The sequence below is a fragment of the Glandiceps talaboti genome, chromosome 4, assembly GCF_964340395.1.
Source record: "Glandiceps talaboti chromosome 4, keGlaTala1.1, whole genome shotgun sequence".
In the NCBI taxonomy this organism is placed as follows: Eukaryota; Metazoa; Hemichordata; class Enteropneusta; family Spengelidae; genus Glandiceps; species Glandiceps talaboti.
This window is the reverse complement of record NC_135552.1, coordinates 28,381,493-28,453,581: the sequence shown is the minus strand read 5'-3', so window position 1 is coordinate 28,453,581 and position 72,089 is coordinate 28,381,493. Positions and strand designations below refer to the sequence as shown.

At 36.1% G+C, this 72,089-nt stretch overlaps 2 protein-coding genes and 1 non-coding gene across 3 annotated transcripts in view; 1 reads left to right on the top strand and 2 right to left on the bottom strand.

Annotated features, from left to right (window-relative positions):
• LOC144434441 (PDF receptor-like) overlaps positions 1-5,352 on the bottom strand; it is a 94,880-nt gene extending 89,528 nt beyond the window's left edge. Inside the window, exon 1 of the mRNA XM_078122889.1 lies at positions 5,277-5,352. The gene's annotated coding sequence lies outside the window, so the exon portion shown is untranslated. The remainder of the gene's footprint in view (positions 1-5,276) is intronic.
• A 36,762-nt stretch (positions 5,353-42,114) lies between these two features.
• Positions 42,115-42,188, bottom strand: Trnan-guu (transfer RNA asparagine (anticodon GUU)). The gene has a single exon. It is a non-coding gene; the product is annotated as a tRNA-Asn (tRNA).
• A 293-nt stretch (positions 42,189-42,481) lies between these two features.
• Positions 42,482-71,824, top strand: LOC144434035 (protein white-like). Its single transcript, XM_078122480.1, has 19 exons — positions 42,482-43,135; positions 43,984-44,032; positions 53,447-53,633; positions 54,174-54,245; positions 55,159-55,260; positions 55,683-55,849; positions 56,418-56,489; positions 57,831-57,933; positions 58,304-58,390; positions 58,512-58,540; positions 59,258-59,363; positions 60,172-60,303; positions 60,840-60,932; positions 63,176-63,236; positions 63,467-63,544; positions 66,886-66,991; positions 68,751-68,851; positions 69,851-69,924; positions 70,626-71,824. Exons 1-19 carry the CDS (start codon positions 42,817-42,819, stop codon positions 70,722-70,724), a joined length of 2,037 nt encoding a protein of 678 aa, XP_077978606.1. The 5' UTR covers positions 42,482-42,816; the 3' UTR covers positions 70,725-71,824.
• Positions 71,825-72,089: the final 265 nt, after the last annotated feature.

The following is a 72,089-nucleotide window of genomic DNA, read 5'->3' as shown; positions in this document are numbered from 1 at the left end:
GATGCACAAATACTGTATTACTCATGAAACCACACATTTTGTATATTCATAGTAACAAATACACAACAAAGAGTTCTAATTACTCAAACAAGTAACATTTCCGCATCGTTGGTTTCATACGTTGCAGGCATTACAGAATGATAATGGCGCTTAGACACATTTTCGCTTGCAGTGGTTATATTGTTGTTTACCCATAGTGGCACGAGACAAGCTAAGCTCAGTTTCACAAATCCGTCTTATATATAAAGTCTCATAATTAAACTCTATGCATTCTGTGTATCTCACTTTCTCACTATATAGACATAGTTTAACATACCAGACTTGATATCAGCCATAATTACATTCTGTTACAACAGAATTACATACGTGTTTGTCACGTACATGTATATTTATTTCTTTAGACTTCAAAACATGTTTGCATTTATATTATGTGATGTTATCATTTGTATACTGGCAAAGGGTAAAGTAAACTATATAGATGGGTTACAGCACTGAGTTGTATCGTGAATTAAAACATGCAAGACAATCAAACTGGGACGCCATTCACAATGAACGATATGGATGACCCTTCACTATCATCATGCTCCTGAAACGATGAAAATGTAATTAATTTATTTAGTAATTGCTTTTGCCCCCCCCCTCCCCCATCTCTTCAAATGAAATCAGGAAATAATTCAATGAATTCATTCCTTCATTCAGCACATTAACGTCAACTTACATAAAATAGAAGTCTGAAACTTCAACTGGTACTTTGCTCTTGAAAATACTAAGTTAATAAAGAAAATCAATCGTACAAAACATGAAACAGAGGTCAACACATATGTCATTTTGGAATCCAATATGGCCGCCGACAGTGTTTCGTACGGAAAAGTTAAACCCCGATTTATTTATTTATTTAAAAGGGACCTGGAACAAGTTTCAATGCGTCAAAGTTTGAATTTTAAGAACTTTAATCTTCAGTGAAATTGGTCCCAGAGGGCGCACTCCGGTCCCAGGAGGCGCACTCTGGTCCCAGGGAGCGCACTCTGGCCCCAGGAGGTGCACTCTGCCTTAATGTAAACTGAATGGTCTTTCACAACCAATCCAGAGACGTTCACCACGTCACATACAGGCACGTAAACGAGTCTTCGGGAAAGGACTGCGTCAACATAACAGATAAAAGTGAAAAGTATATAGGAACAAATCTACTAGCAATTTCATTCATTGTAATACGGCGTATGCCGGTTATCGAACTTCCGGTTGTTTCGCAGGAAAGTGTCGCGAGAGGGCGCACCATATCCGACAAAGTGAGGGCCAGAATTTTCGTCATGGCGTCTAATAGTATGGCGATGTATGAAGCTGTCAACAAAATGGGCGTAAAATAACTCCGTGCATTCATAAAAGAGTGGAAAATTACTACTTCTAAATCTACTAGATATCGCCAGAAATGCTGTCAACCTTGGTCTTGAAACACTAGAAAATGATAATTTTCTGAGAGAACGGAAGAGGAGACGAATAGTGGATGTCGGGCATCAAAAGATAGAACTAATCGACAGCGGAAACATTGAAAGTTGGACGGAGGACCTTCAAAATATACCCGATGTAGACATGATAAACATATTTCTTTACCTTACTGGTGTCTGTTGCTGGACAAAAGAACGATTAGAAAATTACAAATCTGACAACAGCTTCCAATCTGATTAAAATCCGATGTAGATGTTGGCTGATCGTTCATTGCTATTTTACCTTCGTTATTTTGCCTGAATTGACCTTCTTGGTACATGTTTACATTTTTAGCCTGCCTGATCGCCTCCTCTACGATCAGGCTAAAAAATGTAAACATGTACCAAGAAAAATAATATCAGGCAAAATAACGAAGGTAAAATAGCAATGAACGATTAGCCGACATCTACATCGGATTTTAATCAGATTGAACAGCTTCCAGCTACAGTCATTGCAATATTGAGAGTTCGGTCGACAATTACCAAGCCACATGTTTATATTGTAACTGATGTCGCCGCATACTTAGGCCTTTCTTGTTTATTAGAACAGTGGTGTAGCACCACGGGTGAAATCATAAAACTTTGTCCGGAAAAAAACATTTCATGTACTGGTTATAAGTTGGCATAAACATATTTGTATTGATATACTCAACTTTACTATCACACTTTGGTTAGCTTGCTATTCTTCATTCAGGACCATCAGTGTATAAAAAAACCCATTGAAGTCGGCAACGAATCATAAATATTGTTATTGTGATTGATGTACCACACCGCCCACCCCTTCAATGAATCGGCCTTCCATGTAACGTTTACGTGGTTCACTCATCATACCATGTCTTATACCGATCTGATTAAAATCCGATGTAGATGTCGGCTAATCGTTCATTGCTATTTTACCTTCGTTATTTTGCCTGAATTGACCTTCGTGGTACATGTTTACGTTTTTGTCCTGATCGGTAGAGGAGGCGATCAAACATGTACCACGAAGGTCAATTCAGGCAAAATAACGAAAGTAAAATAGCAATGAACGATTAGCCGACATCTACATCGGATTTTAATCAGATTGGTTTTATACAAGCTGCAATAACTGTAGCGTATATTGTGATTTTGAGGGTTCTTTCCTCTGTTTTTGTACCTTTTTCCGTTCCGATGTTTGACTGGAAGCAATCGTTACAATTTCTCCAACGGTAACGCAAATGGACGAGGTCACAGTGAAAACGTGAGTGAGATGTCAGTGTACTACCCGTTTCAAAATGTTGCTACTTTTGGGTTTTCCTCACGTTCGAATTGCAGAGCCAAACTTACGCGAAATATTAGGAGAATGAGAGGTTAATTTGCTATTTCGTTATTTGATGGGCGATAATGCAATATTATAGCGTAAAGTTACGGGGAATGACAGAAAACCTTTAGTCAGTGGTTACGATGCCTATAGACTCTGTGCTTTGCAACAATGCTCTACAATTCTGGCCCTCACTTCCGGTTCTAAAACAGCGCCCCTAGTGGCCAAACAATCAAATCTTTTATCTTTTCGCGGCTTTCGATAACCGGAATACGGCGTATTGGCAAACAACAAGTCGGAAATTAAAACCTCGCACGACGTATTGCAAATATAACAAATCAATTAATTATACTTTTTTGACGCTAACTGCAGTGAAAGTTATTACTGTAATTTATTATAAATTACTCGCCATATACAATTATCATATTTTGCTAACAAACAAACAAACAAACAAACAAATCAATCTTTCAAATATCATCAAAATGTTATTATTTAGCCAGTAGAGCTGATGAATAAAATGAATTATTACGTTGTTTCTTTTATGAGTACTTTTAAGAAAGATACAAAACAGAGACAGGCAAATCTACACCTATTACAGCCCGTTTCAAGTTACCGTTCACCGGCTGTGTTTGATACAACCACGCAGAAAACATTCAGTGGATCTGTTTGATACAACCACGCAGAAACCATTCAGTGGCTCTGTTTGATACAACCACACAGAAAGCAATAAGAAACTGTACATGCTACACGTTAAGATAGCAATATATTGAACTAGTTTCTAGCGACATTTTGTCTAAATGAAATCAGTTCTAAGTGTCTCCATGTGGCCATCTAATGCAGACGTCAAAAACATTGGCAGTTGGTTTAAATCATGGCTTAATATAGCCAAAAATTCAATGTGATCTTGTGACCTTGAAATAGATTGTATAACAAGAAATAATGGTTTCAACTATAATTTACAACACTTAAAATATTATAAAGATGTACCCTGTATGGTATATGGATGTAATGTTCAATTACTGCCTACAGAAATTACAAACACTACAGGGTAGCATTAAAAACTAGACAGTGGGTATTAATGTCCTTGATAAACGATATAAACAACATCCCTGATATGTAATTTTATACAATTCAAAATATCAAACATTAATGTCATTCAAATGATAAAGACAGAAGTTTGTATCTGTCTATTAAAAACACATATTTGTCATATTGTTCCCACTATCTGTGTATTAAAAACACAGCCGTTTGATGTCATATTTTTCTAGTCTTCTCACTAGAGTTTACGGCTAGTATATCGCCAGCTGGAGGTACGATGGTGCACATACTGCAAACGTTACCATGACGACACATTATCTACACGCATATTATAAATAATTACATGTGGTAAGTTTGAAGAGCAGAGGTTTTTTATGTAAATGAAACAGCATTGTTTGAAATATCGAGGTGTTATGGTATTTGTTGTCACTACTCGTTGCCTTTAGTTATTTCACAGTTTTGGTAACCAATCAAATTCGACGAGAAAGTTTCACAGTTGATGTCGCAAATATGAATAAAAACTGCAGCGTTGACATAGCAGTGCACATGCCTTCATTCGGATCATGGTAACAAATTCCCAACACGCACGCACGCCCAGCGCAAAGACTCTCAGGTGATCAACAGTATTTATTGACGAAACAGGACAAAAAATTGTATTCGCATCACTGAACAAAAGAAGAGTGGATAAGCTTATCCATAGTTCGCCCAACCAACCATGTCTACCTAAACGTGCGTTTTCACTCGTACAGGTACCCTGTAAATACATATCTCCCCCACTGGACCACATCGATAGAATACACGCCATGAACACTATAATAACGTAACTTTGACAGAATCACAAATATGTTCGACTTATTTCAATCAAATTTACTTTGGCCAATGTGAAGTATCATGTGCATGTCAGATATAGAAATTTGTTGATCGTCAACATTGGTATCGTATACAGGTACTAGGTATGGAATGTATCTGTCTACAAGATGTCACCGTCATGACACATTAGTCGTGAAATTCCAGTCACAGGGTTCGAATGGTATTAACTTCTCTTTGATAACACACACACACACACACACACACACACACACACACACACACACACACACACACACACACACACACACACACATACATACATACATACATACATACATACATACACACACAAACAAACATACATACATACATACATACATACATACATACATACACATACACACACATACACATACACACACAGACATATACACACATACACACACACACACACACACACACACACACACACACACACACACACACACACACAATCCACTAAGAGACGATACTTGGGGTTTGGTGTAACCAATCTGCAGTAAGCCAGCAGAGTTTATATTACTACTGTTTATGTACGTGTACATTGTTGATTCAATAAAATGTCACACTCGTGTTTGTAGACGTAAATGTCTATAGGGTCAAATGAAGTAAAGTAAAGGGAAACTTACATGTCGAACCACTTCGGTTGATGTCACAAATGCTTCAGACTGATCGCACCACCCAAGGAACAATCCAGTAACTGTTTATTACAGTATAAAAGCCAGACTTCGAGGATTGGGACAATACTTTATCTCTGGTCTTCGACGACACACTCCAGTGGAGAAGTTGTAACTGGTTTGTTAGTCCTGTGGTATAAAAATAGTAACAATGGCAGTTACTGTATTGGGTTGATTAAAGCTGTTGACTTCAAATGTACCGACTTGTGTGTGTGTGGGGGGGGGGGGGGCTAGCATGTATGTATGTATGTATGTATGTATGTATGTATGTATGTATGTATGTATGTATGTATGTATGTATGTATGTATGTATGTATGTATGCGCGTGTATGTGTCAGTCAGTCAGTCAGTCTGTTTGTTTGTTTGTTTGTTTGTTTGTTTGTTTTGTTTGTTTACGAGCATGCGACTATTAATATAAATGACAGACGACATTGTATATGCAAAGATGGTACTAGTATCTCATTTTATTATTTTAATAAGAATTACAGTCATACATCGTGACTGGTGTCTCCTTTATTGCTGTTCGCTGTTTTCGTTGTCAAAGATTTGTTGAGAGAGTTGTATCATATTGTTTTTTGTTTCTGATGTGTTAATTAATAAAATAATTCCTTGTCTGTGCTTAATGTACATTGTTTATTGTTTCATAAGGGACGATATCGATGGGGTTGACGTTACTAGTGTGACCCCCTAGGCTACTGAAAGATTGCATAACATATTAATATGGTAATTGAGACCATTGGAACACATTGTAACCATAATTTAAACACAATGCTAGCAGATACGTACATAATAACGAGTACAGGAAAGTGAACAACTACAACACACAACAATAACCTACCAGACCTTACAAACGTAATGTGAGATTCAAATATTTGTTGGTTGGAAAGAATTTACAGAAACAAACATTTTACTTAATCTCGACCTTTCTAGAAAAAGAAATTTGAAAAAGTTTTTGTTGGTACCCTCTAAAAGGAAAGATCAAGGGGTATTAAGTACTTGAAAACATTATTCTCGTCCATCATTTTCACACCTAGTACATTTACAGCCATTCAACCAGGTCTAATGTTGTCATTAATATGGGCAGAGTTCGTACCTTCTTATACATTGCCACCCCCCTAGACACATCAATCACTACACTGATTGTGTTGGAAATTTCAAAAGAAAAAGGCCGGTCGTGTCCTTGTTTTCAGATGTTCACCAACATGCTTAGACGTCTTTCAAATTCCTTAAATGGTTTTGAATGTTAACAGCCGATGCATTATTTGCTTTACAAAAATGCCTATTACGAAGGTTAAATCAGACTGTGACGGGGATAAATGAATTGTCTTGGCAGCCTAAGGGTGATTCCGAGATCACGACAGATGAACATCTACGCAAGGGAGGAATTGTGATACATCAAGGCGAATGCACCGACGATGTTATAGATTTTAGGTGAAGTGTTGTTGAACTGCGTTTTTGGCAAGGCTAAGTTGATACCACTTGACATTTCAAATTCATAATATTTCACATGAGGTCTATTTATACCCCACTTTCGTGTAGGGTCTATGATGAAACGGAGAAATGAAAGACAGTGGTCACTAAAATATCAAAACACAATCATTATGACACAATCACTATCACAACACTGGTCGTTCTTATTTGTACTATTCAGTTTTTGTTTATTTTCACAACTACTCTGTTGGTAAGTTTAAATATCCTTGACCGCCAAAAATGTTTTTTAAAAAAGAGAAGAAAAGAAAAGAAATCCAAACCTGTGAGACACGGTAATTGAGTGTGTATTTTATTCACGGACTCGAGATCAAATTCATCACGGTACAATGACAACGTCCTTCGATGCCAGCTATTAGTATCAAGATTACCCGAGCATTATCCCCATTAAAATAGGTAAAAATGAGTCTTGACAAAATGTCACAAACAACACGTGACCTTAACATTACGACATATAACTTAAGTGACAAGAAAAAAATAGCTTTGAAGGTTGAAATTGGTAAGCAATGAATAGATAATTGCATTAAAAGAAAGAATTCCAGTATACTACTACGACGATTGAGTGTGGAAAGATGACCATAGCTGTGTCCATTACAGTAATTTTGATTGAGTGAATGTATATTCCAAGTAAATCTTCAAATCCCAATGATAGAGAGTCAATTCAACTGATGACGTGAACCATAACTAACATATACTTCAAATGATGCGTGTTATTTCAACAACTGTAAATGTAGACCTGTCTCACGGTGCTTGAAGTGGATATTTAATGGTCTACTTCTGCGTTCACATTCGCTCGAAATAGATGTGAATCGTATCAGGTAACTAATTTTGGGTGTCACTTGATATGCATGGTGAAGACTTCAATGTGTTACATTATCATAAGTAGGCTTCAATAATTGAACTATACAGGTTTAATTAACACACACGTGTTGTCTAATGCTACTCAACCACCTGTTGTGTCTATTATAAGAAACTGGAGCCAGCCATATTAATCATCTTATCGGCATCCCAGGCTCCAGTATGACAAGCGAATTCACGGTACACTTAGCACAAATATTTGTTAGTACATGTATGCCTATCGATGCATATTGTCAATTAGTTGAAACTGTTGAACCAATCTATTTTAGACATGCCATGTTCACTTCTTCATCAATGTGTTGTATAAGTTCAGCCTGTGAGCTGCACGTCACATGTTATAATGAACTTTACATTTAGAAAATATGTACACACATACCCTCCCCAAACACCCCTTACCCCAATACCACGCCACGCCACCCCAAAAAAATCCTTAACCCCACCCCATCCCAACATACACACACACACACACACACACACACACACACATACATACATACATACATACATACATACATGCATGCATGCATACATGCATGCATGCATGCACGCACGCACACACACACACACGCACACACACACACACACACATACATACATACATTCATTTAGACAAAATGTTGAAAGAAACTGTATTCGTTCAAGCTTGCTATTCTAAAGCGTAGCATGTGCAGTTTCATGGTGACTCGTTAGATAATTTCATTTCGACAAAATGTAGTAACAAATTGTATTCATTCAGCTTGCTATCTTATATTGTAACATGTTTAGTTTCTTATCGGTTTCGGCGTGGTTGTATCAAACAGTGCCGTACAACGGTGAGCTGAAATGTGCTGTATAATCGATAGGCCGTAGCAATGCACAGAAAGTTCACAAGGTAGGCATTTATAGGTACTATAAAACCATTATCATGGAATCTGACTAATCAAGTTCAACTGTGATATTTGATATCATTGTACAAGTAGCATATAGATTTGATTATTTTTTACTGTATAGTAGTCAGTAATGCAATAACTCTCTTTACCTTTGACATTTTGAACCCAATATTTAATATTGGTATTTATATACTAATATATATGAACTAAATGACGGCAATAAAAATGATGGTTTGAAGTTTGAATGTGAAGGATTTGATTATATTTGTCGATAGGTCAAGTACATAGAAATTAGCACTAAGTTGAACATGATAAAGCAAACTAAATATATTATTAATCATTACAGCTCCCACAAATGAAATACACAGTCCCAACTGATCAAATCTAACCACATAAACTTGTAAGTAAGCACACTCCACAATCTTTATATCATGAATGTATGTCATTTAATTGTATAAATGTGTGTGTATGTATGTGTGTGAGCGTATGTGTGTGTATGTGTGTGTGTATGTATGTATGTATGTATGTATGTATGTATGTATGTATGTATGTATGTATGTATGTATGTGTGTGTGTGGGGGGGTGTTAAGGATATCTGAGACTCTTTGTATTATTTGATTATTTCTTTTCCATCAAGTATTGATTGTCCTAAAGTCTCAATCCAAACCACCTACAAATCAAAAGTGTACTTCGTGGAGTTGACAGATAAACTTGGAGATGTCAATCATAAAGGAGATACCACTTTACCTGAAATATTTAGTGATATAACAATCCTTACATGAATTCTAAACAAATGATTCTCAACACTTTCGGTCAAAACAATAAAAAGGCAATAGCAATTAAAAAGGCTATAGAATGAAGTGTGTACCAAACATTTGGTTGTAATCAATCCCCAATACATTCGTATTATATTGTATCATTCCAATTCTCATTTACGTTAACCATTTCATTTCGTTTAGCTGTAAGACATAATATGACCACATGTTGTTTCTTGATAAATTTGAGCTTTCTTTATCTCAGATAATGGGTTTCTTAATATTTTTCAACACTGAATGGCTTTCAATACTTGTTAGAGCAATTGAGTGCCAACAGTGCAAACTCAGTTATTGCATACTCGTCAGTTTTAGGGTTCGGCTGACAATTGATGTCAGTGGTATAATATGCAAATAGATGTATAACTAGCCCACAGCTTGTAACACTAAAACATACTGTTATTCAGTCGTCCAGTGTCAGCATTGAAAACTTTGAGAAATGTTCGCAAACTTTAGTATTAGATAAAACCTTAACAATTCTAGTCAACAGAATCTCATTCTATAGCTCCAGGCTTCAAAACATTATTGTTTGCAATGGTGTTGAATAGGCTTTATTGAATAGTATGTAAGCCCTGGTGTATGCATAGATATGTATAGCGGTATAGACGGTATTTGAACTGCTATGATACGAGCAATTGTACCGGTTTATACACTATGTGAAAATGCTGACGCATAAAATGTATAATTGTTGACGGAAAGCAGACAGTGGACTAAATGACTTGTTTCTGACATCACAGCCTTTGAGAAAACATGCCCTCATACAACGTACCAGGTTAAGCCTCAGGTGACAAGATCTTGTACATAATACTAACATTACAGCAAGGGTTAAAGTGGATGGATTGAATTGCAAATCTATGGTTGGTGTATAAATCAACCGTGGATAACAAAATAAACCTTCAAATCTATATGTGATTAATAATGCTGTAAGTCTAGAAGACTGTGACTTAAGGTTCAACCACACGTTACAAAGTAGTGTTTAATTCACTTCTTAATTTACTTCCAATGACTATTGTATTTACTACACCTGTTTTGGTCTATAGCTGCGCGTTTGTTCAATTCTTCACTCCATTTCCGTACTCACAGCTTTTACACATTTTAATGAATTGTAACTACCACATGTATTGGTCACAAAAGTGAACCACGATGTTATGGCCGTCGAGATCTTTAAACAGTCCAAGCAAAGTGGTCCGTTATACATGGCCATCGAACACTTATGAAAATTGCAAAAATATGGTGTCGAAATTGAAATTTTGTTCCAAAATCAAATTTGAAATGAAACTGCAAAAATGGGAAGTCTTTCAGATGTTTAGTGGGTGAGAAGCATCATACAGCCCATTTCAAGTGTGTTACGTATCAACAATACAATCATGTAGCCAGTATGATAGTGTAGGGTTAGCAAGTATGATAGTGTAGGGTTAGGGTTAGCCAGTATGATAGTGTAGGGTTAGCCAGTATGATAGTGTAGGGTTAGGGTTAGCCAGTATGATAGTGTAGGGTTAGGGTTAGCCAGTATGATAGTGTAGGGTTAGGGCTAGCCAGTATGATAGTGTAAAAATATATTTTCATTAGTGTGATTAATAAATAATATAACAAGAAATATACTACATTTAGGTTATGGCTTCAACATGAGAAAAATCCCTCTCAAACCAATACAGATCTCCTGCTTGATTGTAGCACAGCAATACTGGATAGTTATTGATTTCACCGTAATAGGCTGTCGTGTCTTTCTTATATACTGGATTACAATGTTATAAGAAATGAAACCATGAAACAGTATTGTATTACTTTCTTACTTTCAGTATCTATTTTTTCCTTTTGATAAACGCATCATACATACTAATTAATGAGAATCATAGTGACTTATTAAATTAAAGATCTCATAAGAAAAGGTACCTAAGATATATACGTCACACAAGAAGGAACACAACAATGAACACTTGGTGATACACTTGTTTCGTGTGTTGCATCATTATGGCTTTGGGCCATTTGAACACCGATAAAATTCCATAGAAATAGATTTATGGGACATCTAGGAATATTTAAAGGTTAATTATGAGCTTCTGAACACGTAAAACAATGTTGGGCAGGACAAATTGAAATTAAAATGACTTCCATTAGGCAGTTATTTATACTGTACATAATGAGCACTTCCATAATTTGAATGCAGCATTATAACATACAGAGTAAGTGTGTTCGTTTAATCGATTTTTGTTTGATCAAGCATTACACTATTTGAAAAGTGTCAATTTCTCGCTCAATAATCTCCGGTTACAAAAAAACACACACACACACAAGTTGATTTGGGGTTTGTCTGATCGGTCACTTTATGCAAGGGAAGTAAAACGTAATATGTTGAAATGGACGTCGTGATCACCAGCTATATGTATTGCATAATTAGAGTACACAACATGTTAAACATTATAACTACAACCATCACGTGATACACTTACTGACAGACTATAAAGCTGTACATGTGTACGCTCAAAGTAGCATGATTTGTTATGGACTAAAAGTTCTCATTAGTTCTGGACGATGGATTTATGACGTCAGGAAGGACATTTTCAAATGTCAAACTTACGTCTCTACCAGTTAAATTAATTTGTTTTTTCCTACTGAAGCGAAAATGAAATTAGATCATTAATATAGAGCGAAAGACCTTTAAATCTGTCTTGTATGCTGGACTGTAAATATCAGAAGACATTCATTAATCATATCATTATCGATAATCATAAATCATTCATTTAAATCTTCCAGGATGAACAAATTTAAACTAGCACATGCATATCACTCACTTGGAAAGTCCAACAACGGTTGATGTTGGTTCTTCGCATTCATCATCCACAGAATCTCTGAACTCAATGTTTTAAAAATGATATTGTTTGTAAATGTGGTAAAGTTCAAGAACAGACAGTGGTCAACATGCATATATAAAAATTTAGAATCAAATTTGGGCTGACACAGCATATTAGCGGTAGTAGAGCATACGCAAACGGGCATGGTTGCAGCCCCTATGATGGCGTTTTCCGATCAAATTTATTGGTAACTAATAAATTATGTCATGGTGTCAGATTTCGAATAATATCAACACTTCTGGTAGAGAGCTAGTACTAGTAGCAGTTGCCAAGACATGACTCAACATATGGCAATAGTTCCTATAACATAGTACTAGTAGCAGTTGCCAAGACATGACTCAACATATGGCAATAGTTCCTATAACATAGTACTAGTAGTAGTTGCCAAGACATGACTCAACATATGGCAATAGTTCCTATAACATAGTACTAGTAGTAGTTGCCAAGACATGACTCAACATATGGCAATAGTTCCTATAACATAGTACTAGTAGCAGTTGCCAAGACATGACTCAACATATGACAATAGTTCCTATAACATAGTACTAGTAGCAGTTGCCAAGACATGACTCAACATATGGCAATAGTTCCTATAACATAGTACTAGTAGCAGTTGCCAAGACATGACTCAACATATGGCAATAGTTCCTATAACATAGTACTAGTAGCAGTTGCCAAGACATGACTCAACATATGGCAATAGTTCCTATAACATAGTATTTCAAGGAAAGGAAACAAAATGACCAGACTGTTATAAAGTTAAAGACTGTGTTCCTTTAAAAACGTACAACTTTAGGTAAACGACCTTAGAACTTACTGTCTGGGAATAGCGGTCAAAGGTCAAGGATACTTTAGAAGAAGATTGCAAGGATACATTCAACCAGTAGTCGTTGTTATATTATTAGTAACGGTGGTCATAGCTAACTTCTTTACTACGTATTTGTTTCCTTTACATAGAAGAACCAAAATATACAAAGAATGAAATAGACCATTGGCATTTCAAATTCTCACGATTTTTTTTCTAGAATTTCACTGTATTATAGTTTTATTCATCAGACTTCCCAATCGATTTCAAGGTTGACTTAATACTATTGATAAAAAAATTAACGATGGTAATTTTACAAATACTGAAAAGAGACTCTAAGCTGTGCATGATGTACAAACTCATCATCGTCACAATTATGCAAATCATACTTTACAAGTTTGCTGAGGAAATGAGGAAACGTTAAGAAAATATAGACAGTACCTGAGAATACACACATAGACATCAATCCACGTTGTCAATATTGAGCGAGGTATGAATGTATTCCGGATTTATCCCAAACAAATATGGCATGATCAATGACTCTGATATTGCAATCCGTCAACGCGTTTACAAAATCAATACATTTGCTGATATTAGCAAGTTTTGACTCATATCATCCCGGTACCTGGTGTCATTTCACGCTAGAGTGTCAAAATGAACAGAAAGGTCGGCTTATTTTCACGCGCACCTACCGTAACAGCGCGTGGAGCGGAAGTAATGGTGTCGACCAGGAAATCGAACGATCGTTTGTTTTATGACTCGCCTACATGGTAAAATTATAAACGTACAGCCCGTTTCAAATTACCATTCACCAGCTCTGTTTGATCACGGACAAGTACTTTCTTACTTGTTTGTTGTTTGATACAACCACACAGAAACCCAATAAGAAACTACACACACACTTTAAGATAGCGAGATTTGATGAACAGTTTCTTACCACATTTTGTCAAAATGAAATGAATTAACATGCCATTATGCAAACATCAATGGCAAACATCGAAATATAGGCACCCTCACGTCTTTCTAAATGTAGTATGTTTAAATATTTTATTTCATAAACAAAAAAAAATGTAACAAGAAATTGCTACCTTGTTATCTTAGTGAAGAATATGCAGTTGTTAAGGTTTCTGCGTGACCGTATCAAACAAAACCAGTGAACTGTAATTTGAAACGAGCTGTAGGTAACGAGACTTTCAGGAGCACAAATAAGAATGTTGAAGCATTTTTTGATGTACCCAACAAATAATTATTGTGTCATTCACCGATATAACATCTTAAATTTCTCTTTAAAAAATGGCTTTATCTCTATACTATGTAACATAGTAGTATCGCCTGGTCATGCATGATAGTGAAATTAAACCGTGTTTATTTTGACCCTGTGATCTATCACTATGTACTTTGACCCAAGGCAATTTTGCTCAGTAATTCTCAAGAGATAAGTATGTCTACATTTGTCATTAATAAGAACGGATGATGGATTTCGATGGAAGAGTATCTAATTTATTCATTAAAGTTGAAACGTTCTAATTACTGTTTAATTGCCTATGTTTTCTTTTTGAATTGACAACCACGACGTGTTACATTTGATTCATTTGTGTTTTAATGTCACTCTCACTCTCACATTATAATGTTGTATCTTTTTTCCTGTCACCTGTTGCATATACAACTGTTCTCACTTGGTAATTATAACAAAGTACTTGTTGCATATACAACCACACATAACTCGACAGATGTAATTAGTTTAATTCTATATACAACTAACTATACTGAGTCGTTCATGTTACATGCTGCTGGTGTATAACCATTCTCACTCGACCATTACAACCGTCAACATTTATATATAAGCAAGAAGCCATATAGGGGTCTCCAAGTACGTGACATATGAAATATCATCGTTTCGACTGACGTGGACTAAATTTGTCACGGATTTATCTTTTACATGTAAAACCATTCTCACTCGACCATTATGATACCTTTACGATATATTTTCGTGTTATTTGTTGGATATACATCCCCATTTCACTTTATCATTTTAACTCTATGTGTTGTTGTTGTTATTGTTGTTGTTGTTGTTGCTGCTGCTGTTGTTGTTGTTGTTGTTGTTGTTGTTGTTGTTGTTGTCACTTGATTCATATAAACTCATTTTCACTACGATATTTGTCATATACCATGTTGCATTAACTATATGTGTTGTTGTCACCTGATTCAAATAAACTCATTTTCACTACGATATTTGTCGTGTAACATGTTGCATTAACCGTAGTCAATAGTTTTAGGAGTATTGTTCATACGAGAACAACTGTCTGTGTTATGGTAAAAATTACAGTGCTAATACAACACTGACTCTTTCATCAGGAAATGCAGGAAATTTTCTTGAACCCCCTTGTCCCTAGAAGTCATATTGATATATGGGTTATTATAATACAGCCGGTTGTATTCAGATAACTAACAATTTAATTCCTAACCTATAAAGGGTACATACGGAATTTTATGAAAGCGCACGTTCACTTCACATAAATTTTAAGAATGTAATATATTTTTACGGGAAAACTCGCCGAACAACCACAAACATCGGAAATACATTAATTTAAATCACATATGTGGCGAGTGGTCGGAAATGATATTCTTACCTATTGTCATGATTGTGGTTTTTAACACGACAGTAGATGTTAGTAACAACGACAGACGCCATGAGGGTAACATAAAGGAAATGAAACAAGTATGCTGTATTATATGAGTTTCCCTAATACGCAGTTAATATACACGTAATGTTTACAAATATACAGTAAATAGTGCTTGGTGAGTACTCAAAGGAACAGTAATCGACATCAGAATTCGACAGAGACGAACTACAAAGCGATTTCAATTACATCATCCTTTGAAAGTATTGCTTCGGTATCATTTCAAACGGTAACATTGCAGCGAGATATCGAATCAATCATTTCAACGAGTCTCATTTGTAACACCCAAGCTAATCAAACAAGTGTGTGTGGAAACTCTGGGGAAAGAGGTAGCCCACGTCATTTGGGGAGATTGCATTTATAGTGTCCACGACATGTGAAATGATATAGAAAAGCGATGTCAGTACTTGTTTGTTTGTTGTTTGTTTGTTTGTTTGTTTGTTTGTTTATTTGTTTGTTTGTTTGTTTGTTTGTTTGTTAATAGGTTGGGTTTTTTGCAGTCTAGCAAAGAAAGATGAAAGCTACAATTGGAGTTAATAGTTTCACTGAAGTAACAGCGGATATATTAATGAGGTTTAATGATAACAGTTAACAAATTATCTTTCAAATTTGGTGTGACACGCTGATCATCACTGACCGTACCTGTTTCCTGAAAAAGGGAGGGGGGGGGGGTTAAGGAAGATTAAAGGACACACACAACCATCATAACCAATAACTAACCCTACAATCTGATTGATTTTCGATGTGACTTAGAGTAAGCAAACCATTGCGCTAGACGCTCAGTTTACTTTGTGTATTTCACTTTTATTTTTCTCATTATCACAGGTAGTTTGTCAACAAATCACCAGTATGGCAATATTCTGTCTCAACATGTTTCGGATGAATGATTTGTGCAAATGTAACGAATAGATTGTTGACCTTTGAACTTTACATGAATCCTAAATTTGATGTCAAATCTCTTTTTTGTTATTACTGTAACAATATATATTCATGTATAGCCTCCCAGAGGGGTCTATAGTTCATGTCACGTTTTATATTCATTGGCATACACTCATAACATACGTATGAACTAATCTGTACGAGTAGGTCCATATGGCAAGTGTATTGTTTCACTAAAAGTTCTTCCTTTATTCATGCCTTGTAGTAAATTTTACATATGAACTAGTATAGTTGAAAACAAGATCATGTCACTAGGACTCACACAGACACAGTTCAATCTAAAATATTGACAAATGAATAGTTTCGCTGAAAGGGGGAATTAACCTTTAGAAATGAAAATATGGATGATTCGATGGAAACTATAAAACATGGGCTGAAATTAAATTCGATTAAGAAAACCGATTTTTAAGGTTGGGTGCACTTATAATTCAAATTTACATGTCTTCAGTTGTTGTTATCATGCCCTGAGTATATGGAACACACTTGTTGTATTCATTTTTGATATCAATAAATTTCTTATACAGTTTGCAACCAGGCGATCAAACAACTCAAGCGTTTGTTGGAGACGACGGGCGCTTTTTCCCTATATATATGCGAATGAACGGAGCGTGAAATAGAGTCGATGGAACACGTTAGGGAGCCAACGGACAAGGGATGATATCCGGTACACATTGTGGCTTACGTGGCAATGACAGTTAATTGAAAGATCAATAATTTAACGTCGCCTTGGTGTACATATACACTACATATATGGTTACAGTACATAACGTCGCCTTGGTGTACACATACACTATGTATTTGATTATCTATCTATCTATCTATCTATCTATCTATCTATCTATCTATCTATCTATCTATCTATCTATCTATCTATCTCTATCTGTCTGTCTATCTGTCTGTCTGTCTGCCTGTCTGTCTGTCTGCCTGTCTATCTAGCTATCTATCTATCTATCTTTCTATCTGTCTAATAGTATCTATCTATCTATCTATCTATCTATCTAATCTATCTATCTATCTATCTATCTATCTATCTATCTATCTATCTATCTATCTATCTATCTATCTATCTATCTATCTATCTATCTATCTATCTATCTATCTATCTATCTATCTATCTATCTATCTCTAATCATCCATCCATACATCCATCCATCCATGCCATCTATCTATCTATCTCTATGTTGGTGTGCGTACATGTATGTATGTAAAAACATGTATGTATGTATGTATGTATGTATGTATGTATGTATGTATGTATGTATGCGTGTATGTATGTATGTGTGTATGTATGTATGTATGTATGTATGTATGTATGTATGTATGTATGTATGTATGTATGTATGTATGTGTGTGTATGTGTGTGTGTGTGTGTGTGTGTGTGTGTGTGTGTGTAGAAGGTTTGCAAACAAAGTGAAAAGCACTATATATGGGTCAATGTAGCAATCAATAACAACAACAACAACAAAAATGAAACGAATTTCCCATTGATCATTTCTGGTTTGCTATAAGTACCAAGGCTCACGCTGAATTTGGTTCGCTAATATGCAAATCGTGTGTCCTATTTTTGAAATGTCGTGAACGTGCCTTGCTTCAGGACACCGACTGATAAGTGCACAGCGGACCAACTATTATATGTTTGATTGAATCTATAAGCCGAGGTGCAGCAGCTGACATTACTGCTAATCTATAAATAAGGGTGTCCATCATTTTCTGAGATTTATAACAAGATATTCTTTACATCTTTTGAAAAAATAAAACACTGATGGAATATATTTCAACATAGACAAAAAATAAGTTGGAGTTTCTGTTACATTACAAAAAGACAAATTATTCATGCATGTTTATTTTGGGTCAATCCTCATTCCAAAGCCATCCTGTTTATAGAATTCTACGGGAAACAGCTGTGACTTCAAATAATACACGGTAAGAAACCCCTTTTTGGTATTATCTCTCTTTTCTATCTGTTGAATACCGCTGATACTGGCGGCGTATGGTGTATGAAATCTGACAATACTATTGCATCATTGTGTGCATGTAAAATGCATGAATACATGTACAAAAATATCTTAGTAAACCATCAATTTGAAAGAAAAGATTATTTCATAAGTTTAACAGCTGTTGCAAGGAAAGTTTGTGGATTATGAAAAAGACAAGATATTATCTTTATCTTTTTAAAGGGTAATGAGATATGGCAAAATGATCCAAAAAGTTCCACTTCTTTTCTTCCTTGAGTATACTATATTATATTACTATAGAAATATGTTCAGTTAAATTGTGAAAATGCAAAACGAAAAGAATTTAAAATTATTATTTTCTCACCAATAATATCCAACGTTGGAATGATTGGGGTGGAAGGGGGTCCAAGAAACAGAATTTCGGAATATATCCTGTAGCAAATAAACGGACACTTTTGGTAACACTTGCCCTACGCTCAGTCCACCTAGGGATGTATGCCGCAATTAACTGGTACTTTAAAAAATGGCAACACATTTTATTTTAATCCACGGCGTGCTATTGCTTTAAGAATAAAAAAGGCAACAATATATGCAATTATAGCATTTACAGTATGATGTCTACATTCTGCCGTTTAATGGGTAAATTACTTTACTGCTAAGCTATTCGAGGTTATGCATTGTTCCTGTCCTTCGCCTCACTTACGGAAAAGGTGCTTTAAAAAAGACAAGATTTTAACTTATTGTTTTTTATTTACTTTCCTTGACACTTGTAGCAACGTTCAGCAGTAACCTGTAGTGACACTTACTTAAAGTTCAAGTATCGAATATCTCCTTTCGACACTCATTGTCCGAATAGAGGGTTTATTTTGTAGTGAGTTTGCTTACCCGTTTATCAAGTGATTGTTTATACTCGACCTCCTTGGCAGACTGGTCAGCCTATCAGCGTTCTCTCCACACAGAACGGTTTCCAGATGAACCTTCCAGTCTGTTACAGAGGAAAATACACACTCAGCTATAACTTGTAACAAAGTATCTGGGCTCCATTGTTCATGAAAACATATATTTCTCATAAAACTGGTGACATCTACAGCCATACTTACTTTATACTGATAATTTTCAATTCAACATTCAAGGTACCGGGGGGGGGGGGGAGGTGGGTAACCATGGATACTTTAAAGATACAACGCCTTTACGACATACTAACAAGTATGACTAATCTACTTCAGTCAGGTAAAGTGGAAACAATTTATTCGTAATGCCTGCAAAAACCTATACTCTAGAGTTGACTGTCAGATAGAGAAGACCGGATCTGTACGAGTGTGTGTGTGTGTGTGGGGGAGGGGTATTGAGAGAAGAGTCATCCTCCAGCAAGGATTTCAATATGATCAAACTAACTCCATTTGAAAGCATTCGTGTTAACGAATGTAAAGACTGATGATAATACCATTGTAGTTTTTATCCTCATCAATAAACGAGTGAATTGAAGTGATGCCTGTAAGCTAGATCTTAGGTGTTCTCCATAAAGCTTCATCCTTCAGCTGACAACGGTACGTATTTTTAATTCTTTATGTCGAGGCATGCAATAATTATATTGTACACCATCTTACATACAAACCCTCAGTCGACGACATAGCAGCCAACTTGTGCGTTGTATTGTGTTAAGATGATTAGCATTTTGGTAATTTTTACATGGAAATGCTGTGTTAGATTTTCCGGGGATGCAAACAAGTGTAGTGTTTGGTTTTCACAAGTGGATGGTGTTGGGTTTTCAGCATAATATTTTGGTCGTCTTAAGTGTACAGCTAGAATGTAACCCTTTCTTTCTCTTCACCTTGAAAATGTACACGTGCATGCATGCATGCATCCATCACATACTAGTGACACACACACATCTATATATATATATATATATATATATATACACGTGATACATACATACATACATACATACATACATACATACATACATACATACATACATACATACATACATACGTAGCTCATACTAAACCAGGGCCATCAAAATGCAGATAACTAAAAACATGCGCAGTAATTAAAAATGTTAAAGTTGGGACAAAAACATCAAACGTCAAAAAGACAGGTAAACAACCTTTAGTTATGTCATTAAACACAATCAAATCTAATAAATTAAGTCACAATATGCCTGGTCGTGTACAGTCATAAAGACCCCCATAATACACGGTATGTGTTCGTGAGAGTGGTAGGTCTTTGGCGGTAATTGTAATAATTTTAATACTATAGTTATTCGCGGCTCGTTTTACGTACGATTTTAAAGAAAGGTGGAGGATTTTAGTATTCACAAAAGAAATCGAATTCGCACCACGTAACAGTTCCTGCAATAGCTGACTAGGACCAGGGGGTACAAACCTGTGGCTAATAATACATCTTAGTCTCGCCATGCCCGCGTCACTGTTCGTAAACTAAATCTTGTTACTAATCCGTTTACAGAAAATAATCTCTACAAGCCTACATAATGTAAACAATGAAATATGATAATGAACTCTGGTTGTAGAGAAACAAAGAGAAAGTGAGTCTTACAAGTAAAAGTTCGATCGTATACTGAACCACCACTTGACAGAACTCAAACTTGGTACTAACTTATATATATATATATATATATATATATATATATATATATATATATATATATATATATATATATATATATATGTATATGTATATGTATATGATCCGATGACATAATTTACTGTACAATAGACAGTGGAGGGGACCCCCCCCCCTCCACTGTCTGACTACACGTATTAAAACTGATAAGGAAATTCCCACCTTGTAATCAACTGTCAAAAGACAATGTCATACAAGGCATGCAACAATATTAACATTTTACGGGAACAGTTTAATCGATGTTATAAATAAACTAAAAAGCTTACAAGCTCAGTTTGTGTCACTTTACTTTGTGCATTAGATCTAAAAGACTCGGTTCACACTCCGATTAGTACATATATGTAAAAACAGCTGTCTGCCAGAGCTCTCGAAGAATGTGGTCCAGAACAAAAGAATGAGCCTATGTAATCCTCATGTCTCCAATGGTGATTTAATTAACAAATGCGAACATTCACGGATGATTTTATTCGGCGATGGAAAATATAGATTATGAGCACCTTGTGTCTAGTCTTGAACAGAAAATAAAACAAACTCTTAGACTAGTCAAAATAACGAAGTCTCATCAAATCACATATCCTAACCACCGTGTGACGTTGAGGACACTTCAGGTTTCTCTTGTTTCGTGATCTAAATACGTTACCTTAGTATTAATATACGCAGACATTGACCCAAGTCGTTTATAGCCGCTGGACAATTCGCAGTAATAAAGTTGATAATTATACTTGTCAAATTGAGAAACGGAATTTGTACTTCTTTCGAAGGAATGTCGCCAGTAGACAGGTTGTCGACTAGTGTCTTTATCATACCCCATAATCCAGGTACCAAAATGAAAATCTCATAGACAGCGAATTACTTACACGGTAGATAATAACAACCGTCACAGTACATCGATTCAATCAAGAACTTCTCATTTTCGATGAGTGAAATGCCAAATGAGCGTTTAAACTCCTTATATAAGGGCTTAACGATGATTACGACCTTACTAATTGACCAATTCAATGCAAACTGACTGTTGTAGTGACGTCTATCGCTCTGCCAATATCTTCACTGTTCGCATATTACTAGTATTTGTTGATAAATAACAGTTATACATTTGTTATTCACCCCTGAAGTCCCGAAATTTAATTTTTGTTTCAGGGATGATTCAATAAATGTCTTACTTATTTTGAGTTAAAAAGCCGACTTATGTTATCATGCTCAAGGTTTTGTAGAATGTAATGTTTTGTTTCCACAGGCTTTAATTTTCTTTACGTCGTTCTAAATCACTTTCACGTAAAGGTGGAAAATGTTACATGGCATGTATGTATTTCAAAAAAAATTACCTTAGGCATGTTTGTACTCAAGTGTGACCAACATACATTCTAACTTAAAGCAAATTCAAGATAAGACCGAGGTACCGGACCCAGGTGGCTGGGTTTCACTAGTTTGTTAGTATTCATAAGGCACCACAAAGACTACAAACTATGAACCACGTGATCAAGTAGATGTAATGAAGACATTATCCCCTCATCATATATCAGTATACGGTTACATGATCCTTGCATCTACCTTCATCATTTGCCCGTTTCAGCCACAGTAGAATTTGACAATTTTGCGCATTTCAACTGATTGTGAATACGTAGGCTAGACTTGCTCATATCGATGGAATTCCTCAGCTCTTTTTCCTGTTTTTTTAAAAAAAATCAATTTGGTATATTTCGCATTGTATAGGTCTTTCACGCCAAGGACGTATTTGGAGTTACTTTTCAGGAATGAAGAATATCAATTACTATGATAAATAAATAAATAAATAAATAAATAAATAAATAAATAAATAAATAAATAAATAACACGACGACTGTAAATAAGGATATACGTATATCATCAATAAAAAATGGTTATAATATAAGAAGCATCTATTACTAAAAAGAAACTCGCGAAATAATTATCCGTGACCAATTTCGCCATGCTATTTCAATGGTCACAGACTGGATAGTGTGATAACTACATATTTAAAATATTACATTGCCATGGCCATTGACAATCTTGTTCGTCCGAGTCTTTAGCACACAGAGAAATTAAATGATTAAGATTAACACTGAATTCAGCTTTCCATAGAAAACAAAGAATATGTAAATGAGGTAATTTACATTAAAATAATATGTAAATTAGGCAATTTACATGTACTCTAAGACTGTTTTTATTTTTATTTTGTCACTATGGAAAGACTGCAATGACCTGTCAAAGAGATTGACCCATTACAAATAGTTATAAATTAAAAGGTTCACTTGTCTTGAATATTTATTTTTTGTGTTTTCAGAAAATCATATAAGAGTTTAATGAGATACATAGAGTTGAGAATATTTAATTCAGTCATATACATGTACATGTAACTATTACAATAAGTGTTGTTTATAACTATACAAATCTATTGAAAGTCTGATAAAACACCATTCTGACCACAGCGATTTCTTTTCAACATATGGTTGGTATATGCAAATGTTGTGTATTGTACATGCAAAAACCAATTTATAATCTTTGAACAAAAATATGGATTATTTACCCTGGTTATTCTATATCATAACAAGCTTAAGCGCTTAGCTGTGTTGCGTCAGTGGTTCTGTGGTGCTCGAAATCTGAATCAAAACATTCAAAATTGACATTATTTTCCCGATGTAAAAAAATAAATCACCCTTTTGGTGGTATTTCCCAATTATCTTTTTCTTCATTCAACAGCAAAAATACTTGTGACCTATAAGGGGTTGTCACTATGAGTCCCTTAGGTCAATCGTGTTTTCCTTGGCTGAACGAAGAAAAATATTGGGGGGGGGGGGGGGTTATTGCCGTACACCAAAATAATATTTAGGGTTTTAATAATAATTAATAATTTTGATAATAATGTCGCTCTCACCCTAGCATATTCCATCTGTGTTCTGTTTGTTTTTATAATCCGTTAACGTTTCACCGTTGATTCATTAGTCACGTTAAACTAAATATGTAAAAACCATGAGTTATGCCACATCGCTTACAACTCCTAGGCAGATGGTAGTACCCTTTATGGCCACTGAATACCAGCATGTTATGCCATAATACTAGTATGCTGGTTGGTCCCCCACCTATAAGTCGTCTAAAATCCGTTTGCAGTCGTCTCAATTCCCATTCAAAAATAACTTGTCTGTAAGCCGCCAGTGGGCATGTACAGTCGACATCATCATATTGTTAGCGTCCAATCGATCACACGATTATTCACGTGCACCTTTTGTAAGAAATCCCGACTATGTACAACTGTATGGTTAAAACAAAATAATCAAAATATATGCAGAAATATGTCCATGGTTTTATGACCATTTTGAAAACACTAGCATCAAGATCTCTGGAATCTAGAACAATGCTTTATAATAAGTTTTAATTAAAGTTCGGTTGATGTTAATAGCAAATTGATTCATATATCAATCAATCTAAGGCTATTTTAAAATGCATGGTAGGTCAGATCTTTACATGCCAGTATTATGTACAAATCACAACCCTCAATCCATTGCTAAAGTTACAACAAATGATTTGTTGTCAAAACCCGATTACTTCTTTAATTCTCTAGAATCAAAACCTAAGCAATACGTTTTATCAACTTTAACAATACCCGTTGCATCACAAAAGCACTGCCGTGAGATGTCTATGTTTTTTGTGTCTATTTTTATCTTCAATTTTGTGAAAGACCTTGCAGACTGAATAGCCGCCTTTTTTCTACACTGACAAACAACGTGTTTACCATGAATGCTTGGATAAGTTGTGGTTAGACTAACAAAGATATTGGATATTACAATATGAAAAGAGTGATTAGTCGTTTGGCTAAAAGTACGATCTCTCGATACCGCTTATTAAATGGATACTATTGCTCAAAAGAATTTGCAGCAGTTAAAGAATGATCTAAATAATATCATGTAAGCACATGTTATAATATCGAAAGCTTTTTATGGAGATTAGTGTGTCAAAATACAAGAATAAAATGAACGTTTGCACTCAAAATGTATGGAATCCGATACACGTCACCATGCAATGAGAAATACTTTGAATAATACATCAAACTGTCAATAATGGGGGTTGCTTGAGAATGCTATTTCTGTTAATATAATTAGATTGTAGCTTTATTTGATAGCTACCACCAGGTACATATCTACTTGTCGGGTGTCTGGAATCTTTCGTGAGTGTCTGTCTAGTCAAAGTATCATAAACAATGGAGTGTCAACGGCACTGAGACAATGTCGTGTTGATGGTAACAAGTAGTCGCAAAGATGGGTGTTACCCGGTACGGTGACTATATGTTTTGCCGATAAAGGGGGTCTATTTCCATCATAACAGATCGTTCTTTAAAAAGTCTCCTGGAATTCACATGTACTATGGAAGGTTTCACTGTCATATTTGTTTCAAAATCTACAAACAGACAGTCACGCAAGTCAAGATTTGAAATATAGATTTCGAGATAAATTTATTTCAGTTATCTAACTTTGTCAGTTTTTTGTTTTTTAATCATATCAGGGGCAAGCTTTATATATTATCACCGTGCTGTCTATATTTTGCATTTGACCCTAGCCTGATCTATATTTGTGTACAGGTGTTGAGATCAATTCACCAAGAGAATAATTCACACAATGTCATACCAAGGATAACACGCTGATACCCCCATGGTTGGTTTAATTTTAGAACGAGCGATAAAAGCCTTATAGAAAACACGTTTACTGCTATTCAAGACTGATCTGTAAAATTTAATGAAGGACGATTGATTGACAGAGAAAAATAATTGGCAAGTTAGCTATTACATGTACAAGAAAATACCAATGCCAATAGGGGTCATTCATTGCATAGCTTTTCGTAAAGAGAGGTAATGGTATGTCTGTCTGTATGTCTGTATGTCATGCATGTATGTATATGTGTGTGTGTGTGTGTGTGTGTATATATATATATATATATATATATATATATATATATATATATATATATATATATATGTCAAACAATATGTTATAACCCTTGAGTATAAAAAGTGCATAAAAATCACTTAAAGAATATCTTTATCGAAACAGTCGACGATATTCAAAACCTAGTCGACGATATTCAAAACCTTGCGAGAGACAGTCAGTTTGTATTTGGTTGAACAAGCAATCCAAAGGAAGTAAAATTTATATTTTTTTCAGACAAAAATGTTTTGACTAAAAAACAATGTTTAAGGCGACATGTCAATTTCACACTGGTAGCAATAATGAGTAATAAAACCTCATAGATGTACTACGCCAACTAAATATCAAACTGTGTGATTAATTAATAACCTGATTAATAAATTACTTGTAACTTTGTTAAATTAATTATAATACCTCATTATGTTGAATTATGACAAATATTGAAAACAAATTAATATAGTTGTCTGCTTGTTATAAGTAAATAATTCAATTATTAAACTAGTTGTAAATGGTTGAATGTCAAACGTCATATGCAACTAATAAATGACCAAATATTAGCATTGACATAATGGTTATGGTAAAGGTTATGTCGTACAAAACAAATGTGTATTTCAATGTCGGTGACACCAATAAAATAGCGCCAATGGAATTGTAGCACAACTGTAGAGTTCATGTGTTCATTTTTTTAAAAATGTTATATACACTATAATTTTACTGTGGTATGGGCAGTATCTTCATTGCTGGGTCAAATATATCAATATTTTGAAACTTCATCTACTTCCCTAACCATGTTGTTATTTTTGCAACATGCATCACCATTTCACTTTTTGCCATGGGTGTGCATGGGTATGCCATGGGTATGCATTTACTTATTGAATGTTTATCCACTTGCCTAACCATCCCTAATTTTATATTTGCAATATACACTGGCATTTAGCTGTTGTTATGGACGTGGTCTTGTTGCTAAGAACTTATATTCCATTTTGGAATGTCTAGCCTTGCGTCTATTAATCTATGTTGTTATCTTAGCTCTGTTGTTATCTTGTTGCTAGACATATTTACATACATTTGTTGAATGTTCGTTCATTTGTCTATGTATCTCAGATGTTATCTTTGCGATATACACCGTCATATAGCTGTTGCTATGGGCGTGGTCTTGTTGCCGCGCATATTTACATACATTTGGTTATCCATTTGTCTATTAATCCCTATTGTTATCTTTGCAACAATCATCAATTGGCTGTTGCTATGGGCGTTGTCTTGCTGCTAGGCATATCTATATACATTTCTGAATTCTTATTCACTTCCCTATTTATCCCTGTTGTTATCTTTGTAATGTACATCATCATTTGGCTGTTGCTATGGACGTGGTGTTGTTGTTAGTCATATTTGCATACACTTTTTGTCAATGCCTCTCCATATCCCTATTAAGCCCTGTTGTTATTTTTGCAATATACCTCATCATTTGACAGTTGCTAAGGGCATGGACATGGTTAAGTTGCTCTGGCCAGTTATGTCAATTGTTTTGAACAATGTGTGCAGAATAACACCACCAGAGAAATCCCCGCTAAATTTCAACCCCATTCACCATGTAGTTTTTGAGATAGAAATGTTTGTCCAAAGTTGAGTTCAGCCCAATCTGCTAAGTAGTTTTGGAATTAAAAGATTTATTTATGACCAAAAAGACACATTTTTAGACCTAACTTGCATGTGTTACTGATGGGATCATCATGTCGTTTAATCTACACACCCCCATGAACGTTAGCAACCCATGGGTATATATTTAAATTAATAGATATGTCAACGGAAGATATAGGAGATAATTTTAAGGACACATACGGTAATGCTACAATTATTTGACAAATGTTATCAAGGTTTGCTTTCTAAAATGAGAATAGACGCGTGATTACTATGTTAGAAGTTGATAGGGTTGACTGCGGGTATCATATCATCTGACTGTATTCATAAATAGGGTGATGAGGCGATCTATGTTTCCGTTCAGTTTTATACCCGAGGCTTTAAATACAAATGATAGATCTTTGAGTGGACTCAAGGGCCTATATGTTTGATGAGTTATTCTCACTTTTGAAAGCGACAACAGCCTGTTATATTCCGTCCCTATGGAAGCCAAGAAATGTCATAACTCAATGATTACGCATTCTTTCAAGTCATTTCTGAGTTCCTTATATCCAACTGCAGAGATATCATTACTTCAAATTCAGAGTTAAGGTTATTACGGTCATGTTTATTCATTTATCAAAACAAGTGTTATATAACTGTTGTATATCTACTTTATATCATAATTGCATTATATAATTATTGGAACTTTTGCTCTCAATGTAGAATAAGTTTGGAGAGGAAGAAACTCCGCGAATATTGACATTCTCAAATTGAGTCATGGATAAGATATAGATGTCAATCTTTGAATGTGAATACAGTCGGTAGGCCTAAAATCTAATGGTGTTTTTTTGACAATTTGATGCATTTCATTATTTCTTTGCATAAATTGAGACGATCGTCAACTCATATTGTTTTCGTTTCACGCGATGCCATTTAAGAAATCCGGCAGTCGCGAACAGTGTGTGTGATTGCTGGAAAAAGCATCTGTGTACCGCGATACCAACAAAGAAATCACACCAGCACCCAATTACGAAAAGAATAATTCAGTTTTGAGTTGCACCATCGAAAGGTCGTGTTAACAGCCATAGGCACAGTGTAATTTACTTTACTGTGTTGTAGTTATCAAGCTAAGAATATCGTGGGTTTTTTTTCTTTCATTACAAAATGCATAAAGGGATAAAGGGATTCAATTGATCTCAATTCCCATTCACTCAATAATTGTCGAATAGAACACCAACAACACAAATCCTGCCAATGATCAAAAGATCCATTACACATCTATATGTATATATATATAGCTATTCAGTAAAATTCATGCATTATGTAAATTGACAACTTGATTAAACGTTGTTACGGCCATTACCATGAAAGAAAACGTGATTAGAGGCATTACATTTTGTACTAAGGACCCTACGAACAAAACATGCGTAACTAATCATAGCAAAGCGTTATAACCTGACCGAATTATGTCAGAGAGTATTTTTCGGATTCACAATCATAGCTAGCTCGGGCTTTTAAAAAGTGAACAATTTAAAGTGTTGATCACGGCATTACGTCGATAAATGTTTATCATTAATGTCCGACATTCATTTTATTTATGGGGGGGGGGGGATTTTCCTCCAATACTTACAACTGACATATTACGTAGAGTATTGGCCCTCAAATCGAAGGAAAAATAAGGGTTATACGACTTATACGTTGTGTTGTTGGAGGGAGTCGGGTGGCCATAGCGTTATTTATATTACAATGGGCACATGACTGATGAATGTCTGAGCCCTTTTGAAATTAATGATACCATTATTAACTCTGGTCCAATTGAAATGACGGTAAAATTACCTCTATTCCACTACCGCAATGATATATTATATTGAAATTGTGTTCCAATCACTCCATCCACTCCTGTACTAGTAAATAATTTGCGCCCAACATGTGTGTACCCATGGATGTATTAGGGCTAATACATCCATGGTGTACCCCAGATACTAATTATTGACACTCGGAACCTAGAAGGGTCGAAATATGATCTAAACAAAGATAGATTTGTAAAACTTACCTTTGTGGCTGAATTACAGGTTTGATACTGCGTACTTCACCGTGACTATCCCACCTGTTGGCTCGTTGGGTACTCGCTACAGTTCACAGCTAACAAGTGCGACTGGTATATATACCCTGGTGTATTATCAATATTCACGAAGATGACACGATCCGGTATTCACGTCAGAGACCGCAACTGTTGACTCAAAAGTTACGTTGCACTGTTGTCCACGGATACGTCAATGCGGTGCGTGTCAAGTAATCGTCGGGTTTTGAAATACCACGAGTCGGTCTTGTTTAGACCTCAGTATACTTGACCGTGTCACAGGCCGGGTCGTGTCAGTAGGTCAATTCTCTACAAGCTGTGTTGCATGTCTGTACATAGCGTATTGGAATGAATGGAAAGGCGACATGCATGGAGAGTGTACGTCGTACGGTGGCGGAGTTTGTATCACTCAGACCACTATGTATTCACCACTAACAATATATTATACTAGTATGTAGATGAGATGCATCAGTGTGTATAGAAGAGATAATAGCAAGGGTGCAGCTTGTTCGTCCAGTTTTCACCCCTAACACTGAGTACACAACATATTTTAGTGGTCTGAGTCTACATCTACTTTTGTAAATGAACATAACCCTAACCCTCCAGGCGGGTCTATGACATAACATATGCGGCAATAATTAGACAAACACTATGGGGGTTATTATAAATATTTAGGCCTCTGAATATGTAAGCATGGAAGAAATTCAAGCCAATTGTCTATGAACAGATTTCAGATTCGCAAACTAACAGCCCTCCATTGTCATTCAAGTTACGAACTTGTCTAAACCTATGAAAAGAAATAAACAACTACTAATTGCTATTCATTATTGTGGCCGTGAACTCGGATTATACCACACAACAATGAATAACAATACCGCCAATGGTGCCGTAGCACAACTGTAGTTGGCTGAATGTATACATATCCCCATTAAATTCCTGCCCAATCTGCACATAGTTTTATAATCATAATATTTTTTTACAAGAAAGACACATTGTTAGACCTGATTTGCATATCACTGATTGGATTATCATGTTATAAACAATTCTTATAACCTAAACATCACTGAGAATCTTCCCATCAAATTTCAACCCAATATGTTCAATAATTTTGGAATTATACATTTTTTGACCAAAAGAACACAATTTTAGCCCTAATTTGCATATCACCCGTGGTATCATGAACAATACTTAATCTAAACACCCTTGAGAATGTTCCAACCAAATTTTAATATGCATGGTAGTTTTGGAATTAAAGATTTGTGACCAAAAAGACACATTGTTATACATTATTTGCATATCACTGATGGGATCATGATGTCATGAATAATTCCTAATCTAAACACCCCTAAGAATGTTCCCAGCAAATTTCAGACCGATCTGGTCAGTAGTTTTTGAGTTGAAGTTTTTTGACCAAAATTCATATTTTTTTACCCAAATCACAAACCAGTGGTATAGCTCATTTTGATTTGAACAATTTCCCAACTAGACACCCAAGGTAATACACCCACCAAATATCATGGCAATCGGTCCAGCATTTTATTTTTACTTTAAGTTGTTTACACACACACACACACACACACACACACACACACACACACACACACACACACAGACAGACAGACAGACAGACAGACAGACAGACAGACAGACAGACAGACAGACCATGGATCTATCTCAATAATAGATCCTTGGACAGACATGCAGACGGACAGACACTTTGCCACGCCAATAGTACTGAACCGTATTAGTTCAGTTGTGCTAACAACTATCCATTTCGTTTATTGTACCATCAATTATTTAAAAAGCCTGATCTGATTATGAGCAGCCCAGAATATGTCTGGTTGCCACAGTTGTAGTATATGTAATGTTTAGCTATAGTGGTCTGAGATTAAACTCAGACCACGCAGGATCAGAGGCTTCAAGAACACTACAAGCATGGAAGTATAACCTACATGGCTTCTGGTCACGCTTCCAATTCATGGCGGAGTAATTTGTGGTGCGGCGGCCACCCGATACCACAGGGACATGTATTATTGCTCAGATTGCCGTTTTCATCTCTATACAATTGTAACTAGTTTTTCCTTTACAGGTAGGAATATATAGTCAAAAGGTTGTTATATTTAGCCTGTAGACCAGGAAAACAACTAAGAAATATTACACGCCCCTATGCCCGATACTGGACTCGCCGACGCCCAGAAGTAGCAATACAAATATTCAATCATGGAAGTAGAACCCTCATGATTCAATGCACATCTGTTGTTTCATATTTTTGTGCAACCTATACTTCTCCCAATTATTAAAGTCTTCTGAGAAATTGAATTATATCCCCATATGTTTGTTTACCTCAAAGCAAGTGACCATATGAAGTCGGTAAATGGACCCATGCATGGGCTATAACTCAAAGCATTGTAATTAACTATTGCGTCACTGTATCCCCTCCTACTCGAAGTACCACGGACAAGGTCTTTTATTTTTGTGTGAAACGGGTCACACAAAGAATTACACGTATAATTTATGCAATCTTTTGTTTTATCATCTAACCATGGCATTGTTAACCTTGCACTGTGGTTGCTGAGTAAAAGATCTCTAGTGGTCTGAGTCGCAATAAAGAAGATGAGATTAGGGAACAACCAGAATTTAAGGCAGCGGGGGCCTGAGGAAAAAAATGGAGGGCCAGCCACGAAGAAAAAAAAGGATGCGAAGGGGAGAGGCCATGAAAATAAGTTGAAAAGTGAAGCAAGTGAAAAATAGTCATTACATAGGGCATGGGAGGAGAGAGTCAGCACATCGGCTGTAAATTAAAGAACAGACGATATATGATCCGTAGCATCCCCAGAGTAAGTAAGATCTTTCTCACCATATGTCTCACGTTACTATGTGGCAAAACTTGTCATACAATACATTAACTTAAAAATCATTAATGTAGTACCTATAGAATTGTCACAGGTAAACCGTGTGAAGTAAGCCGACAATAATTCCTTTAGGGAGGTTCATCAAATTTTATGTCTTTCTCTATTGTGTACACGCAACATGCTTTCCAATCTGCCGTAGGTTACTCGTGGCATCAAAATGTCTGATTGCTCGTAAAAAAAACAATCCTTTGATGTCGTCTTACTGTATATAGGGAAAGTAGTTTGAATTTTTAGATGGATTTGTGGCTTCAAGTTTCTTAAGTAGCTGCCGACTATGACTCTAGTTAGATAGAGTTTTAGTTTTCAATTTTGTATCTTGTTGACAATAATATTTTATTCGGTGCGGCAAATAATTTGAAACAAAAACATGTCGAGGTATATCACTTTTACGACGAACCGCGTGTGTCTGAGTATGTGAAGGCATGACACCCTAATGGTTCGGAGAGCAAATGTTGATTGTATGTAAAGCAACAATTACAAAATATTGTTGTTGAAATTGATATATGGTAAAAATATTTTAGACAAAAATGTTTGGATATTTTTTTACACGTGTCTTGGACATGTTGAGCTTAACTCTTAGGAAACATGGTGTGCATATTAAGTATATTGAACTCTTAGGAAACATGGTGTGCATATTAAGTATATTGGAAGCCATAGCTTACATTATGCTATATTCGTACGAGTAACCTAAATCTGTGAAACACGAGTTACCCCTAATACCCCACCCACTTCTCAGAAAATTTTCGCTGATTTAAGGTTTTGAGTTTTGACGAGTCTGTATCCGTGTTTGTTTGTTTGTTTGTTTGTTTGTTTGTTTGTTTGTTTGTTTGTTTGTTTGTTTGTGTGTGTGTGTATGTATGTATGTATGTATGTCTGTCTGTTTGTCTGTCTGTCTGTCTGTCTGTCTACATGTATGCATGTATGCATGTATGTATGTATGTATGTATGTATGTATGTATGTATGTATGCATATGTGTGTATATATATACATGTATGTGTGTGTGTGTGTGTGTGTGTGTGTGTGTGTGTGTGTGTGTGTGTGTGCGTACACTTTCCTACACCATATTTGTCAAATTGAAGAGGACCGGGTAGGAGGGTGTACCAAGACTTAATTGAACCAGTTTCATACAGCAGTGATTTATACTTGACATTTGTGAGAAAACACATAAAAAACATTCTCAAACTTAATTGTAACCTGAAAATCATTACATTGTCATGAGTACGTTCGGTAACAAGAGCTGTATTGTTTTTCACTAATACTATTGTTTATCATTTCTCCGATGTTAAATACATTATTCTATTTTGTGACTGGGTAGGAAACTCCTAGACGGGTTTTACTTTTCTCAAAACTTAAAGTTTACCTGTCAAATCACAGTATTTCACTTTAGATTTTAATAGTTCATGCTCAGATCCACTCAGGCTTCAGAATATGACAAACGGCCCAAACCGTTTAACCCAACGTGGAAGCTCAGACCACTATAATAGTTGGCGTCCACTTTGATGTCAGAGGTATAATGAATAATACATACGCCATGCACTTTTAGTTGGGTGATAACATCACATTGAGTCAGTATGACGTACATCTTTATTGGTTTGCAACCCAAGACTTCTCCTTCTTTGTCGCCATTCTTCATTATTGACAATACCCGTAATCTAATCCGTATTAAAGGTGATAATCTAATCCGTAAGGGGGTTGTCAATCCCACGGCTGCCGGGCGGTGAAGAATCTTGCGCTTTCCATAACTAGGTCACAGTACAGATAACTGTTTCCATAGAACAAAACATTCATGACCCGGTACAGTATTTGTACGCAGGTCTCACCTCCTTCACTACTTTAATACCCTTCACAAAACAAACACCGTGTTGGCAAAGTGACTAATGGTATGTGAAGTACCCATCAAACATTTAAGAGGGAATAAATCTGAGTAAAGCAATTGTAATACTTTATTTCAGTAACTATAATTGTATATACATGTACATAGTGAATCAGTATTTGCACGTTTGTCTGTTAAGGGAGCATTCGTTTTTTACGGGGAGGGGGGTCGGTGGAATTTGAGGTATGAATTAAATGTAAAAAGCAACCCCCCCCCTAAAAATTACTTTTCTAAAATTTGACCCCCCCCCCCTAAATCCATCAATTGTAAAATGTGACCCCCCCCTATAAAAATTTTTCACTTGATTTATAATAGATTTATGAAACACTTGACTTAAATGAGTGTTTGTATTCTGTTTTGTACATTTTTTTGTCAATTCTGTTGTTTTTTGCTATGATTCCATACAAATCTGTTGTAAAAATTGACCCCCCCCAAAAAAAACCATTGGATATAAAATTTGACCCCCCCCCCCTAAAAACTGCTTTGTAAAAGTCAACCCCCCCCCCCGAATTCCACCGACCCCCCCCCCCCTCCCCGTAAAAAACGAATGCTCCCTAAACCTATTCGTTATGCATACGCCACTGCCATTATAACGCCGTACCACAGATTCATATCCACGTCTCGCTTTTTCACAATTTAAAAAAAAGCAATATACTATATGTGGATATGTTTCATTGATCTGTTCATTTATTCAAATTAGTAAAATACTAGAAAGACGAATTTAAAACGAATTTAAAAATGCGTTAGACATGATGATAGTTCAAGTGTTTTACGTCATAGGTTGACTAGATGAGTCATGTATCAGTTTGATTGATGTATATCATTGTATACCCTGTCCTTGTAACGAAAACACAATATTTGGCTACAACTGATAAACAACATTTCAAATAACTCTATTAAATACTCCATCCTTTCACTGCAAACCTTAATTGACATGTATGTGTGATTATATTATAATAGGAAGAGTTGTTTTGGAAGTGGTGTCCCACCACAGTGTCCCACCATTCATTCAGAGGCCAAAATTCAGTATCATTTAAAACATTTTGATTAATGAAAAGTTATATTAAACTATTCGTGATCTCACCTCCTTTGCATATAGCGAAATGTCATGATGGAATTGTTACGAAGTTATTCCTCAGTCAAACCACAATGTTTGCCAATGTTTATATCCTAACACTTGTTGGCTGCAGTCGTAGTATGTATGTGTGTATGTATGTATGTATGTATGTATGTATGTATGTATGTATGTATGTATGTATGTATGTATGTATGTGTGTATGTGTGTGTGTGTGTATGTGTGTGTGTGTGTGTGTGTGTGTGTGTGTGTGTGTATGTGTGGTCCATTCTATTTTATCATTTGATATCTTTAGTAAAAGTAGGTCAATGTTGTATAATCGATGAACACCAACTGCTTACATATATAGATGGATGATGCTCCTGTCAGCAGCTTGACAATAAATCATCTTTAATGCAACTTTATATCAATCTCATTATCAAAATATGTACCATCAATCATACATACATCCTGTTGTTTTCAACATCATTAACAGTGAGTACCTGTAGTCGTGAGGACAAATCGTTTGACCCGTTAGCTCTTCAATTGTCAATATCTGGAACTGATTGAATTCTTTGGTTTAGTCTACTGTATGGTCCTAGTATAAGCCCCTGGTCGTGTATAAACCCTCCCCCTTTATCATCGTTCTAGTCTTACTGATTATAGTAAGTATAATTCACTTGCCCAATCCAGATATCAATTGTCAACGTCACAATGTTATGTCCATAGAACACATTTCATCTTAACAGCAAATTTGAAACTCGTAAATATACCAAAATTTAAGGAGTAAGCTACTTGAATTTGAGTCAATCAAACTGTGTCTCAACACTTATAAGTTACACGTGATATGATGTCAGTGCATTTGGACGCCATTCTACCCACCATCATATTATATTATCGTTGTAAGTTATTATAAAGTCATCGAACCTTTACTGTTACTTTTAGTCGCATCTGGTCGATTTTTATCGTCAAACAATTTAAAGATTACGTCAAATAAGAAAAAAGAGAGTAAGGCTTATGTGTTTAAAAAAACAGAATATTACTTGAACATCTTAGAAAATACATGTGTTAAAATGCAGCCGAAACAATGGTGATAACATAATGGTGATAACACAATGGTGAAATCATAGATAGTATTCATCAATTAGACGAATGTCTGGTTAATTTTGTTCCCCAGGCTTTATATCCTTTTCAAAGAGCTATCGGGAATAGACTCCATTTGTTGCTAAGGTACGGTCCAGATGGGCTGTGATTGATTTGTACACAGGACTATAACATAAAATCATAGACATTGAAACAGCCTCTCCACTTTCTATGACAATTATGTATGTCACCAAACAATCGTTATGATAGTGCTTCAGGCGTGGTACATTAGTACTAATTAGAGTTTGGATTTAATCATCTAGTCAAGCGATCAACGAGTATGCATGCCATTAGAGATTGCGATTCACTAAAATGAAATGTTTTGTAGAAAAAATGACGAAATGTCAAGTCGAGAATGTTTTGAAAGGTCCCCATTTGAAATTAATCGCATGTGTTGATCATGTCAACGGTGAGGGCGCTCTTGCGAAAAACTACTCCCTGTATCGAGGTTTTCATAATTGTAACCCTAGTCTATCTGCTAGACCTCGGATGTTCTTCCGATAGAATACGACACGCGACCGAACATCGCTATCGAGGATGGACCATCCAAGCAAGCCATCACTGCGAACTTCGTTCGCTTATAGTATCGAAAGAAAGCCCAAACGTCTAGCAGCAAGACTATTATAACCCATGACCTGTAAGTTGCGGCTAGCATGTCTTCCCAAAACTATAGTATTCTTAATCAAACAAAATGTTCACACAAACTTTCTCTGTGGATGAATTCGACTTTTGCAACGTAGTCTTGGTCTCAGACCACTACATTTAGTGGGCTGAGTCTTGATCAACTAGTAAATGTGACAAAAGTCTAACAGGATTAAGCTTACTCCTGCCAATCAAGTACTAAAATAAAGGATTGTACAGGATTAAAAGATTAGGATATGTTTATGATGACTGTTAGCTTACACAGGGATTAAATATGATAGTCGTACATCTGACTATAAACACACTATTATAAATAGCTATATATTAATATCTGACAGTATTGTATAGTAAGTCGAGACCCAGGGACTAAACCATAAACCCTGGAGAGTGCTCTCTCTGATTTATGCCTAAACGGGATCAAGTATTTCTACAAACGTGAGTTTAGACATTTAGTTGAATTTTCCGATTGTAATTTGATCTCAGACTAAAAATCTTTAAAAGATACATCTAGTGTTAGATAAGTGTGATTGGTTTAGGATGATCGCGTATTCTAACAGTACCGGTGGACATTGGCGCGGCGTCATGGTTTGGTAGGATAACCGTTTAGCGCCCTCAATCGATCAAATCACATACAGAAATTTCTGTATGTTTTTTATGAGTTTTCAGAGTAGCAAGACCAGGCACATTCTAATGATAGGCTTATGACGTGTTTTGCAGTAGTTGACGTACCAAGACGACCATGATTGGAAACAATACATACAGCGAATGACAAAAAAAACAGGTTGTACTACCCGCAAATTTCAGAGTTTGCAGATAATGCCATGTACACGAAAATGTGTTTAATTTGCATACATTTGCATACATATTCACATAACAGCAAACTCTCAAATCAGACACTGACATGCATTATTAAAAAAACAATGGAAGCTGGTATACTATACAGGTAGTTATTTGTACCACATTCACGACTCGGAAAGAGCGAGATCAAAACAATTTCTCAGTTTAAGATTTCACCATACATAGCTAGCTGGTATTTCAGACCAACCCATCCTGAGAAACCCAGATATATACTATATCAGACATTGGCGAATTTCTGATTGAAGGTAAGATGTTTCACATTAAACATCTAAAGGATATTGATCATATTGAGTTATGGCGATATCAGTTTGTTGGGGTTTTTTTTGGAATGAGAGAGAGAGAGAGAGAGAGAGAGAGAGAGAGAGAGAGAGAGAGAGAGAGAGAGAGAGAGAGAGAGAGAGAGAGAGAGAGAGAGAGAGAGAGAGAGAGAGAGAGAGAGAGAATACCAATGATGTCTTACTTTTATACACACTGTCAGGTAAATGAAAATAACTTCCACAAAGTACACAAACCAAATGCACATGACGGAAAAGAGAGGAATCGGAACTATGTATTATTTAGCGAATCTACGGTCAAACCACACATTTTCATAAAATTCATGTCACATTTTGGATGTATTGGCACTCGTCGTGCTTTTTTGTCACTATGTACATCACACTACCACCAGCTTGAATATAACAATTTCAAATATTTTAGGATCGTCGAGGGCCACATGCAGTTTGGGCTTTACGGTATACAAAATAACACGACATTCAAATGTCGAAATGGCTTTGTCATGTTTGTCAGTATGGTGCTGATATTGTATTGTTGACGTCAGAAGTCGTCTCCATATGGTGCTTATTTTAACACATGCCAATTACGCTATATTATCCCAATGAGTATCATATCTTAACTTGTGAAAAATTCCAAGTTCACAGTACAGTACAGTACAGTACAGTACAGTACAGTACAGTACAGTGCAATAAATACAACGCAACGCAACGCAACGCAACACAACACAACACAGCACAACACAACACAACACAACACAACACAACACAACACAACACAACACAACACAACACAACACAACACAACACAACACAACACAACACAACACAATACCAAATATGAAAAAAAAAAATATTTAAAACAAGGCCACAATACACATTAGAATGGGTGCAATAAATAGGGTCAAAAATCAAAGACAATCGCAAATTTAAAACAAAGGCAACTAGCATACTTGCTACGGAAACGTCAGACTTATATACTCCAGACACCTATGACCCCTTATTTATTAGGCCCATGTGTGCCTAAAGTCACGTATGCTTGAATAGTGGGTCAGTCTGTTGACAAAAAAATATATGTGCAGTCGAAAATTTCAGGTACAATTTTCAAGTTTGTGTTTGCAGAAAAAATTTAATTCGATACAATGGTTTATATGAATTTCATTTGAAGATGAATACTACAGTACATCTAATACATATGCATGTCCGCTAACTCCCATGAGGCACTGCTGGACCACTGTTGGGACAATGAATGTGAAGCAGGTTTCAATTGGGTGTATTTTGGCAATCTCGCGAAATGTATGTTAAATTATGAAATGACTCTCCAGAACCCACAGTTTATGAAAATGTCTTTATAAATTTCCTGCATGACACGTCATCATTGTCAGAAAACACGGAATCGTTAACTTGAACACACACACACACACACACACACACACACACACACACACACACACACACACACACACACACACACACACACACACACACACTTTTACGGGTTATCATGACCACTATAATAGCAAGTTACAGATTTGGCGGTAAAATATGGGGACAGGCTGTCGACTACAACTTATTTAGGCCTAGAACTTATAGAAGACTTTCTTGCGCGTTTGTTGTGGTGAAGTATAATGTGTTAGGGAACCTTTAAGTAATTACATGTGGGGGAGGACCAGAGAAATTAGGGGGTGGGTGCACGTGATTTGTTACAAATCGGTTCTCGGGGGAGGGCCATACTAATAAAATTGGGATTAGGGGAGGATCATATTTTGACTCATTGTATTATCCAACTTTGTATTAGTTTTCAATTTCGCTGTCACCACTGTCAAATCTCTCTTCTGCCACACCCCACCACTGTCAAATCCCACTTCTGCCACACCCCACCACTGTCAAATCTCTCTTCTGCCACACCCCACCACTGTCAAATCCCACTTCTGCCACACCCCACCACTGTCAAATCTCTCTTCTGCCACACCCCACTACTGTCAAATCCCACTTCTGCCACACCCCACCACTGTCAAATCTCTCTTCTGCCACACCCCACCACTGTCAAATCCCACTTCTGCCACACCCCACCACTGTCAAATCTCTCTTCTGCCACACCCCACTACTGTCAAATCCCACTTCTGCCACACCCCACCACTATCAAATCCCACTTCTGCCACACCCCACCACTGTCAAATCTCTCTTCTGCCACACCCCACCACTGTCAAATCCCACTTCTGCCACACCCCACCACTGTCAAATCTCTCTTCTGCCACACCTCACCACTGTCAAATCCCACTTCTGCCACACCCCACCACTGTCAAATCCCACTTCTGCGACACCCCACTACTGTCAAATCCCACTTCTGCCACACCCCACTACTGTCACCATTGTAAAGTAATATCACGACACATCAATCTTATCGGTGCTAATAAGAATGAATATTGTGAATTAATTGCTAGCTTTGGTGTAAGGAGAGGAACGTGAGTCTCACAGGAGTGAAGGGGAAACGATGAGTTAAGATAGTGGGGATAATGTGGTGCAGTGAACAATTTGGTGGCAGTAGTGGAATCGAGTCCTGATTCGTTGATTCTGTACATTTTCACGTCAAACAGCACCTGGTCCATGTTTTTTCGAATTATTTGAATGGGGGTGGGGTGAGTCATGTTTTAGAGAAAGGAAATTGAGGGAGACACTTTTTAGAATCCGGTTTCGGGCAAGGGTCACATTTTATGCTCCAGACTGGGCTTGATTTCCCAGACCCCCCCCCCCTCTTCGTAAGTATTGAAGGCTCTCTTATTATATTTAATGCTTATTTCTTTAAAAGCTAATTCTATTCTTATCTGTAGCAGCATTGCGACGTTACGTGCATCCATCACAAAGTTTACATGTACTCTCAGATCAGAGAAGATGACAAGGTCTCACTTGTTGAGAATGACGATGAAAACGAAGGTAGACGTCTACTATCTGCTAAGGGAAATGGGTGAGAATGGCTATGATTTATTCACCAATGTACGTTCTAATTCTGGTTCATTCAACGAACACCCTCGTCTCAATAATCCAAAGTAGACTAATGACGTTTAAATTACTTGTGCAGTAGCCCAACTATAAATTACCAACCGACCTAGCTCTTGAAAATCTACATTCCATAGTAGGTGGACTGCATGCGTCCAGAGAAGCACAAGCCCACACGTAAGGGGGTATGACATCGCTACCGATTTTATAAGATTATCGCCAATCCCTATAATAACGTCATTGTTCTGTATTAGGACCGTCATAGACAAGAATAAAACCATTTAGGAAAGGAATAACAGTTTACAAGTGACTGTGCACAAGCCCCATACATTTTGCATGGATGATATGATGAAAAGCTGGCTGCGAGCTGTGCTTGAACACGTCTTACTCGCCAAAACGAGAAAAAAATGGTTGTTTGTTTTGATAATAAAAAAACAAATATATATCAAAGACTCGATAAATACTTTTTGAAAAGTTAAAGGAGGTAAGGGAAAAAAATATTTGGCGTCCCTGGGTGGGCTTGAACCACCAACCTTTCGGTTAACAGCCGAACGCGCTAACCGATTGCGCCACAGAGACTGCCTTACTCCGCGGAGCAATTTCATAGTTATTTGAATAGAAACATTTTAAAAACAAGCACGGCTATTTATTTTCTGTTTGTGCCAAGTTTCACACATATTTTTTTAAATATTTTAATTTATACCTTGTTATTTCTAATGGTAAGTAATTGATATATTAATTAATCTATTTATGTCATTTCTGTTTGCGATGAGAGAGATTTCCTTTGCTCATATCCCTCTTGACCCCATCAAAGGTCAAATGGTTCATTGTGATACTCGACGAGTCAGTGTAGCGCGATAGTGTAGTGTCGTGGGATGTCCCTCTTGTTTTGTCAGTATTTCGTAATTATGCAGTGGTATGTTCAGAGGGAAACGTGAGCAAGCATCGATAGAATCCAGAGGTATTTGTGATCGGAAAATATTAGCCAATCTTTCCTTGTGTGGTCCCCAGCCAGGTCAGGGTTTTGTACGTGTAACATTACATGTCGCATCCATGGTAAACAGTGAAACTCGGAACGTCGACCAACTAACCATTTTAGCCCCACATCGCTGCTGTGTCCCACGGTCTCTCCTTCAAAGGGAATATATATATATATCTATATCTCATGTAATTTAGATCAAATAATACCGCGTCAGATGTTGACGACATGGAGGGCAACATGAACTCTAAAACACCTTTACTTGGTGATTCTAATACTGACAGGACCACTGAACATGGCTATGGTGGGGGTTCTAGCAGTCGGGGATATGCGGCCATCACTATGGACGGCACCAACCAAGGATCGGTCTCGAGAAGATTTAAGGGTGGTGTATCAAACGGAGGGAGAAAGTCGTCTGCTTTGACTTTACATGAACAACTGACTTTAACATGGTGTGACATTGAAGTAACAGCACCGCCACCAAAGAAGAAGTGGTTCAAAAAACAAGACCCCAAAACTTTGCTGCCGAAAAAGATTCTTCGAGGAGGTAAGACTTTTCACTCAAGTAAAAAATGTTAAAAAGAAAACACGGAAGGGGATAATCTGTCCAGTTTACACGTATTATTTGCAAGGTTAAAACCCCCAACAGGTCTCCGGTGATTCTACAATTCAGCCATTGTATCTGAAAGAACAAATGCGACATTTATTAGACGTTCGATCGCGTGACCTTGTTTAACAATAGCGGCCTGTTATCGCCTTGACCTAAAGTGACCGGGAAAATGAATGTTAAAACAGTGCTGTTCACTCGACAATTTAGTTCTGAACCGCTATTATAAAGACGCTTGCATTAGCATTTGCAAGGTTTTGTTTTGATTTATTCATAACGGAATACATAATAAAATTAGAGTTATAGGATACTATAGTATTCAATGAAGAACCTCAAAAAATTCAAGATTCATGTGTGAAACCTGAACATTATCAGCATTTCATAATTTTATATGAAATTTAACCTTGCAAATTGGAGAATTACTTCCAGTGAAAAGTATATATTAACACTTCAATATGTACATAATAAGGAACATGTTTAGCTCCCAACTTGTAAAACTGAGCATGGAATTGTAGATTAGCTTATTTATTGACCTGATTTGGAGGCAAAATAAAGAAGGGTTTTAATAGCTCTCAATAAACACATCTACTATATCAGAAAGTCTGGCCATTTTCAGTTGAATGTAATGCAAACAATATAAATTATGTGTATGCTGCATTTAAGTATGATATATTTATGATAATTTTACTAATCAGTACTAGAAATTGTGTTATTATTTTCAAATTCTTTGTGATATTGATGCAAACTATCCTAAGCCGTATATTTTGGTTTGTTTGTTTATTTTACAGTTAGTGGTTACGTTGAGCCAGGAACGCTTTTAGCAGTAATGGGTGCTAGGTAAGTGAATGGTCATTTATACTTGAAATAGGTATAAATCTCAACGTAAGCAGACTACAAACATCTCAAAAGCAGACTGCATACAATTTGAATTGTGATTTGTGTTGGAAAAGGTCATACCCCTGTCTGCTACCTATCACACAAAGTGTTTTGGCTATCTGAAGCACACAGACACCACAATATGGTACAGCACTGTAGGCATTGTTGTATCACGCCAAACTCGCGTACAATATGCAGAAAATATATTCAACCAAAGTCATTTTTTTTGCTGAACACCAGTAGTAGATTGGGGTGTGATACTTGCCATAGAGGCTAGAAGAATTGAAAGTGTCAACAAAAGTGGTCACAATTTTGGCATGTAAAAACACAAGTGGTTTTTCATTAAGTTGCATGAAAGGGGTCTCAAATTGTGCACCAGTGTTAAAAATGAATGAAATGATTCAGCAGATATTGCACTGAATGTCCAAACTATACAATTTGTCAAAAAAGAGGTGTACAGGATGTTGATTTTCAATTCTCCATAATAGAAAGGTGTAGGATCATATTACATTAGCCACACTAGACACAGTTCACCCAAACAATTGAGAACACAATTCACCCAACTAATGGAATACCTCCCTTCATTTGCCCAATCAAAATTTCGTTACAGGGATTTTGAGTATTTGAGAGATTAACTTTGTATATTATAAATCACAGATGTAGTCAAAACATTGATCTACAGATAATAATTTACTGTGACCTTGATAAGGGTCACTTATCTGTAAGAACTAATTAACTTATTGACAGTTGCTGACTTAAAAGTTCACTGATGTGTGGTACTACACACATTAGCGGATGAATCGAGTACTTTTGTATGTGTTGTTGACAACCAATGAAAGACATTACAGTTAGCTAGGACAAGGCATATGCCCATTTACACTCACTTCAATTATGGGATATGCTGTTTGTGTCACTGTAGTTACCAACTTGGTTTTCATAGGGTGGGGACCCCAAGATTCATATGTTTAACTTGTATGATGGACTACTTAGTCTGTATTCAGATGTGGATTACATCTTGTCATATTCCTAAAAAAATCTTCTGGAAAGTTTTAATTTATTATCAAGTGTGTTATAACTTATAACATGTAATATAATAATGCAATGTACTGTACACATTATACAGAACAGAATGCACACTACTCAAGGCTGCTTTGATCGCAGTGAGTATACAACACAGCGATATAATCTGACATCTGTACTCATCTCTTAGGCATCAGTGTTACATATATCCTTTTACCAAATTAACATAATATACTGGCAGACATCAACTTGGACATGTGAAGCGGAACTCTAAACTATGAGACTGTTTCAGAGGGCCAAAATTATGAAAAATAAATGGGGATTACTGTTTTGTAACCATAGTAACGGTATATGATTACTTGATATTGTAAGTCCTAAGTCAATGTTGATTACACTATCACATAATTGACATATAGTATGAAAAGTACAGACAACTAGTTTGGATGGATTTATATTTATTTCATGTCCTTCATTGTGACATTGAATGTCAAAAGACAAAATAATACATTCACAAAACAAAATAAACTAAATAATAATTGTAATTAAACCACATGATTGAAAAAAAATGATAAGGATTCTTAAAACTAAATCGGTCTTGAATGAAACGTAAGAAAAATGACCTTTACACCTAATGGTAAGCTACGTCATCCAAGTACATGAAAGTCACATGCAACAGTTGCTTTGTTATGCAAATATACACATACTATAACACACACACACACACACACACACACACACACACACACACACACACACACACACACACACACACACACAGACATTCATACATTCACACATTTACAGTGTTGAACAAGTCTAAGGAGTGGTTCTTTGTTTAGATACCAGTAAAATTTATGTAATTGGTTTAATTTGATAACTTGAACCATGTAGGATTTGTAGAAAACTTTACTAACCTTCTTCTCATGAACCACAAACTGTCTGTAATAAAAGAAGCAAAAAGGAAAAAAACAACAAATAAACCATAAAGTGTGAAATGTAGGGATTATGATCAGTCTTAGGAAAGTGTAGCTCACTGTGTAATATAACTTGTCATGTGAATGTCTAGCCTGTATAATTCATTGTATAATAACTTGTCATGTGAATGTCTAGCCTGTATAATTCACTGTATAATAACTTGTCATGTGAATGTCTAGCCTGTATAATTCACTGTATAATAACTTGTCATGTGAATGTCTAGCCTGTATAATTCACTGTATAATAACTTGTCATGTGAATGTCTAGCCTGTATAATAACTTGTCATGTGAATGTCTAGCCTGTATAATATAACTTGTCATGTGAATGTCTAGCCTGTATAATTCATTGTATAATAACTTGTCATGTGAATGTCTAGCCTGTATAATTCACTGTATAATAACTTGTCATGTGAATGTCTAGCCTGTATAATTCACTGTATAATAACTTGTCATGTGAATGTCTAGCCTGTATAATTCATTGTATAATAACTTGTCATGTGAATGTCTAGCCTGTATAATTCACTGTATAATAACTTGTCATGTGAATGTCTAGCCTGTATAATAACTTGTCATGTGAATGTCTAGCCTGTATAATATAACTTGTCATGTGAATGTCTAGCCTGTATAATTCATTGTAATATAACTTGTCATGTGAATGTCTAGCCTGTATAATTCATTGTATAATAACTTGTCATGTGAATGTCTAGCCTGTATAATTTACAGAAAAGTGTCACAGACAAACTCTCTGGTCAAAAGTCCACCTGTATTAAATCATTTCATTAAATACACCACAGCTGTAAAGCCTATTCAAACTTTTCTTATCTAAGCATCCTGTCATAATGTGATACACACTAGTGTATGTATTTCCAATAATGGTGACTTGAAAGTTTGACCAGTTACTAAAGCCTTCATAGTGACAATGTTATTCACTTCCTGTCTTTAGCATGAATGGGCTGCCTACTCACTGGGTATGTGGTAAACCCTAACCCAGTCATATTTTGGAGGTTTTTGCCATTTTTACCAAAGTTTTCATTGATATCACATCAGTAGAGTGTGTCAGTTTGTAATCCTTTGCAAATTCATAACATGATTTACATTTGGTGTTTCTTTATTGTCATTTTTGTATAAAATACATTTGGTAAGTGCTGCAGTATTGCTTAAAACACAACCCCAATCATAAAACAACAAGATGGCAAAGTTGAAACACAAGAATAAATTCTTAAAACAAATAACAAAATAAATATAAAATTTGTTGTGTTTTTTGTAAATTTTTGTGACATTGTCACAAGATGGTCGAGTGACACACACAACTAAAGTATAGAATGGAGTATAGTATAAATGAAGCGACAGAGAACAACATATCAATTGAAAATACTGTATTTGACCATGAAATAATATTACATAAAATGAAACGGAACGTGCTATACATATCCCCTGATACACTTTTCAGGTTGTACAGAAATAACAAACAAGGCTTATAAATGCATAGTTATGGTGATGACAGGTACTAACTAATTATTTAGCAAATTCTAGTCCACGAGGCAGCAAACCGTTGTACACGTGAAATGTGAAGTTCAAATGGCTGTCAGCCAGTCCGTATTGTCTTGTATTCAATTATCCGCATGTCATGGACTCACCAGTTTTACACGGTACTAAGTACAGTCAATGTCCGTAGTCCATTAGCAAATTAACGTAGTGTCCCTTTGGTGTAGGTTAAGTTCTTGTTGTGGAATAATATACGCCCATGCGACAGCAACCAGTAGCCAGCAAGTCGGCAGCTCCAAGCTAGCAGTATCCACCTTCAGGCCTTGATGTTCAAAGTTAGGAGAAGCATGTGTTCACTGGCTTCGAGAGTATTTATAGGGGTCTCCTTAACGTTGATTGGGTACACATAAAGTTCAACAGATGTTTAGCTGTAGACATGTAAATTAGCACACTGTCATCACGAAAAGGTCCCTGACCTATACCTGTCATCACCATTCATCAAAAGATCACTAGTTCAGTAAACTAAAGAATCTATTATTCAAAATCACCACCTTGTGACAGACATGTAAATTTCATATGAGATTACATCCACAGAAATATCCCTAATAAATGAACTCGTTAAAATTTTTGACAAATAATGACATTAAAAAGAAGAAGACAGATTTTATCTCAATTTCCTTCCAGTAAGCAGTAAATAAAAAAATGCTGTGTTTCCAATAACCTGACTGGTCGTAGTTTAAGCCCCCGACCATAAACATATTTTTGCCTTTTATTCCAGAGAGAAACAGTACAGTCCGCATAACATGTTTATCTACTTAACTTATGATTGTCTTAATTTTCTTCTTTTACACCTTGTCAAATTATCACAGGAGTATTTTGACTGAATAGGATTTCACTTTGGGGTCAAAGTAATCTTAAAAAAATTAAAAGTAAAATAAAATAAAATTCTGACCTACCTACCCTATTTTCTGAAGTCCTGTTATCAAAAGCAAACATTTTTTTATAATTTGCCTTTGAGAAGCAAGCTATATTATTAGTCCTGAATGAAAGTATAAAATGTAATTACTGTTCCACTGTGGTAAGTAAGTAAGTTAGTTTAAATTCACATGAGTAGTGGTGTGGAAACAGCTGCAGAGTTTAATTTATGCACAGTACTGTTCATGTGTCAAAAACACAAAAACGTTCTGTACTTTGTAGCTAGGAAGTACTTCCTACCATATGATGGTATGTCTGGAAGTGTTTGCAAGACTACTAAAATATACAGGAATTTCCAGAATCCTTAATTTGTTGAGTTGAGGTGGTTTACAAGAAACAAAAGTTGTGCATGTATGTTTGCCAGCTTAAGATTTTCTGACACTTTATTGATATCCTGTATGTCAGCCAGGATGGGATCAGAGTGTTAGGATGGGGTCAGAGTGTTAGGATGGGGTCAGAGTGTTAGGATGGGGTCAGAGTGTTAGGATGGGGTCAGAGTGTTAGGATGGGGTCAGTCTAAGTGTTAAGGATAGGGTCAGAGTGTTAGTCAGGATGGGGTCAAAGTGTTAGTCAGGATGGGGTCAGTCTAAGTGTTAGCCAGGGTAGGGTCAGAGTGTTAGTCAGGATGGGGTCAAAGTGTTAATCAGGATGGGGTCAGAGTGTTAGTCAAGATAGGGTCAGAGTGTTAGGATGGGGTCAAAGTGTTAATCAGGATGGGGTCAGAGTGTTAATCAGGATGGGGTCAGAGTGTTAGGATGGGGTCAGAGTGTTAGTGAGGATCATTACTGGGACAAGCCATTAGCCAAGCAAGTGGACTTGTTATCAAAGAGTACCAATATTTACACATGTGGTGATGGGCTCTTACATAACACAAGTAAACAGCTGTAAAACCTCTATTCGGCTGTCTGCATGGACTGCAATTGAGGCAAACCTTATCTCCGTCTTATATCAGTTGTTATCAATTTATTAGGCTATTATAAATAACGCTACAAACAGCTTTAGAGATGCAAACAACTTTTATGACACCCGTTTTCGCCAGGCAAGCCCGCGGGTTTGTTGCACTTGGACCGCTAATGGTTTGTGAATGTCATGTGGGGTCAGAGTGTTAGTCAAGATAGGGTCAGAGTGTTAGTCAAGATAGGGTCAGAGTGTTAGTCAGGATGGGGTCAGAGTGTTAATCAGGATGGGGTCAGAGTGTTAGGATGGGGTCAGAGTGTTAGGATGGGGTCAGAGTGTTAGGATGGGGTCAGAGTGTTAGTGAGGATGGGGTCAGAGTGTTAATCAAGATGGGGTCAGAGTGTTTTGGATGGGGTCAGAGTGTTAGTCAGGATGGGGTCAGAGTGTTAGTCAAGATAGGGTCAGAGTGTTAGTGAGGATGGGGTCAGAGTGTTAGTGAGGATGGGGTCAGAGTGTTAATCAAGATGGGGTCAGAGTGTTTTGGATGGGGTCAGAGTGTTAGTCAGGATGGGGTCAGAGTGTTAGTCAGGGTAGGGTCAGAGTGTTAGTGAGGATGGGGTCAGAGTGTTAATCAAGATGGGGTCAGAGTGTTTTGGATGGGGTCAGAGTGTTAGTCAGGATGGGGTCAGAGTGTTAGTCAGGATGGGGTCAGAGTGTTAGTGAGGATGGGGTCAGAGTGTTAGTGAGGATGGGGTCAGAGTGTTAGTCAAGCTAGGGTCAGAGTGTTAGGAATCCTGTTAAGAGGTAGGAAAATTTGGCAATACTTGTCAAGATTGCCATGCATTGTAAGGTTCTATGCTACACATGTAAGTAATTGGCCCAAAACTCTGCTACAGGTTGAATTATCAGTAACTTGAGGAGCCTGTGAGTTAAATACCTGGTAAAGTCAAAACTCAGGTAGATTTTAACTAATAAAATAATGTGTGGCTGTCTGGCAAAATATGCAAATATGATGTACTACTTTTGATCCAAACACAAACTTGAAAATTATTACCTGAAATTTACGACTGCATACGTCATTCTTTGTCAATGGATTGATCCCTTATTCAGAACATGTGACCTTAATAAGGTCCCCAATACTGAGTTATTCTTCTTCAGGCTATGGATTGTGGAGAAGACAAGTGACATAAGGGGTCTTGTCACCATGAGTTGAAGACAAGTGCGTACAAAATCAATAACAAAAAGAAAAATGTATAATAACATCAGCAAGCATGGTCTAAGAAAAAATAGTAAAAGCATTTGCAATTTTTGATTCTTATTTCAACAAGCACTACAGAACCAGTAATGTAGATGCATATTGTGATAATATAGAACAATCATAAAATACATCTCACATTTCCTGTTTGAATGCACATAACTCAGCTTGTCTAAAGTGTATTGAAAAGTGAAAACAATACATAATTTCAAAACTGCTGATTCATAACACATATAGTATGCTGGTAGTACAAAATGAATCCTAGACATTCTGGATTGAATCTTGAGTCCAAAATCATCACAAAAATTGGAATCAGTATTGTTTTTGTTGACTAGATCATGTGAAAAATAAATCCTAATTTTACAAGTGATATTAAGTGCTGTACCATAACAATAGGATATACCATATGGATTAATTCTAGTTTAATTGGATTTCAGAGTGTATCTGCCATCATCTTTGAAATTCATAACTGATTTATCGAAGTGGCACTGGCAGTATATAATATTCAAATCACACAAATATTCTATATGAACTGCTTTAATTTTGTCACTTTGATGTGACCCTTTTCAAAAGTCAGATATTTTTGTGTTCAAATATTACAATCTACAACATATTTTTTTTGTACTGTGTGGGAACCATGCTAATTTTACATACAGATAAAGGTGCTGGTATATCACTGATATCTTTGATAGGTGAATTACAGCCTGGAATCCATAATATAATGCATATATACAGTTAGCATTGGTTATTTGTAGCATTGAGTCCATGATGTCATGTTTTTCATTCTATATAGCATGGATATATTTCAGAACAAAATACAAATTTAAATTATTGGAATTGTAATATCAGGCACACGTATTGTCATAAAGATTAGGATACCTTGACTCAATCTCATGCCATGGCTAATGATAGCCCATTTTAAAGTTCAGCTGGTGTCTGATAAGCATGTCTGGAGAGAAAGTGTTTCTGTTGCTGTTGACAAACATGATGTGTAACATTTAGATCATTCACTACATGATGTAGTTGTCCATCTCGCCATGTATCTTTATATATTACTAAGCATTTCGATTTCATGAAAAAAAACGATAATTTATTTAGTTATTTTGACTTCATTTTCTTATTTATGTACTTATGTACTTATTTATTAAAATATCTAGTCATTTTGTATGACTTTATCTTTCTAGTGTCTGATATGACAATTGCATTCCCATACATTTGTACATAAGGCCAGTGACTATAGTACTGAATAAAAGGATTGATGATGTTTTTGGCCATCCAAAGTTCAGGTCACCATGTTGAATTCAGCCTATTTCCACAATTCACTTGGGGAATAAGCCTTTTATCAAATCATATAAATTTCTGCTCAGAAATTAAGTTCTCTTCCAATGTCCTTAGTTACTGGATAAATTATTATTTGTTGTTGATATTCTACACATCGCTTTTTTACATCAGAAATTATTAAAGAAATCCTTCTTTATGAAAATATATCAAAAGTTTCATTGAAAAATTCTAAGATACATGGAAATGTGAATAAGAATGGTTCAGTAACTAAATACTTGTAAGTTGTAAATATATGAACATACACCATGTATACCTGAGATAAATGATCCAAAACGACAAAAGCAAGCATGGGTGAACTTTTGAAACACTACTTACTTTCTCATTTCAACGTTTGTAAAACACTTCAAAATATAATGCTGGTATAAGTATTGTTTTGGTTTTTCCCCTCCCACTCAGACAGGGCACCATCATCAACTGTTTTCCTGTCTCGCATACCTGTAGAATTCCAACCCATGTTCTCATGCAAATCATTTATCCACACAAAAGCTGGAAGACAAATGATTTGTGTATTCAAGCAGAGTACTTGTGTCAACAGTAACACTACTGTAATGTGGGTTTGTGCAGTTTGTAGTATTACCATAGACAGTCCCCCTCCACTGTCTATGGTATTACACAGTGATTACAACTATTGTGTAGGTGTTTGGTGAGTTTTTAACACAACTAAACTGATAAGGTTCAGTAGTGCTATAGGCATGGTGGGATGTCTGTCCATCTGTCAGTCCGTTTGTTTGTCTATGAACGACTTAAACTCAAAAACTGCTAGACTGATTGCCGTGGTATGACATTACTTTTGGTGTCTAGTTGAAAAATTGTTCAAATGAAAATGATCGCTTCAGAGATGTGCGTTTTGGTTCAGAAAATTTGATTTTTGGTCAAAAACAACTTTGCAGATTGGTCTGAAATTTGGTGGGAACATTCTTAGTGGTGTTTGGATTAAGAATTGTTCATGACATGATGATTCCATCAGTAATATGCAAATTAGGTTTAAAAATATGTCTTTTTGATCAAAATTCTTTAATTCTGTCATAGTGCAAACAGTAATAAACAGTAGATAGTTAAATGCACTGACAGTATTATTCACAATGATGTTTTTTGTTCCACAAGACAATTAAAGCTTAGTATCGTAGTCAAATATCGGTATTTGTGAAAACTTTCATTAACTAAACAGGAACCTGCTTGTCAAAGTCTCAAGAGAAAATAAAGTTTCACTTGAGTGACACTGTATACAATAAATGTATTGTTGAGTTTTTTCTCTTTACATGAAACACTTTTGAAGAGCCATAATTTCACCTCAGAACTTCAATGAAAGACACTACTGTTAATGTTTGCACCTTTGTGAAGGTCTTGTGAAAGTTTATTGTTCCGTGTTGTAAACAATAACATGTATACATTTAAAAGCTCTTTGGTTTTTTTTTGTTCATACACAGTGGAGCTGGCAAGTCAACTCTAATGAATGTACTGACTTACCGTAACCGTGGCAATCTAACAGTAGAAGGTCATGTGATGGTGAATGCCCAGCCAATGAGCAAGTCAATGGCCAGCTTGTCTGCATATGTCCAACAGGAAGACCTGTTCTTTGGCAATCTCAGGGTTAGGGAACATCTCATTTTTCAGGTGTGTATCAAATCCTTCAAAATGTATGAGATATAGCTAAGATTATTTTGCTAGATGAAGACAAATTCAGTATCCCTAGATAAGCCATAAAGGGGCATACAGTTGCATGCAAATGATAATGGGGGGGGGGGGGGGTATTTTTTATCTTTTTATAAAATGAGAGCATTCTTGACTACAAGTGAATTCAGATTTGAAATATAATCTGAAATAAAAATGGAATGCCACAACTTGACAATGTTGTAAACTTTACATTTATTACCTTGAGTCTTAATTACTTTCAAATAAAACAATTATGAATGTTTATGTTATGATATCACATATCTGGTGACTCCCATGTGGCAATGTACCACTGAACAATGAATGAAGAACAAGTTACAACTTAGTGTTTTTCAACAATCAGACATTTAGTGATGTAAAATCATGAAATGACTTTCCAGAACTGAAAGTTTATGAAAGTGCGTTAAAGTTTATTTCCTCCAGTAGTGTTCCCTGTTACTCATTGTATTCTGGAAAACTGTAAATTTGCTATCCATCTTCCAGGCATTGCTACGAATGGATGAACATATCCCTAAGAAAGAGAGGATGAACAGAGTCTCTGAGGTTATCAAGGAGGTAAGATTTCCATTCTATTACAAGAATGCTCAATATTTACTATGACTAAACATACAATTTGCATTGACTTCATAGATTTGAAAGTTTGAATTTTGTAAGTGTTGTTCAAATTTTATAATAGTGGAAGCCACATTTGAAGAGAATATATAGCATTTATTTTCTGTTTTTTCTACTTTACAAAAAACATGCCATTGGTTTAAATTTGCAGTGCTCCAAGTTTGAGTCAACTGATTCAAAATCATCATTAACCCACCCCCACCCCCATCCTTTCATAAGTTAAGCTAGCAAACATAATTGAAATATTTCCTAGTAGTTTTCTTTATTCTGCTAAAAATACTCTTCACATAAGGGGGTTGTTTCTACTTGTCTGTGCCTCTAACATAATGACAAGAGCCCCTATGTTAGTTGTATTTTCCTCACTGAACAAGAACAATTTCAATTTCAGATGTTTGATCTGAATCCATGTGAATTTCACTGCAAAATATTTACATTTCCAATACCGACATAGACTAAGATACATAGTGTTGTTCTGTCTTCATATCCCTCTCTGAGTGGTGGCTGATAGGGCAGCTCGACATGCTCATATCCCCCTCTGAGTGGTGGCTGATAGGGCAGCTCGACATGCTCATATTCCCCTCTGAGTGGTGGCTGATAGGGGGCGGCTCGACACACTCATATCCCTCTCTGAGTGGTGGCTGATAGGGGGTGGCTCAACACGCTCATATCCCTCTCTGAGTGGTGGCTGATAGGGGGCGGCTCGACACACTCATATCCCTCTCTGAGTGGTGGCTGATAGGGCGGCTCAACATATCTTATAAGTTAAATACTAATAGTAATACCGAGTACCTATAGAAGAGAGAATGAGATTGATATGAGCCAGGATTTTCTGTAACTTTTATCTTTATCATTTCAGCTTGGTTTAACAAAATGTGCCAATACAATTATTGGAAACCCAGCTAGGGGAATTAAGGGAATATCTGGCGGTGAAATGAAGAGATTGTCATTTGCATCAGAGGTAAGTGAGAAACAAAAAATATTGAAATATCAATAATATACAACGCCATTGTGTAGTCATGTGATGAGTTTATATCACAGAACCATGTACATAACATATGAAGAAGTTAGTTAAAATATACTAGGTAAGTAATTTGCACTCATGAAATATAGTTGTTACAACAACGTCATTATTGTCATCACACCATGTGTATATCATGTGTTTTTCCCTTCTCACTAGTATGGGTATGGGACATAAGTCCTAAACGAGAATGAGTGTGGCTCCAGCCAGGAGTACTCATGTAGCACCTGACAAAGATATGCACTTGTTAGTTATCACCTCCATACTTACCATGGACTTTTGTGTTTAGAGTTTTGTTTGTAGAGTTTGGCAAACAATTTTGCAAGATATATATTATGTGTTGATGTTTGTGATTGTTCCAGGTATTGACAAATCCACCATTGATGTTTTGTGATGAACCGACTTCAGGTTTAGATTCATTCATGGCCCAGAGTGTGGTGTCAACTTTACAACAACTTGCAGCTCAGGGTCGAACCATACTATGTACAATTCACCAGCCTTCATCTGAAGTTTATGCAATGTTTGATAGGTAAGTGAAGTCATTCTTTTCTCCTTCTCATGCTCACTTGTAAAACCAAAACAAAGCTAGAAGCAGTGTGCCTTCTAATAAGAGACAACATGTTTTGTTGGGGGTCAAAATACATCATTCTGATCAAGGGTGTTATATGGTCACATGTTAGCAGTGTCATATACAATGTATCATCTTCATGTGACATGCCTGAGACACATTGCTTATCATGTTTTACATTATTATTAAGTTAAGTTTAAAGTGGGGTACGACATTGGGTTCTGTCCATTTGTCTGTTCATCTGTCTTTCTGTCTATTTCTTAGATTTGACCTTGACTTTAACCTTTGTTGTCTCACATCAAATTCAATTCGTTTTGTTGTGTATCACTCACTTTGTAGTATTTTGATGTGACTGATGTCTTCCAAATCATATATATACGTGATAACATTGGGCACATGAATTATCTTCAAGCTCATGTAACTTTTGACCGAAGTACAGCCATGAAATACAATACTTCAGTGGGAGATATGTCTTCAATGAAGACTTGTTTATCATATGGTTTATGTATGTTTTGTTTTATTTTTACAGATTACTATTAATGGCAGAAGGGAGGGTAGCCTTTCTTGGGTCAACAAGTGATGCACTTAAACATTTTTCAAGGTCAGTGTCAGAATGTCTATCTCCAGATATCCAGTCCCTGCAACATTCTCATTGATTCATTCACCAAAAATATGACATTGACCATGAAGTATGTAGAAATACAATCAAAATACTATTATCAAGCAATGTAGTTTCCTTGCTCAAAATATTGATTAAAATTCCAATGTCAGGTATGTTCTAGCCCAAAAATGTTAATACAAAATTTCCATGCTGAGTATTTTCCCATCCAAAATATTGATGCAAAAGTTCAATTTTGCTGCCAAAAATATACAAATTACAAGCATTTTGCTGCTAAAAACCATTAATACAAATTTGTAATACCAAGGAATTTCCAGCCGAACATGTTTATCAAAAAAAATTTCAACTTATTGACATGTTTGATATTGATTTTGAACTGCAACCATCAAACATGCTTATTTTTCATTTTTCATTGTTTTTTGTAAATTTTTGACACATTTGAACTTGATTTTGAACTGCAGGTATAAAAACTATGATTGTTAATAAATTTATATCAAAATTTTGGTACAATTGACTGAATTCTCAGTCACAAGATTGTGAATTTGAATAATTTCTGTATGTATCTGTTTCAGTAAAGGTGTTGAAAGTGATATGATAATACAATGTATTTATGAGCTTCACAAACCAATTTAGATTTTAGTCAGCATATGGTTTTTGAAATGTTGAAAGTGATAGCAGCATGTTTTATAATGAAGTAGATATTTAGTATCACTGTGTCAAACTAAAGGTAAAAATACAAAATAATATAGGGGTTTTTGGTGAATGCTCAATATGGTCTCATCACAATTTTTCCTGTTGATTCTAAGCCTCTCAGGCCACTCTAACATTTATTTTACAAAGCTCAATATTACCAGTTAGAGAATTTCTGAATGACTTTTGCTGATTTTACTTGTTAGCCACTTAAATACTACCGATATGAAGATTTATCATATAGAATGTCATGGAATATAATCAGACAGAAACAAAAAAGTAATCCCTTTGATGTATCTTCCGACAATTTTACACCAATGTTCTGATCATACTTGCAGAATATGAAGTTTATTGTACTCTGTATTAATTAAAGTCTTGAATGCACAACTACAAGTCTAACACACAGATGAACATTCAAACTCAAGTGATACACATTTGTGAAATCTCACCTTGATATCACATTCAGCAAAACAGTATATTCACAGCTGATCTTCCAAATTACAAATATTTCTCAAAGAATATAATAAGTGTATTAGGTACAAGATGGAAATTGGAATAATATAGTACCTTGTAATTGTAATGTACATATATATATAGATATAATTTGTCTCTTTTTATCATATTCATTTCCAGTATTGGTTTTACTTGTCCAACAAACTACAACCCAGCTGATTTCTACATTCAAACATTGGCTATTGTACCGGGTAAAGAAAGACAATGCAGAGAGAAAGTGGAGGTTGGTGAAAATACAGATATTTTCACAAAAATGTTTTTTGCAAACGTTGTGTTGCAAGACTGACTTACTGATGCTATGCTATCTCTTGATGTATCTTTCAAATCTCAAAATAAAAAACGTAACAGGCATGATTTGTCTGGTTTTGACATTTCAATGTTTGTTTGAAGGTGTGAGCTTATCAGATATATAGCGCCCTCTATGGCAAAGATGTTTTTTTTTTCTGTCTACACTTGGCAGCTCTATACCCTGATTTCTGTATCAACTTTGACACAATTGATAACTTTATCTCAAACTGTAACAATACTGTGCCGAAATACATATGTTCTCAAATGTTCATTTTTTTTTGTTTATTCTCTTGTTTTTTTCTTAGAAAATTTGTAATTGTTACGATACTTCAAGTTATGGTAGAGATGTACATAACAGGGTGAAGCCTGATGACAGTTTTGGTGATAGTGAGGTAAATATCAATACCATTGTTTTTATTTATGTAAAATTTGAAATGAATATTATTGAATGTCACTTAAAATCCTGCGTTGGATAACAATTAGATGTATATCCTATTGTTTTGTTCATTTTAGGACCTTGAACGCTTCCAAAGCAGATCACCGTGAGTTGATATTTATTTGCTTGACAAAGTACAATAGTTTTTATGGTTGATTTCTGTTATAATTAGTTACAGGGTTTCAAATCATTTTTTAACATCATTAAAAAGTAAAGAATAAAACAAAAGAGAAATCTTTTCTTGTATATATTTCAAGATGATAATTCTTATTACCTGGAAAAGAATTTGACCACCTAGGCTCATCATAAAAATACCAACCATTGATTGGTTAATATGATGACTACCGTTCTATATGCTACACATACATTACTATAGACATGATGTTCTTTTGTTTACTTTGACCAAAGTTTATAATAATAATAATCTTTATTTATACTGGATAGTTCTTTAAGCATTTAAACACTTGTCTCCCAAGAAGTCCAGTGAGGGCCATCCCTCATGGGTTCAGTGTTAATGCAGGAGGAAACCGGAGTACCCGGGGAAAACCTGCGTTGTTCGGTAGAGTCAAACTGAACGGCACTCTTCTTACTTACAGCGTGGTAAATTTGGGTTCGAACCCCGACCGCAGTGGTAAGAGGCAAGTGGTTTAACCACTTGGCCACCGACAACCCTGTAAAGTAAAATGTTATAAAACATATCAAGAATTGCAAATATGATTTTACTTTTGTGCAGGATCAAGAAACAATTTTGTCTCTTTCATATTTTGTTATGCCATTTTTTGAACAATTAATAACTGAGTATGGTTCATTTTGTTTGGTTCAGTTACAAAGCTTCGTGGTTTGCCCAGTTCAGAGCCGTCATGTGGCGTACTTATTTGGATAATGCACGGGAACCGATGATTATTAGAGTTCGAACTTTACAGACAATTGTAAGTGGATTTATCTGTACTTTCAAATTTCTTTCTAGAGTCTTGAATTGAAATGATTATAATTAAACCTTGCCCTTCTCAAATATGTTAAATTAATTTTAAGTTTAGTATATATCTATATTTGTGTTGCAAAGTTTTACACAAAAGTTCATAGACTAAGAAATATTGTAAGTAAAAAGTAAATGTAAAACATAATGATGTCAATAATGTGAATACTTTCATTTTTGCAAGATTGAACATTTTTGCTGAACATATGTGACATAAATAAAGTCAAATTGATAGTCAAAGTTCAGATGAAGATTATATAGAAGTTAATAGTCAAAGTTTAGATGAAGATTTTAATGATGTTGGACTGTGCACATAACCCTAAACATAACCGTATCTCAACTGGATTCATTCAGTTGTGAATAGCATTTTGAGAGTATTTGCATTGTCACTATTTTTTGAAAAGTATGATTGTGTTATCAATGTTGTCACTAGAATTATATCAATCATCTGCAAGTGCAAACAATGCTCATGTTGACCAATTCACCATTTCTTGATAACAATTGCACCTAAGTTTAAGTCAGGTAGTAATAATTGATGTTGTTAAGAATTTTTACAAAGAGTTGGTGTGGATGACTTAATCAGCTAGCAAACGAGTAAATTCATGTTTTTCAGAATTTTTGCACAGATTTGTCATTAATGACTGTATCAGGCAGCACCTTCTACAAACAACAACTTTAGAATTTGACAACATATTAAAATGCATTCCCTGGGTAAAGAATGAGGAATAATAATACACATGTTTTTAATGTTATTTTTTCAGATCATTGCATTGATTATTGGGTTAGTTTTCTTACAACAGCCATTAGATCAAGACAGTATTCAGAACATTAATGGATGCCTATTTCTGTTTGTGACCAACATGACGTTTGCTAATTTATTTGCAGTTATCCAGGTAGGCTTCAGTGTACCACACTGTAATATAAACCACTGTGATGTCAATATACTTGACAGAATACACTCTCACTTTGCTCATGAAACTACAGGTGCAGAGAACACTGCAAGCACTCATGCAAATACCCTGAGTACACCACACTTGCACTCACATGTCATGGGGTTCTGTCATAGTATTATACTAAAGTGATAAATATTCTCAACACACCAAATTTGATTTCTGCTTCCAATTTATCACAGCAGTTGGCTCATATTTTCAAACTTGGACTGATTACTCTGTTCTGAGATCGTCTAGTTCTTAGTTATTTGTAAAGTTATGTAAATTGCAGTAATAAGGACACCTTAAAAGCACATATATGAGAAGCCTTTCCAGATGAAGATGGCAGTCAGTCATCAAAATAATGGAAGACTCTGATATTTTATTGCACTGTTAATTATTAATGGAATTAAAGTTTTGTTGAGAATTCAACACAGTGAATAAAACTATATGAACATACACACATGAAAACTGATTAATGGATGTATCTATGATTTCAGGTTTTCCCACTTGAATTGCCAGTATTTCTACGAGAACATTTCAATGGCATGTACCGAACTGATGTCTACTTTATATGCAAAAATTTAGTGGAGGTAAGTAATAACATACATATTTGTGTCCTTAACCAATTGTGATGAGGTAGTGCTGTTTCAGCAACATGTATTTGATATTTAGTACTGTATATATTTTATATTTAGTACCGTATACATTTGATATTTAGTACTGTATACATTTGATATTTAGTACTGTATACATTTGATATTTAGTACCGTATATATATATATATATATATAATATTTAATGCTATGTACACATGACAGTCACAAACCATTAGCGGTCCAAGTGCAACAAACCCGCGGGCTTGCCTGGCGAAAACGGGTGTCATAAAAGTTGTTTGCATCTCTAAAGCTGTTTGTAGCGTTACTTATAATAGCCTAATAAATTGATAACAACTGATATAAGATGGAGATAAGGTTTGCCTCAATTGACTCACTCCTTAGAAATGATCTTACGCTGTGAACTACACTTTTACAGCTGTTTATTTGTGTTATGTAAGAGCCCATCATCACATGTGTAAATATTGGTACTCTTTGATAACAAGTCCACTTGCTTGGCTAATGGCTTGTCCCAGTAATGATGTCTGAAATTCAGCATGCATTTAAATTCAGTTCTGCAAGTACGTTTAAAATTGAGCACTTTGCCCATGGTTCTACACAACTAGTACTGCAGGAAGTAGACATTAATTAGTGTGGATTTTATCAAATGAAGCTGCCAGTGACAGTTAAAACCCTGAATGCAATGATGAGATACAATAACCACTCTGACAAACAAAGACTATTTCATACCATGTTTGAAATAGCAACTCATAGTGTCAGTAGCATTGCCCAAGTGACTCAGATGAATGAGTCATAAAATTGTGATTTTATGGGCTACAAGTCAGGGGATCACCTTCTGTGGGTGTCAACTAAAAACAATTTTAGTAGGTAAAAGAAGGTTGTTAAATAACAATGCTGATCATCACATCTGAGTGATTTAAATGAAAGTAACAACAGTGTCATAAAATTTATCAAGATCGTAATTTTCCAAAATGCTATTCACAACTGAATGAATCCAGTGAAAGTGATATGGTACAGTTTTGACAAAATAGCATCCACTGCAATTTAAATTTCATGTTTAAATTAACTAGTTCTTGGAGTTGATCTCATTTTACATTAACTAGTTCTTGGAGTTGATCTCAGTTTTATAGTATGGTACCTGTATTTTGTGTGAGTCATCCTTTGTACTACACATTCACTTGATTTCTCTGCCCCCATAAACATGTGATCATACAAAGATCAATTCAAGCAAAAATAAAGGTAATACAATCCAATCATGCAACTCGGTGACCTCAATATTTCAAGTCAATAACATTGTATAGAGTTCACCATGACATTGTTTTTCTGTATCAAAACCAAAGAACATAATTATCAAGATGAAAATCTGTGTTTTAACAGTAAATGATTTTAATAGTAAAGCATAGTATCAAATTAAACTGTTGTTCCAAACACAAATTTGGAAATTGTTACCTGATTTGTCTGTACTGTACACTTTTTTATACACTCTTTGTCAACATATTGAACCCATATTAGGCTCAGGTGTTCATAAGGTCACATATTCTGAGTAGTGGGTCAGTCTGTTTGGACAAAATTTTAATTCAATGCAAAAGAATTCTGTGAGTTTCAAATAATTCCATGCCATGAAATAAAGTCAGTAGGTCTGACTAGTTTACCATGCAACCCATTTTGCTGTGAAATACTTTGGAAATGGTGAGTTTTTCTGAAAAGGAGGCTATAGTACTAATTAAACTAATTCTAATTCTAATTCTATAGTACTCAACTGTCCTATATAGCCCTCCAAAAAATTGCTTACAAACAGCACTCCTAGTGGCCAAACTGTACAACCTTTTGTTTTTCCAATAACCAGAATATGGTATATTGAACCAGACTGAAAATTGGAAATATAACACAAGTTAATGTTGCCTGACGTTGCTCATCTAATCATTTGCTATTGTCTTGAAGAAATAAATAATTATGATTAAAAAAACAAAGTTTTTATACAGAAGTATAGGAAACATTAAAATGAATATTATCACCTGTATGTAGCTCATAAACACCCTCTATGTATTGGCTTTGGATTGGAATTTATATCGTATTAGGATTTCAGACAGACATGGTTGACAAGTCAAAATCACAAGGGGTTTCTTGACAATAACTTGATGGGTAGTTGTAGATATGAATGAAGTTAATCATTTTCAAAAAAGTCATAAATTCAACCCTATTTTGTGGTTCCTTTACAGCTTCCCTATCAGTTTATAATACTGCCCATAGTGTTCACAGCCATCACATACTGGATGGTTGGTAAGTAAAACATTTGATTTTATGACATCTTTGGATAGTTTGTGAATAAATAAAGAGAAAGAAAGTAAGTTATGTAAATTACATTTACTATAACTTTAGCACCTTTAGGTATGTTTTCACATTAATACCAATTTCATTGTACAATTCTTTTTTACTAAACCTTGGTAAACTGATTACAAACAATATTTATTAGCATTTCAAAATTATCCTGTATTGTTACATCTTGACAGGTCTCTATCCAGCATTTGAAAACTTCTGCATTTGTTGCGGTATTCTTATTCTGGTGTGCAATGTCTCTGTTTCATTTGGTAAGTATTATGAACATCTGCACAGTGGTGATGGTGGTGAAAAATGAAAGTACAAAACTGAACAATTCTGAAACGCCATCTTTGATTCCTAACTTTCCTGAAACCTGAACACTTTTACTCATTTGCAAGGTTACTATAAACCTTTTCCTTTGAAAATTAAAAACTAGTTTTCATCACACTTTGACCCTTCAGTACATTTTGCAGTTACTGATTTTGTATAACATAATTATACAGAGATAGACACAGATGTACATAAACACAGACTGATTCACATACACAGACAGACACACATATACAGGCAGGCAGACAGACACGCGCACACGCATGCACACACACAGGCAAGCAGGCTGACAGACAGGCAGGCAGGCTGACAGACACACAGGCAGGCAGACAGGCAGACAGACACAGGCAGGTAGGCTGACAGACAGACAGGTAGGCAAGCTGACAGACAGGCAGGGAGGCAGACAGACAGACAGGCAGGCTGACAGACAGAGACACAGGCAGGCAGGCAGGCTGACAGAGACACCGACAGACAGGCACAGACAGACAGACAGACAGGCAGGCTGAGAGACAGACAGACAGGCAGACAGGCAGGCTGACCGACAGAGACACAGACAGACAGACAGACAGACAGACAGACAGACAGGCGGGCTGACAGAGACACAGGCAGACAGGCTGACAGACACAGGCATGTAGGCTGACAGACAGACAGGCAGGCAGGGAGGCTGACAGACAGACAGGCAGGCTGACAGACAGAGACACAGGCAGGCAGGCAGGCAGGCTGACAGACAGACAGATCTCAAGACACCGACATACAGACAGACAGACAGGCAGGCTGCAGACAGAGACACAGACAGGCAGGCACAGACAGACAGACAGGCAGGCAGGCTGACAGAGACAGACAGACAGAGAAACAGACAGACAGGCTGACAGACAGAGACAAAGGCAGGCCAGCAGACTGACAGACAGACAGAGACACAGGCAGGCTGACAGACAGACACAGACAGACAGAGACACAGGCAGGCTGACAGACAGACACAGACAGACAGAGACACAGGCAGGCTGACAGACAGACACAGACAGACATTCCCATTTTTATCATCACTCAAAAGTAAGGATATTATCAAGACACAAACACACTGCAGACGTAGACAGACTAACACCCACACACTGCAGACGTAGACAGACTAACACCCACACACTGCAGACGTAGACAGACTAACACCCACACACTGCAGACGTAGACAGACTAACACCCACACACTCCAGACGTAGACAGACTAACACCCACACACTGCAGACGTAGACAGACTAACACCCACACACTGCAGACGTAGACAGACTAACACCCACACACTCCAGACGTAGACAGACTAACACCCACACACTCCAGACGTAGACAGACTAACACCCACACACTGCAGACGTAGACAGACTAACACCCACACACTCCAGACGTAGACAGACTAACACCCACACACTGCAGACATAGACAGACTAACACCCACACACTGCAGACGTAGACAGACTAACACCCACACACTGCAGACGTAGACAGACTAACACCCACACACTGCAGACGTAGACAGACTAACACCCACACACTCCAGACGTAGACAGACTAACACCCACACACTCCAGACGTAGACAGACTATAACACCCACACACTGCAGACGTAGACAGACTATAACACCCACACACTGCAGATGTAGACAGACTATAACACCCACACACTGCAGACGTAGACAGACTAACACCCACACACTCCAGACGTAGACAGACTAACACCCACACACTGTAGACGTAGACAGACTAACACCCACACACTCCAGACGTAGACAGACTAACACCCACACACTGCAGACGTAGACAGACTAACACCCACACACTGCAGACGTAGACAGACTAACACCCACACACTGCAGACGTAGACAGACTAACACCCACACACTGCAGACGTAGACAGACTAACACCCACACACTGCAGACGTAGACAGACTAACACCCACACACTGCAGACGTAGACAGACTAACACCCACACACTGCAGACGTAGACAGACTAACACCCACACACTGCAGACGTAGACAGACTAACACCCACACACTGCAGACATAGACAGACTAACACCCACACACTGCAGACATAGACAGACTAACACCCACACACTGCAGACATAGACAGACTAACACCCACACACTGCAGACATAGACAGACTAACACCCACACACTGCAGACGTAGACAGACTAACACCCACACACTGCAGACGTAGACAGACTAACACCCACACACTGCAGACGTAGACAGACTAACACCCACACACTCCAGACGTAGACAGACTAACACCCACACACTCCAGACGTAGACAGACTAACACCCACACACTCCAGACGTAGACAGACTAACACCCACACACTGCAGACGTAGACAGACTAACAGCCACACACTCCAGACGTAGACAGACTAACACCCACACACTGCAGACGTAGACAGACTAACACCCACACACTCCAGACGTAGACAGACTAACAGCCACACACTGCAGACGTAGACAGACTAACAGCCACACACTCCAGACGTAGACAGACTAACACCCACACACTGCAGACGTAGACAGACTAACACCCACACACTCCAGACGTAGACAGACTAACACCCACACACTGCAGACGTAGACAGACTAACACCCACACACTCCAGACGTAGACAGACTAACACCCACACACTGCAGACGTAGACAGACTAACACCCACACACTGCAGACGTAGACAGACTAACACCCACACACTCCAGACGTAGACAGACTAACACCCACACACTCCAGACGTAGACAGACTAACACCCACACACTCCAGACGTAGACAGACTAACACCCACACACTCCAGACGTAGACAGACTAACACCCACACACTGCAGACGTAGACAGACTAACACCCACACACTGCAGATGTAGACAGACTATAACACCCACACACTGCAGACGTAGACAGACTATAACACCCACACACTGCAGACGTAGACAGACTAACACCCACACACTGCAGACGTAGACAGACTATAACACCCACACACTGCAGACGTAGACAGACTATAACACCCACACACTGCAGACGTAGACAGACTAACACCCACACACTGCAGACGTAGACAGACTAACACCCACACACTCCAGACGTAGACAGACTAACACCCACACACTCCAGACGTAGACAGACTAACACCCACACACTGCAGACGTAGACAGACTAACACCCACACACTGTGTCTGTAACAAGAACCAATCTTTATCAATATGGTATTTTTGAAATCTCATGAAATCTCATTTCCTTCCTCATACAGGTTATATGATTAGTACTTTTAGTCCGAGTGTGTCAGTTGCCTTGGCGATAGCACCACCACTCATCATACCCCTCCTGCTATTTGGTGGTTTATTCCTCAACACAAAGTAAGTCTCAAAACAAATAAAACCAATGTAATTAAACATCAAATATTCTCACAGATATACCTCACAAAACTATTTCTTAGATAACAGATGAGATGTTACTGAAAACATGCATTCTAAAAATAACAAAATCTTATATGTGATGTGTTTGTCTTATAGTGACATCCCAGTATACTTTATATGTGATGTATTTGTCTTATAGTGACATCCCAGTATACTTTATATGTGATGTATTTGTCTTACAGTGACATCTCAGTATACTTTATATGTGATGTATTGGTTTGTCTTACAGTGACATCTCAGTATACTTTATATGTGATGTATTGGTTTGTCTTACAGTGACATCCCAGTATACTTTATATGTGATGTATTTGTCTTACAGTGACATCCCAGTATACTTTATATGTGATGTATTTGTCTTACAGTGACATCCCAGTATACTTTACATGTGATGTATTTGTCTTACAGTGACATCCCAGTATACTTTATAAGTGATGTATTTGTCTTACAGTTACATCCCGGTATACTTTATATGTGATGTGTTTGTCTTACAGTGACATCCCAGTATACTTTATAAGTGATGTATTTGTCTTACAGTGACATCCCGGTATACTTTATATGTGATGTATTTGTCTTACAGTAACATCCCGGTATACTTTATATGTGATGTATTTGTCTTACAGTGACATCTCAGTATACTTTATATGTGATGTATTTGTCTTACAGTGACATCTCAGTATACTTTATATGTGATGTATTTGTCTTACAGTGACATCCCAGTATACTTTATATGTGATGTATTTGTCTTACAGTGACATCCCAGTATACTTTATATGTGATGTATTTGTCTTACAGTGACATCCCAGTATACTTTATAAGTGATGTATTTGTCTTACAGTGACATCCCAGTATACTTTATAAGTGATGTATTTGTCTTACAGTGACATCCCGGTATACTTTATATGTGATGTATTTGTCTTACAGTGACATCCCAGTATACTTTATATGTGATGTATTTGTCTTACAGTGACATCCCAGTATACTTTATATGTGATGTATTTGTCTTACAGTGACATCCCAGTATACTTTATATGTGATGTATTTGTCTTACAGTGACATCCCAGTATACTTTATATGTGATGTATTTGTCTTACAGTGACATCCAAGTATACTTTATATGTGATGTATTTGTCTTACAGTGACATCCCAGTATACTTTATATGTGATGTATTTGTCTTACAGTGACATCCCAGTATACTTTATATGTGATGTATTGGTTTGTCTTACAGTGACATCCCGGTATACTTTATAAGTGATGTATTTGTCTTACAGTAACATCTCAGTATACTTTATATGTGATGTATTTGTCTTACAGTAACATCTCAGTATACTTTATATGTGATGTATTTGTCTTACAGTGACATCCCAGTATACTTTATATGTGATGTATTTGTCTTACAGTGACATCTCAGTATACTTTATATGTGATGTATTTGTCTTACAGTGACATCCCAGTATACTTTATATGTGATGTATTTGTCTTACAGTGACATCCCAGTATACTTTATATGTGATGTATTTGTCTTACAGTGACATCCCGGTATACTTTATATGTGATGTATTTGTCTTACAGTGACATCCCAGTATACTTTATATGTGATGTATTTGTCTTACAGTGACATCCCGGTATACTTTATATGTGATGTATTTGTCTTACAGTGACATCCCAGTATACTTTATATGTGATGTATTTGTCTTACAGTGACATCCCAGTATACTTTATATGGCTTCAGTATATATCCTGGTTTAAATACACCTATGAGTGCCTAGAAATCAACCAATGGGAAGACATCACATATATTGGTAAATCAACTATTATCATCCAATCATATTGTTTATGTCAAAGGATAACAATACACATTTTCTGTCAAGAGATAGGATTTGTATAGCATATATAGGAAGTAAAATTTTCTAAATTCTTTCTTAAATAATTTTATACAAACAGCAACAACTGATAACAATTCATATATAATGCCATTATACTCAGTATTAAATGCATGGTAAAATTGTATTATGTACTGCTAAAGGGATTATATTGGAATTGACTGATTTACAAAATGTAAATGAAATTCTGTAAATACAGAATTGGTTATGAATAGATTTGTACATTGCTGTTTTGTATTTCTATGCCTGATGAATATGTCATTGTCGTGCACTTCATTTGTGGAATTTTGCATTATATATGGTGTTGTACCTACCATGTGTTGTTTCAAAAGAGAAACTGATCTATCTGTTGTGACTAACATGTAAGAACTTGCAATTTGTATTGTAGCACTCATCCCCAATCCTGGTTACCCATATGCTTACAAATTCATTGTCTAAATTCACTTTAAAATATAATTTTGGTAAATTTTCTTATATTTCCGTGAAATGTTGTTAGTAGATATGATGGTCACACTGTTCAGGCTTTGGTATACACAGGAGTGGGGGAGGGGGAAGTGGGTGGGGGGAGGAGTACTTCAATATTTGACAAATACATAGGCAAGGCAAGTGTCTCACGCAGTGTGTACTGTAACAAGTCAACAACCATGTTAGGATTTTGTCCCATGGTGCACTGCTCTATTATTGATTGTGCATACTACTGTTGCAGATTTGTCCTATCAAAAATACACGTTCCACAAGGGGTAAAGATTTTGGGTCAAGTTTTTTTTCTAAAATGTGGTCGTGTCGTTTTTAAGATGGCATAGGTCTTCATGATAAAAGACCACAATCTGCATTCTGTGCAGTTTGAACAAGTTATAAAAAGTGGCAATCTTCAGAAAAAAAGGAAGAAGTCTCATGTTTTCTTTGTTTTGTTTTCAGCCTGTCCTAATAATACCGCTGTCCCATGTATCAATGATGGTGAAACTGTACTCGCCAGTTTGTCGTTCTCTGTGGTAGGATATCTTTCTTCTTTCCTATATAAGTACTCTAAATTTAGTTCCATTTTCATGTTAAAAAAAAGAAGAGATGTAACTCTGGATGAAGTTTCACAACCACATGCTAATGTCTGCAAACTATAGCCCTTCAGACCACGTTGTACTTCATTTGAAAGCATCAATATAAATTAATATAACTAAAAATAAGAGAATTACAAAGTGGTCTATTACTCAGAGGATTATAAAGTGTGCTATAGGTAATAGTATTGTAAGTATATTATATTTTTGTTGTATATAGAAAAGCTCACGTCATGTAGTAGATACTGAAAACCTACTACATGTATTATTATGAATCTAATCCTTTCGGGTGAGGGGGGGGGGGGGTATTTGTTTGTGTATACACAAATAGCTACAAATTGAGCAAATCTGGTTTAAAGTAAACAAGAAAGCTAGTCCAGACAGATCGGAATATTGGCTGAAGTCACGGATTGTCGTCAATTACACTATTACACATAATTAATTAATTAATTGATTGATTAAACATGCAGTTACAATTATGACATTGTTTAACAAAAAGAAAATAATTCAAAGTATCTAAAAAATATCAAATTGTTAGCCGAACCTCCCACTAAAACTAAAATAAGGAAGAATCAAACATTAGGTAAACATGAAAACATCACTTTACAGTAAATTTTCACTATTTTTTAATTTTTCTGCAGGACAACTTCATGGTTAATATATACTTGACATTGGCATTACTGGTTGTGTACAGACTTATAGCATTTGTAGGATTGGTACTCAGATCCCGAAGGAAGTAATAAGGATTTCATCAAATGACCAAACTTAACCATTACTTTCCATGACCATGAAATCAATAGCCATGAGAAGACACTCCCATTGTTTGTCACCATTACTAACAGTGAAGTTATTTTTAGTTCACTATGACACTTGATTGATTGATTGCTAGCTGTGTCACTATCTCAAATACAGTGCAGTTTGTCCTATATTATAGTTCAGTGGCTTTGACACACAACTATAGAATGAAACTAGCACATTGAATTTCTTGCATTAGCTTGACTTGTCAAGCGTAAAGGACGTTGAACCTTCACCTGTCCAAATACAATATATCAAAAGCCATTGTTGTTGAGATCATTGCAGTTCATGATAACGCAAATCTACCAGTCAACATTATTTTAGCATATATTTACACTAACTATGCAGGGCAACATGACCTCTGACCTCTCACCAATGACACTGCAAAATTATAATCTCAGATAAAAAGGGTGTGTGTTCATATGATAGAGCAGGTGTACACAGTATATTAAGAATCACGTCAGTTCACATTGTGACATTTTAAAACACTGTCCTAATTATTGGTAAGAAATTGGTCATGGGGGATATGTGTGTAATTTATTCAAACACATACTAATTGCCAGAAGAATTAGGAAAGGTTACAAAACTTGAATGGAAAAGTATACAGACAGACTATTCACTTCATTGGAATCAAGAGAAGAGAATTCTGTTTGTGAATGGAGCTATTTTTGTACTGTCCTGTTGTACAGACTCAGTAGATAGTTCTATAAATTTTTGTTTACTCACAGGGAACTGGAGGCATATATGAAGATTATGTTTTTGACTACTTGTGTTCAATAAAGATGAATTATATAGGTTGAGTGTAATTTATTGTCAATATTGTGTATCTCTAGCTGTTATCAGCTACTTTACTGAGGAGTCTTACCATAATTTAGATGGTGAATGTTTACACAACGAACACCTGACAAGTACATTTTATGAATTAGCTGGTACAGCTATATAAAGATAAACTTTGGGAATAAATTATACTACTCCTTATTGAACATAAAAGTAGCCAAAAACAGGATGTGTAAATCTTTATTTATATATGCCTCCAGGTCCCTATGGTTTATTCATATACTTTCCAACATGTGGTTTTAGTGTATATACCAGGCTCCATACAGAGTTGGGCCAGGGTTGCTAATGTAATAACCCTGTTTGCTTAGAAACTTTGGATGCTAAATATACAAAAAAGTCCAAGGGTCATGTCATAGGTCATGACCTAACATTCATCTTGTGTGTTATCTGTGCAGCTGCAGGTGATAGTATATAAACACAATCTGATGTACTGTGTTTTACTAATTTGTGGATCATTGTGTATGGCTGGAATA

What these genes read in the sequence shown, in the direction of transcription:
- LOC144434035 (XM_078122480.1), top strand. Translation starts at nt 42,817, where the DNA reads ATGGAGGGCAACATGAACTCTAAAACACCTTTACTTGGTGATTCTAAT. An exon ending in CATCACATACTGGATGGTTG is followed by an intron (nt 63,237 to 63,466) that starts GTAAGTAAAACA and finishes ACATCTTGACAG; the next exon opens with GTCTCTATCCAGCATTTGAA. An exon ending in GGAAGACATCACATATATTG is followed by an intron (nt 68,852 to 69,850) that starts GTAAATCAACTA and finishes TTTTGTTTTCAG; the next exon opens with CCTGTCCTAATAATACCGCT.